At 42.7% G+C, this 72,089-nt stretch overlaps 1 protein-coding gene and 1 pseudogene across 2 annotated transcripts; one reads left to right on the forward strand and one right to left on the reverse strand.

Moving 5' to 3' along the window:
- Window positions 1–9,013: 9,013 nt before the first annotated feature.
- Window positions 9,014–10,094, forward strand: LOC308358427 (vomeronasal type-1 receptor 2-like; the record flags this gene model as incomplete). The annotated part of the gene is made up of 3 exons (XM_080828608.1): window positions 9,014–9,017; window positions 9,278–9,780; window positions 9,864–10,094. The coding sequence occupies 3 exons, from the start codon at window positions 9,014–9,016 to the stop codon at window positions 10,092–10,094; spliced, it is 738 nt and encodes a 245-aa protein (XP_080684734.1).
- A 1,122-nt stretch (window positions 10,095–11,216) lies between these two features.
- On the reverse strand, window positions 11,217–12,232 carry LOC308358322 (L-lactate dehydrogenase A chain-like; annotated as a pseudogene). The gene has a single exon. The product of its transcript is annotated as an L-lactate dehydrogenase A chain-like (transcript).
- Window positions 12,233–72,089: the final 59,857 nt, after the last annotated feature.

Here is a 72,089-nt window from a genome sequence, read left to right on the forward strand (position 1 = left end):
ACAACTGAGAGAATAGGGAATTCTGAGTGCTGGCCTAAGTCCACCTTCCCACCTCTAGGTAAGGGGGCATCTTTGAGGATTACCCCAAAGGATGTGGTGTGGGTTAATACCAGGTGTGGGGAGGGTGGGGACAGAGGAGAGGGTTATGTGTTTGGTGGACCGAGTCTTTTTAGGATTTCCACTGATAAAATAAAGGACTTTTTCAACTTTTAGTGCTTATGGGTCCTGCTCCTGGACTCCCAGGGAAGCTATACTTTAACATTTCAAGGTCAAAATGACTTGGCAAAACCTCAGAGTGCGGGCTTTATTTCTGCCTTGACTATACATTGTACATCTGCTTTGTTAAAAACAAAACTGGAGGGTATTATGTTAAGTAAAATAAGTCAATCAGAGAAAGACAATTATCATATAGTTTCACTCATATAGGGAATATAAGACATAGCCCAGAAACTATAGGGGAAGGGAGGGAAATTTGAATGGGAAGTCATCAGAGAGGGAGAAAAACCAGGAGAGACTCTTAATTATAAGAAACCAACTGAGGGTTGCTGGAGCGGGGTTGCTTAGGGGGATAAGGTAACTGGGTGGTGGACATTAAGGAGGGCATGTGATGTGATGAATGTTATACACAACTAATGAATCATTGAGCCGTACATCAAAAATTAATGATGTACTATATGTTGGCTAATTGAATTTAAATTTAAAAAAACCTGGAGCATCAAAAAGCAAAACAAAATGACAACAAAAACAAAAGAAAAAAACAAAAAGGAGCAAGCAAAAAGATAAAGGAAAAAAACCTCCCTGGTTCCTGAAAGATTAAAATCATGCAGCCTTGCAGATACTAAAAGAAGGTAAAGTCCTTAGCTTTCCAGAATGTCTTTTGTCATGATTATTTTTAACTCTTCACATACAAAAAAGCACTGTACTAAATGTTCCTTTCCTGGAGCGCATCTACTTTGTGAAGGTTGTGTGTCTGGGGCAACTGTCCTAACTTGAGCTCAAATAAACTCTTTTCCTTTTTTTTTTTTTTTAAGACTTTATTTATTTGACAGAGAAAGACACAGTGAGAGAGGTAGCAGAAGTAGGGGGATTGGGAGAGGGAGAAGCAGGCTTCCTGCTGAGCAGGGAGCTGGGATCCGGGATCATGACCTGAGCCAAAGGCAGAGGCTTAATGATTGAACCACCCAGGCGCCCTTCCCTTTCCTTAAAAAAAAAAAAAAAAAAAAAAAAAAAAAAAGTTTCTTCATTTTTGCTTCAACACCAGAAAAAAGGGAGGGAAACCAGAGTCTTTCCAAAACGTGTAGGCTTGGTGACTCAGTGGTTTTTCTTCTTTCCAAAATGCTATCTTTCAGAAAGCTTGATTCCCTTCCAGTTTTCCTGTCCTGCAGAAGTCCCATTTCAGGTCCAGCTTACTAATTTTTCTCATTTCCAGTAATTAGATGTAACATAGTTGTGTTTTAAACATCTCTGAGTATTCTCTCCTATGATACATGATTTATACAAAGTATGTATTTGGTCATTCAGGTAACCAAAATTTATTTCAGATATATTTGGTTTTCATCTGCAGTTCCTAAAGATGCTTTGGAGTCATAGAATTGAAATGAGAGGCTCATTATTATTTTTTTTAAGATTTTGTTTATTTGACAGAGAGAGACACAGTGAGAGAGGGAACACAAGCAGGGGGAGTGGGAGAAGGAGAAGCAGGCTTCCTGCCAAGCAGGGAGCCCAATGCAGGGCTCAATCCCAGGATCCTGGGATTGTGACCTGAACCAAAGGCAGTTGCTCAATGACGGAGACACCCAGACACCCCCCCCTCCCCCGCCGCCCGTAGGCTCATTATTGAGGAAGGTGACTTTTGGCCTTCACCAAAGGGCAGAGTTGTCAGGAGATTCAACCCTGTGATTAGAAGGTTGGGAATTTTAGTCCCACCCCTTGACTTCCGGGGAGGGGAGAGAGGCTGGAGTTGGAATCAGCCAGTGGCTAGTGTCTTTGTCAATCATGACTATGTAATGAAACCTCCAAAAAAACCTGGGAGCCCAGTTTCTGGAAAGGTTCCTGACCTGTAGAACTTCAACAGCTTCATGTGCCAAAGGATGTCATTGTTTCCTTCAGTTCTGTGAGTCACTCTAGCAAATTTTTTTTTTCAAGATTTTATTTATTTACTTGACAGACAGATCACAAGTAGGCAGAGAGGCAGGTAGAGAGAGAAGGGAGGAAGCAGGCTCCCTGCTGAGTAGAGAGCCCGATGCGGGACTCGATCCCAGGACCCTGAGATCAGGACCTGAGCCGAAGGCAGAGGCTTTAACCCACTGAGCCACCCAGGCCCCCTCACTCTAGCAAATTAATTGAACCTGAGGAGGAAGCTGTTGGCACCATCAAACTGTGGCAGGTCAGTGAGAAGCAGAGGTGGCAGCCTGGGGCTGGCAGCTGGCGTCTAAAGTGAGGCCATGGTGGGAGGAGAGGGGGGAAAATGGATATTGGGGTGGGACACAGGGTTCAGGAGGCCATCCTGTAGGACGAAACCCTTACCCTCTGCAATCCAGTGCTATCTCTGGGTGGATCATGTCTGAATTGCTTAGTGTCATGTGGGGGAACGCCCCACCCTGCCATGTTGGATCCACAGACCCTAACAGATACACCTAATGAGTACATTCTCAATGAGAAATAATCAAATAGTTTCACAATATTAAGTGTATGAAAGTATCAACATTTGTTTATTTATTATTTATTTAGGTTATTTATTTATTGAGTACGCCAGCAGGGGAGGGACATAAAGAGGGAGAGAATCTCAAGCAGACTCCTGCTGAGCACAGAATCTGACAGAGGCTGATGTGGGGCTCCATCCCATGACCATGAGATCATGACCTGCGCTGAAATCAAGAGTCTAATGCTTAATCAACTAAGCCGCCCAGGCACTCCTAAGATATAAGAATTAAAATAGAAAAATAAAAGTGCATGCTACATATTTTTTAAATATTTATTTGAGAGAGAGAGTGTGTGTGCTCAAGCGCGCATGCTGCGGGGGTGGGGTGGGGGGAGGGGCAGAAGGAGAGGGAGAGGGAGGCAGAGAAGAAGCAGACTCCTGGACCAGCAAGGAGCCTGCCTTGGGGTGTCATCCCAGGATCCCGGGACCACAACCTGAGCCAAAGACACACACCCAAATGATTGAGCCACCCAGGGACCCCACATTCTATGTATTTTTAACTGATTAAATAAGTGGAATGTGTGTGCGTTTGTGTGTACGCACATGTATATGTAATGGACCTTAAGATTAAAGCAGTTCATTATTGTAATTAGTATTTTATTTTTTAATTTTCTGGTGTACTGATTGATGGAATACATGAGCACAGGCATATATATTGCTTAGTAGTCTGATATGTGGTGAATATTTCTAAGTGTCTCACAAGAACTAAAAATAAGTTTCTCTGTTTTTCTTGTATAAGATTTAATATATAATAGGTCAAACTCATTCTTTTGTTTTTCCATTATGGAATATTACTAGTTTGTACCAGCTTTATAACATGAATACGGACAGAGCCATATTAATATGTCTCTGAGAATTGAGGACATACACATTTTACTCTTTTGCCAAAAGCTCCACGTGAACAAGATGACTTCGTGACTCAGCCCTGCAGAGGCTCTTCCTCCAGGGCTTCACGAGTCACGGAAGAGCCCACCACGATCACATTCCTCACCCCTGTTCCCTGCCGGCATGTCTAATGGGCATGTACACATGATAGGCAACATCTGCCTGGGTGTGTGGGTGACTCGGTTGGTTGGGCGGCTGACTGTTGGTTTCAGCTCAGGTCATCTTCTCCATATCCTGCGATCTAGCCCTGCCTGGGGCTCCCTGCTCAGCTCAGCATAGAGGATTCTCTCTGTCCCTCTGCCCCCTGCCCTCAAATAAATAAATCTTAAAAAATAATAATACTTATTTAAGGTCCTTGCATTTCTTCTCAGGGCTCCATAGCTCATTTCCATTCTCTTTGGGATGGACGAGAATCTGTGTGCATGGACCACAGTTAGTTACTCTTTCATCTCCTGAGGGACGTCTGGTTTCTTACAGGTTTTGGCAGCTATGAATGAATAAAGCTGCTGTAAACACTTGTGTGCAGAACTTTGTGGGGACATAAATGTCCAATTCATTTTTTTTTTTTTTTTTTTTAAGATTTTATTTATTTATTTGACAGACAGATCACAAGTAGGCAGAGAGGCAGGCAGAGAGAGAAGGGAGGAAGCAGACTCCCTGCTGAGCAGAGAGCCCGATGCGGGGCTCGATCCCAGGACGCCGGGATCATGACCTGAGCCGAAGGCAGCGGCTTTAACCCACTGAGCCACCCAGGCGCCCCAATAAATGTCCAATTCATTTGGGTAAAAACCTAGGAGTGTGATTTCTGGATCATGTGGAAGGTCATTTAATTTTGTGAGAAACCCTCATCTCTCGTCCAAAGTGGCTATCGCATTTTGCATTTCTCATCTACAGTGAATGCAAGTTCCTGCTGTCCCACCTAGTGTTCGGTGGTGTCAGTTTTGGAGTATACCTCTCAAATGTACCCTTAACATATCTCACTGTTTCAGTTTGCAATTTTCTAACAATGCATGGTGCCAAGTATCTGTTCATATACATTTTTGCTATGTGTGTGTCTTCTTGGTGAGGTGTCCATATAGATCTTTTGCCCATTTAAAAAATCAAGTTGTTCGTTTTCTTATTATTGAATTTTAATAGTTCTTTGTGTATTTTGGATCATGGTCCTTTGTCAGATATGTCTTTTGTTTTCTCCCAATACCTGGCTCATCTTCTCATTCCCTTGACAGTTTCTTTCCTAGTGTAGAAGTTTGTAATTTTAATGAAATCTGACTTAGCAATTATTTTTTCATGGATTATACCTTTGGTATTGCATTTAAACAGTTATAGAACCTAAGGTCATCTAGATTTTCTCCTGTTATCTTCTGCGGGGTTTATAATTTTGTGTTTTACATTGAAGTCTGTGATCTCTCTTTTTTTTTTAAGATTTTATTTATTTATTCATGAGAGACAGAGAGAGAGAGTGGCAGAGGGAGAAGCAGGATCTCTGCAGAGCAGGGAGCCCTATTCAGGATTCAATCCCAGGACTCGGCAATCATGACCCAAGCCAAAGGCAGACACTTAACTGACTGAGCCACCCAGGCACCCTGTGATCTATTTTGAGTTAATGTTTGTGAAGGATGTAAGGTCTGTATCTAGATTGCATATTTATTATTTATTTGTTTGTTTGTTTATTTTTTACTTGGATGTGGATGTCCACTTGTCCACTTGTTCCAGTGCCATTTGCTGAAAAGACTATCTTTTTTTTTTTTTAAAGATGTTATTTATTTAATTGTCAGAGATAGTGAGGGCTAGCAGTGCAAGCAGGGGGAGCAGTAGGCAGTGGGAGAAGCAGGCTCCCCTCTGAGCAGGGAGCTGGCTGTGGGACTTGATCCCAGGACTCTGGGATCATGACCTGGGCTGAAGGCAGATGCTTAACTGACTGAGCCACCCAGGCATCCCAAGACTATCCTTTTCCCATTGGATTGCCTCACCTCCTTTGTGAGACCAACAAATACAGTTGGCTGTATTTGAGTTAGTCTATTTCTAAGATCTCTGTTTTGTTCTATTTAGCTATTTGCCCATTATTTTACCAGAGATACACTGCCTTAATTAATGTAGCTTTATATTAAGTCTTGACATTGGGCTGTGTCAGTCCTCTGACTTTTTCTTCTGCTTTGACACTGGGCTGGCTTTCCTGGGTCTTATGCCTGTATCTATAGACTTTAGAATCAATTAGTTGATACCTACAAGTAATTTCCCAGAATTTTGGTTGAAATTTCATTGATTCTACAGATCAGTTTGGGAAGACCTGTCATTTTAACAATATTTAGTCTTTTTATCCATGAATATAGATATAAGCTGTGCTTGATCATGCCATAATATTTTATAGCAATATTTGCAAATAATATTTCATAATTTTGGATCCCTAGGCAGATAGGAGGGGTGTGAAATATTTGTGGTTATCTTTGTAAGATTTCTGGAAATTGTTAGGAAGTGTCATCCTTCAATATTTTTGGATCACCTACATAGCAATGGTACATCTAACATTTAAGAGTAGTAGGATGCTGTTGATAAAATCATATGACCTTGTACTGTGTTCGTGATTGACCTCTTCTGTAAATATTGCCACTTATTCTATAGACATTGCTCAGCTTAGAATTTGTATCTCTCTTTGGGTCAGTATTGATAAAATATATATTCCTAGAAATATCCCTATCAACTAGGCTTTTCAAACAATTGGACTGAGTCTGGAGAAGCATCTCTAGCCAATCCCATGCTCTTTGTATCGCTTTCCTTGAATTCTTGTCAGGCCCTCTATATCCTCCCATCTCCTTCCTTATTTTGCAGTTCTTAGGCTTGGCAGAAAGAGACAATTACTGGGGAAGGAGGCAGTGAAATTCTTAGGCAAGTGCAGAGTCCAGTGAAATATATTTGGATCACTTCCAGCCCCTCCTCTGTCAGATGCAAACATTTCCTGCTTCTGCCACCTGAGACCCTGTCCGCCTCCAGCTGTTGTGGAAAAAAGGAAGTTTCTCCCACACACAAAACTTGTTTCTTTGCAGAGCCTCACTAGGATCTTATAATTGTTTCTGGGAATTGGGATCTGGGAGAAAGTTTTAAAAATGTAGTCTTTAAAAACGTAGCCTCATGTGTCACTGAGAGGTGAAGTGATAATTGTAGTTCTGTGGGGATGTGAGGTCACAGAACCACAAACCCTTATCTTAACACTGGCTGCCTCCCTCCCACACACAAGCAGGGGCTGTCATGACTGGCCCAGTGAGCCCACATCCTGGCAGCAGGAAAGACTGGAATGTCAGTCCAAGTGACACAATGTGTAAAGGAAGGAGGTGTATCAGGGTCTGGATCCAGGTTGGATCTCGTGGCGGGAAAAAGGATTCTACTTGTGAAGAAAGTGGCTTGATGTCAGAGCTGTACAGATAGGAACAAAAATTCCTGAGGCACAGGCCGAGTTACAGAGAGACTGCAGGTCTGAGGTCCTCCATGGGACTAACTGCTCCAAACATAGTTTAATGCATATCCCTCCCTGATGGAGATCATTGGAGTTCATTGCAAGTGGTAACACAGTCTGATGTTTGCAGTCCTTAAAACTGCAATTCAGAAGGGGCACCTGGGTGGCTCCGTTGGTTAAGCCTCTGCTTTTGGCTCAGGTCATGATCCCAGGGTCCTGGGATCAAGCCCAACGTTGGGCTCTCCGCTCAGCGGGGAGCCTGTTTCCTCCCCTCTCTCTCTGCATGCTTGTGATCTCTCTCTCCCTCTCTGTCAAGCAAAATAAATAAAATATTTTTAAAAACCTGCAATTCAGAAATTAATATGCTATTCAGTCTGTGCTGTGAAACCACAGAGAAATTGACATGATTGGTATAGTTACCTCATTAAACTTCTGTGCATGTGATGATGAGTTTCATGGAGCTTAGCACATCCTATTTCAATGTGAACAATGGGACTGAGTGGCATTTGGAGAACCATAATTGTTTTTCTTGTATTTATGCTTGATGAATCTAGTGGAGATAGTAATTATGTCTCTCCTGAAAATGTTTGTAATCTTTTGATCAAGGAAGAACAATTTTCCTCTGTGAAGTTAGGACAGGAGACTTTCAGGAAAAGGTAACTTCAACATGTGAGGGATTTGGAGAGCAGAAAAATTAAGGACTTCAGCATGTTTTCAGCTTAAATGTATCTTTAAAAAAAAGATTTTATTTATTTATTTGACAGAGAGACACAGCAAGAGAGGGAACACAGGAGAGGGAATGGGAGAGGGGGTTCAGTCCAGGACCCTGGGATCATGACCTGGGCCAAAGGCAGACACCGAATGACTAAGCAACCCTGGCGCCCCTTAAATGTATCTTCTGATATTTTATATGGTTTTCAAAGTTCTCAAATAATTTTTAGGCTCACCCTTGCATTTCTCCTATTCAGTGCACAAGATTTCATGCCTTGAGATTCATTTTGCATGCTTGTTTTGTATTTTATTATCTTTTTCAAATTGATTAGTTTCAGTTGTTTTTTCTTTAAATCACAGCTAATTGTATGCTCTCTAATGAGGAATAATTTAGATCCTACTCTAAATGTTTTATCAATCTCTACATGTTTTATTTAAATTACAAATCCCATAGTTTAGGGTAAAAGTGAAATATTACACAATAATTTCGATGGTGGGTTCCATTGGCCAAAAAAATCACATGATTACTTCTGTTGCTGTATTAACACTGGTCCATGTTTGGTAAATCCATTTTATTCATGGACCATATTCAGGTTCTTACGAAGTTTTCATCTTCACTCACAAGTGATGATGGTTAATGGAACAATTAGTTTAACAAGAATGAGAAATTGGCACAACCAAACCTAAATTGAAATGAATTTCAAAGATGATAATGTATGCATGCATAAAAGTGGGTTATTTATGGATACAACCAGGTAGGGGCACCTGGCTGACTCCCTTGGTGGAGAGTGCAGCTCTTGATAATAAGAACTCAGCTGTGAGTGTGAGCCCCATGTTGGGTATAGAGATTAGTTACAAATAAAGTCTTTTTTAAAAAAAATATTTATTTATTTGACAGAGAGAGACACAGTGAGAGAGGGAATACAAGCAGGGGGAGTAGGAGTGGGAGAGGGAGAAGCAGGCTTCCCGCTGAGCTGGGAGTCCAGTGCAGGGCTCCATCCCAGGACCTTGGGATCATGACCTGAGGTGAAGGCAGACGCTTAGTGACTGAGCCACTCACGTGCCCCACAAATAAAGTCTTAAGAAAAAAAAAAAAAAAAAGATATGACCAGGTAGCTATGAGAGTATAGCATGCTGGTAAACACCCAACTTTGTTGCAACCTGGCCATTGCAATATTTAAATGAGTCATATAACCTCATTATAATTAAATTCTTGGCTGTAAAATGCACATACTTGTAAATACTAAGTAATTTACAATAGGTAAAGCATGAGTAAGAGTGAATCAATGAGCACTATAGAAAGAAATACATCAAACTTGAGAAATCATTAATTAACGAAGACACGTGTATTGGAAAGAAAGTCTCAGGGGAAAGTAGTAGCAAGGGGAGAATTTTGAATTTATTTTCCACAAACAGCCCACGGCTCATGTGTTCATGCAGCCTCCTCTCTCTGTGGATGCGAACACTGAGCCCCGGAGAGTGACAGAATGGCCTTAATGGATGTGAAATTTGCTGTAATCTTCCTATTGCAGATGGTCCTTGCAACCCTGGGAACTTCTTGCTCTTCTGTCATTGTTCGTCATCTCTTGGCTTAAGGGGATACAGGTCAAAGTCCACAGATTTGCTTCTTAGGCACTTGACTTTAACTAACTCCTTGGTCATTCTCTCCAGAGGAATCCCAGAGACCATGGAGGCTTTTGACTTGAGATATTTTCTCAGTGACTTTGGATGCAAAGTTGTTTTCTTCATCCACAGAGTGTCCAGGGGGTTGTCTGTGGGCACCATGTGCCTCCTGAGTGTCTTCCAGGACATCACCATGAGCCCCTGGAACTCCTGGTGGCCAGCGCTTAAAGGGAAAGCTCCCCAGTACATTGGCCCCTCAAATAGCCTTTGCTGGATCCTGAATATAAACCTAAATATTATGGTTCCTGTGTATGTGATTGAGAAATGGAACAACAAAAACACTTCAAAAAATATGGAGTTTGGATACTGTGCCTCTGCACTTCACGACAAAGACACACACTTACTATATATGGTATCGATATCCTCCCATGATGTTCTGTGCTTGGGACTCATAACTTGGGCCAGTGGGTTCATGGTTTCCACCCTGTATGGCAGAAGCAGCAGGTCCAACACATTTATAGGACCAAAGTGTCCCCCAGATCCTCCCCTGAGATTAAAGCCACCCAAAGCATCCTTCTGCTGGTGAGCTACTTTGTGTCTTTTTATACCCTCTCTTCCATCAATTACATGTATTTTTCTATTTTTCGCGAGACCAGTTGGTGGCTGATGAATACTTCTGCCCTAATCAATGCATGTTTTCCAACTGTCTGCCCCTTTGTTCCTTGAGTCACCACCACTGTGTATCCAGACTCTTTTCTGTGTGCCCGAGAAGAAATACACAATTCCCTCATCTCATCAGAAAAATATAAACTATCTGGTTTGCACTGTGTTCTGCTGCTTATACACTCATTCTTCAAGGAATCTTCAGCAAAATTATAGTTGGTCTCATTTTATATCAAGTTTTGAATAACACAGAAATTTCTGCTACAACAATAGTGACTAATGGCCACTTGTAAATGAAATTCTGTGTAATTATTATGGAAGTACTTATGTAATTGCATTTTATTAATGGCTGTAGTGGAGAAATTCAGAGTCCAATAAACAAAACATTCTTGAAATACTGTGGAGGTACTGGAAATGTCTTTGGATATGTAATTTTTTTTAAAAAAAAAGTCACTGTTCAAATTTTATTTGGTATTTTAGTTGGTATGACACTTAGTTGCATGGTCTTTTATATGGCAATGTACACTATATTTTTTTTTTAAAGATTTTATTTATTTATTTGACAGACAGAGATGACAAGTAGGCAGAGAGGCAGTCAGAGAGAGAGGGGAAAGCAGGCTCCCTGCCGAGCAAGGAGCCCGATGCGGGACTCGATCCCAGGACACCGGGATCATGACCTGAGCCGAAGGCAGCAGCTTAACAACTGAGCCACCCAGGTGTCCCAATGTACACTATATTCTGACGTACATGGTACACGAAGTAAGATCCTTTGGAACAGTTATGCACAGTACATGCAATAATGAATTTATACGTTGGAGCCCAGGATGTGACTGACTGGAAAAGATGGACTAGGCATGTTGGGTGTCGGGTGAAGGATCCAGAAGTTAGAGAACACACAGGAAATTCGCATCTGGTTTGAAGAGCACCTGTAGCATATGCAACATTGGCAGTGGTGCCTCTGAGATTAACCCATTTAGGACTACAAAGGCAGGTATCATCCAGCAGTAGGGTACAGCTGCAGGGCTTGGTGAGCCATTCCTATTTAGAACTTTAGGAAACTGATGTTTTTTCCTTAGGCCATTTTGATATTATTTAAGTAACAGATCAGATAATAAGGACAATGTACACAACCTCCAACTAGAACCCTGTCCTAGTCTAGACAGTGAAGTGGTACATTAGAAAACTTTAAAACTGCAGCTCCTTTTGGATCCCCCGGAGTGTATCTGCACGCTTCTTCAAACGGGCCTCTTCCTCAGGAGTTAGAGTCACCTTCACAACATCTGAAATTCCATTCTGTCCCAAGACGCAAGGAACACTAAGGAAGACATCATCTTTTATTCCATAGAGTCCCTTAGCCATGGTGGAAATTGGATGCACCTGCCTAAGATTCTTCATTATACTTTCTGCCAAATCTGCCACAGACAGTCCAGTGGCCCAGGAAGTGTAGCCTTTCAGTTTGATCACCTCATAGGCACTGTCAACCACCTGTTTGTGAACCTCTTTTCACTGTTCCTTATCTGCATCAGTGCCTAAGTCAGGGTGCAGATTCTTCAGAGACACACCAGCAATGTTGACTCCACTCCATACAGGCACACTGGAGTCTCCGTGCTCCCCGAGCATCCACCGTGACAGCTTAACGGGTGAACTCTCAGCCTTTCCCCCATTAGGTAACGGAACCGGGCTGAATCCAGATTGCAACCACTTCCAATAACACGGTTTTTGGGAAAGCCACTTATTTTCCAAGCCACATAGGTCAAGATATCCACTGGATTGGAAACAACAAGCAACTTGCCGTTTGGGCTGTGTTTGACGACATTAGGAATGATGAACTTAAAGATGTTCACATTACGCTGGACCGAATTAAGACGGCGTTCGCCCTCTTGCTGATGTGCCCCAGCTGTGACAATAACCAGCTTGGGGTTTGCAGTCACATTATAGTCTTTGCCAGAGACAATTTTTGGTGTTCTAAGGAAAAGGCGGCCATGCTGGAGATCCATCATCTCTCCCTTCAGTTTGTCTTCCATGACATCAACAAGAGCAAGTTCATCTGCCAAGTCCTTCATTAAGATACTGATGGCACAAGCCATGCCAACAGCACCAATCCCAACAACCGTAATCGTATTTTGGGGGACATGTTCTTCCTTAAGAAAATTCTGAATCCGCTGATCTTTGAGTGTTGCCATTTTGGACTTAGAACCAAAAGGAATCGGGAGTGCACGTCGGGAGGGTGGGCGTCCGCGGCGCGTGAGACTGGATCTGGACTTGGCGGCAGCCGCTCCGACACTCAGAGCTGAGCGCGGGAGGGGCCTTAAATGGAACCGCGAGGCTCAGATATGTAATTTTTAATGTGAGATACCAAATTTTCTCAAGATTTACTGGCCATGTGATAGTAAGGCCAGTGCCTTTTTTGGGGGGAGGTGGAGGTGTTCTCTACTTCTTCCTAGATAGGCCAGTGCCTTTCAAAGGAATAACATGTGGGATGACCATTCAGAGCATTCAGGGTAGAGGGTTCTAGGTTCTGTATTGGGATGCAAGTGGCCTGAGGTAAAGCTGGGGGAAAATTAGGTTTTAGTTTTGAAGGACAGTGACATCCAGGTTGTGCAAATTGTGTCTTACATCCTTAGAGAATGGTAGGTGTTTGAAATAAGAAAACATGTGTGTAGAGAAAGATGAACATATTAAAAATGTTTTCAGTTGAACATTGGAATTGTGAACTCCAGGGGATGAAGGAGAATCTTGCAGGACGATATGTTAGCTGAAGTTTTAAAAGCGTAGAGGTGGAAAGCAAATATTAAATAAATGTTTTATGTCTGTGATAAAAAATGAATCAATTTGTAGGGTCTGCAGAGGGTAGATTGTTCTGGGTTAGGTGTTGGGGCCAACTGGCTGGTTGCTAAGAAGCAGATTTTAGGGTGGGTGTCTGCATCCAATTTGAGGAGACAAGCTTATAAAGAAAGTCTTCATCAAGCTTGGATTAGTAAAGGAGTAGCAATTTGGAGACCAGAGACATGAATCTATTGAGTCTGTTTTGTTTAATGAATTTTCCTGCTTTTGAAATCACCCACCAGAGCAAATGGAGACATTTGAAAGAAACAGTAGATATCAACTCACACATAATTTAATGTAGATATCTGTGAATAAATTAAATTATAGGGGTTTCAACTTTATTATTATTATTATTATTACTTTTTTAAAAGATTTTATTTATTTATTTGACAGAGAGAGATCACAACTAAGCAGAGAGGCAGGCAGAGACAGAGAGAGGAGGAAGTAGGCTCCCCGCCGAGCAGAGAGCCCGATGTGGGGCTCAATCCCAGGATCCTGGGATCATGACCTGAGCCAAAGGCAGAGGCTTTAACTCACTGAGCCACCCAGGTGCCTCTACATTACCTCTTTTAAAGTGTATGTAATTATCTTGTCAATGTATCAATATGTGCATAAAATGTAAAAGCTGCTAGATGAGTTCTGTGATGTTACCTTCTTTACATTACTCCTCTCAGTTAGAAAACCTGTCAAGAATAGTCTTTTAGCACCTTTCTGTACATTGACCAATGTGGTCCTTTTGGATAAATTCTACATCTCACAAATGAGGTTAAAACCCAGGCCCTTCTGTTTACTGGATGTTTGACAGAATAGTCTCATAAAAGTTGACAAATAATATTCTCTTAGATTATTTTTGTGGTTTTATGTGTTAATTATGAAAGCTCTTTGAATAATACCTAGGGAAATATTCAAAAAAAGATTGTGGTCATATATTAGAATCTATAATTTCTCTGCTCAGCTGGGAACTTGCTTCCCCCTCTCTCTCTGCCTACTTGTAATCTGTTTCTCTTGTCAAATAAATAAAATATTTTTAAAAAAGGAACTATGGGGACGCCTGGGTGGCTCAGTTGGTTGAGCGGCTGCCTTCGGCTCAGGTCACGATCCCAGCGTCCTGGGATCGAGTCCTGCATTGGGCTCCTTGCTCAGCAGGGAGCCTGCTTCTCCCTCTGCTTCTGTCTGCCACTCTGTCTGCCTGTGTTCACTCTCTCTGACAAATAAATAAATAAAATCTTTAAAAAAAAAAGGAACTATAATTTCCATAAAACTGTTCTAAGTCACACATGATTATTTCCCTCAAGATTTTACTTCTTTGCTATTCGGAAGTGAAGCCCTTAGGGGCGCCTGGGTGGCTCAGTCAGGTAAGCATCTGCCTTTGGCTTAGGTCATGATCCTAGAGTCTCAGGATTGAGCCCCACGTAGGTCTCCCTGTGCAGCAGGGAGTCTGCTTCTCCTTCTGACCCTTTCCCCTCTTACACACTCACTCTAAAATAAATACATTTTCAAAAAAAAAAATCTTAAAAAAAAAAAAAGTGGGGTGCCTGGGTGGCTCAGTGGGTTAAAGCCTCTGCCTTCAGCTCAGGTCATGATCCCAGGGTCCTGGGATCGAGCCCCACGTCGAGCTCTCTGCTCAGCAGGGAGCCTGCTTCCTCCTCTCTCTCTGCCTGCCTCTCTGCCTACTTGTGATCTCTGTCTGTCAAATAAATAAAATGAAGTCTTTAAAAAAAAATGCAGAAACTCAGGTCCCACCCCAGAACGGAATCAGAGCCTGTATTTGAATAAGATCTCCAGCTTGTGGCTGTATACATTAAATTTTTGAGAAGTGCACTTCTGACTCACCATGACTCCCATTCAGAAAGATACACAACTTACAATATAAATAGAGAGACCAAACATAACCATGTATGCCTGTGTTGATGCCCTAATACATTTTACCATCCCTGGAAGTAGTATTCATCAGGGTTTTGTGAACCTTATGCTGTCCTCTTTCCTCTGAATTAGGGTAAACATCAGGGAGTGTTTTTGTGTCTAATCATCTTAGTGTGTAATTCATGCCACTCACCTAAGTCAGTTCTCTGAACTCTCTTAGGTAAAATGACAAACTCTGCACAATGGCCACATGATAAATACATTATTTATCTCAGAGATGGTTGACATTCAGGAATGTGGCTGAGGATTTCTCACAGGACCCATGCTAATGCCTGGACCCCGCTCAGTGGGATTTCAATCAGTACTTATTGTTAACAATTCTGGGGAAAAAATCAAGTGGTGAGAACTATGGTAATCCTTCACTACTCTAGATTTCGGTAAGTTCTGTTGGGTTAAGTGATCGATAAAAGTAGTGCAATCTGGGGCACCTGGGTGGCTCAGTGGGTTGGGCCTCTGCTTTTGGCTCGGGTCATGATATCAGGGTCCTGGGATTGAGCCCTGTATCTGGCTTTCTGCTCAGCAGGGAGGCTGCTGCCCCCTCTCTGCCTGCCTCTCTGCCTACTTGTGATCTCTCTGTCAAATAAATAAATAAAATCATAAAAAAAAATGTAGTACAATCTGCCTCTTAAAGTCTGACCCCAATGCTTTTATTTGTGACGGGCTCTTCTGAGACTTCCCTCTTTCTTCCATCTGTTGTTCCTGTCATGAGTGGGGTCAGTGTCGCTGTTCACCTTCCTGTAAGACATTCATATTAATGTGCATTGAATTATGCCAAGGACTCAACAAGGGGACGGAGTCATGCAGATTAAGTCCACTGATTTCTAACGCGAAATATCGGTGTTGTGGATAGCTTTCACTTGCATCTGTCCGGAAATCCTCAGGGGATGCCTGGCTCATTTTTGTCTCTGCTCATAACTGACGTGTTGGTGCACATGACAGTCCAAAGAGAAGGAAAGAACATGTTTTCCTGGCAGAATGACTTCTTACAGATGTTCTCTGTGAGTGCAAGGAGACCCATGTGCCTCCTCACCTGTCAGACCCCAGAGTTTCCTGCCCACTTCATTGCAGTGTTGCGATAATGGTCTTCAGATGTACCAGTGCTTGCCAGCATCTGCCTGTAGGGATCCTGGAGAAAGAGTCTTTCTCAAATGTTCCAAAGCTCCCTTGGGAGACAATGAAAGGAAACGTGTAATTGTTTTGTTTGGTTGATTTTTTTTTTTTTAATTAGCGACTGGAAAAAGGTTTTTGGAAACTTTCTCCCTCCCAGCCTGCACTCTGATTGCCGCTGTGGGAGAAATGATAAGTGCGGTCAGGAGGTTGGTGAGGTCACAGGTTCCTGAACTCATATCTCAGGGTCTGGCTGCCTCCTCTCCTCACCTGTCCTGGCTGGTAGGACCTTCACGTCTGCCCACCGTTCTCATAGTGGGAAGGGGGTGGTGGCTTCTGTTTCAACCAGAAGGGCAGAGTCTACCGTACCTCTGCATTTATTAAGATTTCTAGATCTTCATTCATTGTTGACATTGACTATGGGGTAAAACTGTACCTATAAATGGAAACTTTTTTTAACATCTCAATTTAATTTTATTTTTTCAATGTTTTAATTTTTTTTTAAGATTTTATTTATTTATTTGACAGACAGAGATCACAAGCACGCAGAGAGGCAGGCAGAGAGAGATGGAGAAGCAGCCTCCCCCCTGAGCAGAGAGCCCAATGCAGAACTCGTCTCAGGACCCTGGGATCATGACCTGAGTCGAAGGCAGAGGCCCCAACCCACTGAGCCACCCAGGCGCCCAGTATTTTAATGTCTTAAGGAATCTCTACACTGCTTCCCAAAGTGACTACGCCAGCTTGCATTCCCATCAACAGTGTAAGAGGGTTCCCCTTTCCCCACATCCTCTCCAACAGTTGTTGCTTCTTGTCTTATTAATTTTGGCCATTCTAACTGGTGTAAGGTGGTATCTCAATGTAGTTCTCATTTGAATTTCCCTGATGGCTAATGATGATGAACATTTTTTCACGTGTCTTTTAGCCATTTGTATGTCTTCTTTGGAGAAGTGTCTGTTCATGTCTTCTGCCCATTTTGTGATGTAAAATCCTAGAGGAGAATGCAGGCAGTAACCTCTTCGACATCGGCCACAGCAACTTCTTTCAAGACATGTCTCCAAAGGCAAAGGAAACAAAAGCGAAAATGAACTTTTGGGACTTCATCAAGATCAAAAGCTTCTGGAGGTGCCTGGGTGGCTCAGTGGGTTAAGCCTCTGCCTTTGGCTCAGGTCAAGATCTCAGGGTCCTGGGATGGAGCCCTGCCTCAGGCTCTCTGCTCAGCGGGGAGCCTGCTTCCCTCTCTCTCTGCCTGCTGCTCTGCCTACTTGTGATCTCTCTCTGTCAAATAAATAAATAAAAATCTTTTTAAAAAAGATAAAAAGCTTCTGCACAGCAAAGGAAACAGTCAACAAAACAAAGAGGCAACCTAGGGAATGGGAGAAGATATTCGCCAATGACACTATAGACAAAGGGCTGATATCCAAGATCTATAAAGAACTCCTCAGACTCAACATAAAAAAAAAAAAAAAAAAAAAAACCAAAGAAAAAAACAGATAATCATGGCAACCGGATGCTTTTAAGTGGTTTACTATTCAGTCACCAACACAACTATAGGAAGACTATTTTATTTTGTATAGTTGAAAAAGCACTCACTATTTTCTAGAATGGGTGCAATAAAGAAAAAGATAACACCAAATTTCAAGGAATGTTGAGGAATTAGAATTTTCATATATTACTTTTAGGAGAGTAAAAAGTACATTCACCTTGGAAAACTTTGTGGCAGGTATTTATGAAAATAAACATTTACGTACTGAAATGGGAGCATTTTGTCACCCTAAAATATGTCTCTTTGGCCCAAGGATGAATTGAGGCTGGTATTTTAAAGAAACACCAGATAAAGGAAAAGCTCTGAAACCCAGTATTTGTTTGCTTTTGAAAGAGGCATTTGGATTTATAAGGGGAAACTTCATCTGTAAGGTGTCTCCCTCTGTGTTCCCCAAAGAGGGAGAAGGTGTCAGTCTCCAGAAGCTGAGACCAGTGGAGAAGGTATGGATCTAAATGTGGTCACAACCACAGCCTTGGTTCTCATGCTTAGGCAAAGGTCACCTCCCAAATGCTTCCCAGTAGGATCACATGTGGGATTTCAAAATTATCATCACTGGTGGCCTCCCCCTCAGAGTCTGTCAGTTGGTTTGGGTGGAAACAACAGTGCTTTGTTAATTAAGGGCTCCAGGTGATTCACAGTGAGGCCAGGGGTAATCCTGAGGGCTTCAGGTGGTTTTTATGAGACCAGAGAGGCGGCTTTGGCTCACGGAGAGGTAACAGGGTCTCTGCTACATGAGTCTGGAGGGTCAGGTCCCTGCAGCACATGATTCCTATGCTGTAGTGAATTTGTGGGTTCTGTTGGAGCAGAGGACCCCTAGAAGCAGAGAAGGAAAAGTCAGGGATTGCGTGTAAAATAGGAAGTCACAGTTCCTGAATAGCTCCTGACACAAAGGACGGAGAAGTTGGGACTAGTCTGCATTTCTGGGTCCTGCCTTTGGGCAGATAGTTTACAGGTGAAGAGGTCCTACTGGTGGCTTTATGGGCATTTTCTCATGATGCAGCTGTGATTTCTCCACAAAAAGCTTGTGAGAAACAAATCTAGAGGACAAGGAGAAAGAATGGCCAGTTCTCAGGTAAGCTTGGTGTCCCAGGAGAGTCTGTATCATGCTTTTCTCCTGAAATTCCTTGCATTTAGAACCTGCAAATGTTTCCTCTAGTTCTGATGTTTCTCCCTCATATTTTCACCTATTTTTTAAAACCTTTTCAGAAATGAAACTGAATGCTAGGTCATCAGAACACTTCTCCCCTATATCCCAGAGACTTGTCTCCTGTGTCTCCAACCTGGGTTCCAACATGGTATCAAGAGCTGTCAATTTCAATGAAAACCTGCAACTGTTGAAAATATTCCGTTGGTGACAGATCTAGAGGGGAAGGTGTTGAATCCAAGATTCCTATTGCTGCTGAGGTTTGTCCTTGGGATCTCAGCGAAGGAAAACATTTCTCATTTAGGTCCCCTGTGGATGCTTTATCAGCTCTGCATAGCCCAGGAATAAGAAAATGCCCAAATCAACATAATAGATATGAAATCCAGAATATCTTGGAAAGTTCTTGGGGAAAAAGCAGGGAGTGAGTCTTGCTCTTTAGAATGTGAAAAGGATACTCTATTTAAAATATACTAGATGGGCGCCTGCATGGCTCAGTGGGTTAAGCGTCAGACTCTTGATTTCAGAACAGGTCCTGATCTCAGGGTCCTTGAGCGGAGCCCTATTTTGGCTCCACGCTCAGCAGGGAATCTGCTTGAGATTCTCTCTCTGCCTCTTCTTCAGCACTTCCCCTCTTCTCTCTAAAATATAAATAAATCTTTAAAGTAAAAAAAATAAAATAAAACATACTAGCTAATACAGGTCATGGAAACTGGTGTCTCAATGCCTCTGACAGTCAGATGGGGACCCCAAACATGGGTCAAAGATTGGGAGGAAGCCAGTCATGTGGGTATTGAGATGAATGCACCTGAGGGAGAACAGAGGAGACATAAATTGACTGAACACCCTGCCAGAGGCTGGCTGCCAGGATGCAGTGAGTGGGGCTGTGTTGAAAGGGGGAAGTGAGGAGTTGTGGGGACTTAAGGCCCTTTATTCATCACTGTACCTGGTTGTTAGGGCCTATGGCTACCTTGAGGTGGGCCCCCTGTTGGGGTTATCTGGACTCAGCGGGAGGGTCGCTATGGGCACTTTCTCCACTCCTTTACTCAAGCCTCTTTGCCTAAAAGCAGCCTCTACAGAATCTACATGTGATTGAAGTGTGTATAAATCCACTGCATTCTCATAATTAGATTTTATTCTGAATTCCTGTTTCCAGACTCTAAGGAAACACCCGCGATGGTGTGTCCTTGGGTGTGCCTTAGGCACTGATAGCAATTTGTTTCTATACACCTGATGTGAACTGCTTTTATTGGCTTAGTGCTGTCTGCCAGATTCATCCCTTATAATGTTTATATTTTCCCTCTTATTATTTGTAAGGAGCTTAGATGTTCTGAGCCACATGCAGCAACCATCGCCTTCCAGGTGGAAACTTCTTTGTTCTGAGTTTCTCTTGCTTTTAGTTTTTTTTTTTCTTAATTTAATTTATTTATTTGACAGAGACCACAAGTAGGCAGACAGGGAGACAGAGAGAGAGGAGGAAGCAGGCTCCCCACTGAGCAGAGAGCCTGATGCAGGACTCGATTCCAGGACCCTGGGACCATGACCTGAGCCAAAGGCAGAGGCTTTAAGCCACTGAGCCACCCAGGCACCCCGAGTTTCTTTTTTTAAAAAAATATTTTATTTACATTTTGAGAGAGAGCATGAGAATTAGGGGTGGGGGAGAGGTAGAAGCCGATTCCCTACTGAGCAGGAGCCCCAGGAAAATCTCCATCCCAGGATCCTGGGATCACTACCTGATCCAAAGGCAGACCCTTAATGAACTGAGCCACCTAGGTGCCCCTTGCTTATAGTTTCTGAGGAAGAGAACAAAGTCCTACGAAGTGTGGATATATTTCCTTCAACTTGCAGCCCATTGATAAATTCTTGAGACAAGCAGGGTATGGCATTCCTCAAGGGATTCATAACTGCCTCAATGTTAATGATTTGTTGGAAGTGAAAAGCAGCCTTAGCCTGATGGCAGCCAGACCTCCAGGATCCTCTAAGTCCTCTTTAACATATGAAAATCCTTTTGGAAACTTCCTTTATTTCTACTCCCCGAATACGTGTTGGCCATCATCTTCCAAGCATATGGCCCACTGATAGATATCTGATGGGTCTCCTGACAAGGTCCCAGGAGTCTAGACTCCAAATTCCTTAGACACTTCCACCATCCCTAACCCTCTCCCCATTTGAAAGTATGGAATCAGTCACTGCTTACAACCCCAGTGCAGCTCTTTCACCAAAAGGTCCTGACCCATGCTTTAATAAGACCACATTTTTTTGCACCAATGATATTTCAATAATTGTTTTTTTCATAATTCACTATCGAACCCCAATATTTCACATCAAAAACATCTCAAGAATTCTTTCTTGACAAATGGCTCATATCCCAAATCCATCAGTTTGCACTGGACAAGGAGGGCTCTCACTTCTGTGTAGTTGGTATATATGAGTTCTGGGTTGGAGATTCTCATTCAGTCAACCCGCCATCTCATAGTTTTTCTTCTACTGGACACTCCTATCACAGACTTACTCTTCTATTTACTTCTTTGTGTTTTCAGAAACAAACAAACCAAGAATCACATAATGAACATTTTTGAGTATCTTAAAATCCTGAGATCTAATACAACACAAATCATAATTTAATCAAATTTTTCAATGAACTACTATGGTACAGGATCATTGACTACAATGGCCAAGAAAGAGAGAATTCTTGAGAGGATATATGGTGCAAGTTAGTAAGTTTATTTTCTTTTCTTAAGATTTTATTTATTTATTTGACAGACAGAGATGACAAGTAGGCAGAGAGGCAGGCAGAGAGAGGAGGAAGGAGGCTCCCTGCTGAGCAGAGAGCCTGACGTGGGGCTCGATCCCAGGACTCTGGGATCATAACCGGAGCAGAAGGCAGAGGCTTTAACCCACTGAGCCACCCAGGTGCCCGAGTAAGTTTATTTTAACAGCACCGTATCAATGGGCAGGAAGAGCTGCACTTTGGCTGCATCAACCTGGTGGTTCTGTGCTTAATGTTCATTGGGGAGGGGCTGTGCAGGGAGTATAACATCATAAATGTTTCTTTGAATCTGTACTTGTAAAACTCCTTTTGCAAGATTCTTTAGGCACTTATTCCACTTGATATTAATATGGGGGAGATGTACAGGTAGTCCCAAGATCCACTGAGAATGTAGCAATTTGTACCCTCTATGCAAGCAGGGTGCCTGGGTGGCTCAGTCAGTTAAGGGTGTGCCTTTGGCTCAAGTCATGATCTCAGGGTCCTGGGATTGAGCCTACATCAGACTCCCTGGTCCGTGGGGTGTCTGCTTCTCCCTCTCCTTCTGCCCTGCTCATGCTCTCTCTCACGCAATAAAATCTTAAAACTACAACAACAGAAATACTATGCCAGCTGTAGGTCAGCCCTCTGGACTACAAGTGAACATTTTTTGCTTCTAGCCCTCATCATAGTAGTCTCAGAAATGAGTGTTGTTTTCTTTCTGTCATACAGTGTGTTTGTGTTGATAGTGTAATAAAAGACAAGCATCATCATCAGGGCACCTGGGTGGCTCAGTCATTTGGCCTTTGCCTTGGGCTCAGGTCATGATCCTGGGGTCCTGGAATGGAGCCCCAGATCCAGCTCCCTGCTCAATGGAAAGCCTGCTTCTTCCAATGCCCCTGCTTGTGTTCCCCCTCTCACTGACTCTCTCTTTGTCAAATAAATAAACAAAATCTTTTAAAAAAAGCATCATCATCAGCAAAAAGATTTATAAATGTCATGTCATTGAAACTGTTTCTTAAGTTAGGCAGCATGAAAATTTTCTATTCTATCACCTTTCCTGTGGGTATAAGTACTTTCTAAATATATGGATGTGTGCATGAATGTACAATGGTAGATCAACGTTGGGTGGATCCTTCTTGTTTTCATCATTCTTCTCAGGTTGGGCACCTTCTATGAACACTGCTTTAGGGTCTCTCTGTATATTGACCTGAGTGCCATTTTAGGTCAACTCCAGGTCAGATAACCTTGGTGAAAGCCTGATCCCTTCCATGTTACTGGATGTTTGACAAAATCCTCCCGTAAAATTAGAAGAATAATGTTTTCTTCTCTAAGATTATTATTCTTCATTTCACCTTAATTTATGAATAATTGTTAGATGCTCTCTAGAAACTAGGAAATGGTGAGAAAAGGATTGTTGTTGACTTTCTTGCTATTCCAGTAGAATCTGTCATTGGTATAAAACCTACTCAGAAACACTTGGGTGGCTCAGTCAGTGAACTGTTTGCCTTTGGCTTGGGTCATGGTGCCAGAGTCCTGAGATGGAGCCCTGTGCTGGGCTCCCTGCTCAGGGGGGAGTCTGCTTATCCCTCTCCCTCTGCAAACCTCCCCTTACTGCCCATACCCCGGCTCATGCTGTTTCTTGCTCTCTTTCTCCCTGTGTTTGAAATTAAATGAAAATCAGTAAAACAAAACAAAACAAAACAAAACAAAAAACCAACCATTTCAATTCCAAGTGCTCCAATAATTCATGCCTTGGAGTTCTAGCTCTCATTAAATAATAGATCTCTGCGTGCTGGGTTGGCTCAGTGGGTTAAGCCGCTGCCTTTGGCTCGGGTCGTGATCTCAGGGTCCTGAGATGGAGTCCCGCATCGGGCTCTCTGCTCGGCAGGGAGCCTGCTTCCTCCTCTCTCTCTGCCTGCCTCTCTGCCAACTTGTGGTCTCTCCCTGTCAAATAAATAAATGAAATCTTTAAAAAAAATAAATAATAAAAAAAATAATAATAAAAAATAGATCTCCTGGGTCAAGGGCTATTGCCTCCTTAGAAATGCAGACTCCCATCCCACCCCAGTATTTCTGAACAGAATCTACATTTTTACAAGATCTCCAATGCACTGATTTAAAATTCTAATTCACAATAGAATTTGATAAGTACATTTGTAACTCACTAAAACATCCCACCTAAGAAGTAGACACAACTTATACTGTATGATAGTAACACAGTACTCAAAACTGTGTATTCTTTTGTTGAGGACTTCATTTGACAAAGTATTTTGGATAAACACACGGTATTTATACTGGTTTTGTGGATCCTATGCCATCCTCTTACCTCAAAATCACAGAATACATTAGAGCATACTACTGGGTTAATAATGATCTTCCTGTACAAAGGAGGATGTTCTCTAAAGGCAGAACCAGTTGTCCTAATAAAACTGGACTGATATGAGTTCACTGCTTGGTGAGTTACAGATAGAAACTACAACAGATGGTGTTGTCACAGAATGCAAACTTGATTTGCCTCAAAAAAAAAAAAAAAAAAAGATCACAGGGAATAACTTGCAACATAGAGACTCCTAGAACAAGGGGGAAGGATTTTCTATTATTTGGGGTTAGGGTGAATATTCAGAAAGTGGAGCCTTATCTTGTGTAGAGCTGGGCATTAGGTGGCACAAGAGCCTCAAGAAAACCTTCTCTACATACTTTGTATTTATGTAAATGGGCTTTGTGCACCTTTGGTGGAGATTTTCATATTATCATGAGACAAAGGGAAGTGTAGATCACTCCAACGTTTACTGCTTGGTCCATCTGCTTAGGTGTCATGGGGGTGAAGTTCAAATTGGGCCAGCCCAAGCTCTTCCTCAGGGCAGTAAGTGCCCTTAGTTGGATAGTTTCTGTTTTCCCAGGAGCAGACCTTGCCCATGGGTGTTTTGAATAAAATGAAGATAAACTGGAAACAAGAGGGTAAGTAAAATATGGCACAAAGTTCAGAGGGTACAAGCAGGTAACCAAGAAAGGTTGGATCTTGGGTTTAGGGATGAACATTATCTCCCTCTCTCATCTTAGGGACCATCGTGAACTGTATCAATGGCCACTTGATGACTGTGGTATTTATTGCAGGGACAACTAACATTCATGGATGTGGTCATAGAATTCTCTGAGGAGGAGTGGGGATGCCTGACCCACACTCAGCGGGAACTCTACAGGGATGTGATGTTGGAGAACTACAGACACTTCTGCTTCCTGGGTGAGGAAGACTCCTTCCAGATTTCCCAAACCCCACTCTGCGTTTTGTTCCTTCCTGTGAAGACTGTTTGTTGGGAGATTCCTGTTTGAATGACTGCATTTCAGATCCAGGCAGAGAGGGGAATAAGTAGGGGTTTGTAGATGGAGAGAAACATCTTTATGATGTTTCCTTCTCAGCTTTAGCTTCCCCTTCCTCAAGGTAACAGCATCACTTCTGTAGATTCCTGGCAGTTCCAGACATTGTGGTACTGCCCACATCTTCTACACCAATTTTCACTCATTATTGTATCTACTACTTGGAAGTGGAGGTCAGGATGTGAACATTGGCAATCCCTCCTTCCTGTTGTAAAGGGGATTTTGAGCAATAGCATTTGGGAAACCATTTTCTAGATTCCACAATTTCTCTCTTCTCTACTGAGCACACCTGTGATTGGAAGCTAGAATCTCCAGCAGTACTTGTTTTCCTTTTTTCTAATGAACAGGTCTCATTGGGTCCAAGCCAGACTTGGTGTCCTTTTTGGAACAGAATAAGTTCTGGGATGGGACAAGAAAGGAGACAGTAGCCTTCCATCCAGGTAGGTGGGAACGAATGAAGCAGATGACAGAGGTGAGATCCAAATGTGAAGGAGGATGGTTGACCTTAAACTGTGTGGTTTCTGTGGATTTTCTTGAATGGAAATTATTTCAAGAAGCCCAGTGTTGTTGGTCTCCCTCTCACTGAGGGACATCTGCTATCCAAGATGATAAAACTCTTACATTCTTGAAGAATTCTCCTTCAGCTCCAGTGATGGTCCACCATATCCACAGGGAGGGCCTGGAGACTCTCCTGGGAGGGGGAGGGCCTCCCTAATCTGAGAGTTTCTCCATTGCTGGGAGGGCCCTGGGGAAATCACCCTACTTCTGAGGACTTTCATGTTAAGCCCTTCGTAAGTTCTGTTTTGCCTCCTGTGCAATGTGTGTCAGGGTAGTGCTGAGCATGTTGGAGTTTGTGTGGAAATTCCGGAAACACTGGAGACAGACATCTCATGTTTTCAGGTTTATGTTTTTCAGTGTTATGGAGGGTTTAATATGAAGTATACAAAACTGAGACTGTAACTTCATCAGATCACAAAGTACCTCCCTAAAATGAGAAAATTCACATCCTGTATTTCCCTTCAGAAGTTCACAGTCTGTGTGTTCCATTCCTAAATGGTGAAATAATATAATGTATCTATTTGTTTCCTAGAATTCCTACTGAAATAATGCCATAGGCGAGCTAGGACATTTAGATCTCAATTTATAGTCTCTAATGTAGACTCAGTTGTTACCTTATTTATTAATCATTGCATCATTTAATAATTTCATCTTATATGAAGTTCTTGTGTGTTTTTACATTCTAATTAGTTGTATATGAGATTCAGTTTTGATTTTTTAGATCCAAAGTTCTGATGGGACATGGACCTGTGCTTTATAAGAAGTGAGGGAGATAATTAGTACAATCCCCATATTTAAGAAAAACTTTTGCTTATAAATGTAATTTTACTTCAGGGAAAAATTAGTCATTAGATTTTTCTTCTGATTTCCTCAGAATATACCTAAATTCATCCAAATACTTTCTTAAAAATAAAGTCATTGTCAGTATATTTTCCAAAGTTGGTGTTTATTTAGAAATGAAAGGATTTTGGTTGCTTGGTTCTACAGAATGAATTATAGCTTTATATTCTACATAAAAGGAGGTGTATATTAACATGATACATTTTTCAGTCTTTTAAGTGCTTACTAGTAAAATCTTTCATTAGACTTTCTTATGGTTGATATTAATGAATATTCTTTACAATTTTACTATCAGTGAAGGCATGCCAACAATTCCAATGTTTGTTTTTCATGGGGTCACAGTCTGTGCTTGAAAATACAGTTACATAGTGATTTTCCTTTTAGATAATTCATCTATATTTTTATTGAGAACATTTTATCTTTAATTTGGTCTTATTCTGCTTTTGTAATTCCATAATAATGTACTTCCTTTTGTCTGGGACTTTCCACAACATGAAGTAGTTGTGCTTTCCTTTTTGCTTGTGTGTTTTATTCTAGGGGATGCAAGGGTGGCTTGGTCAATTAAGCATCTGCCTTTGGCTTAGGTCATGATCCTAGGGTTCTGGGATTCTAGATTCTGTAATGTTCTCTCTTTTCTACTGAGCACAACTGTGATTGGTAGCTAGAATCTTGGAAGTTAGAGTCCCAGGTTGGGCTCCTTGGTCAGCGGGGAGCCCCCTTCTCCCTCTGCCGGCTGCTTCCCCTCTTTGTACACACATGCTCTCTCTCACAAATAAAAAAATAAATCTTTAAAAAGAGACATTAAGGGTGTCTGGGTGGCTCAGTGGGTTAACCCTCTGCCTTCGGCTCAGGTCATGATCTCAGCGTCCTGGGGTCGAGTCCCGCATTGGGCTCTCTGCTTGGTGGGGAGCCTGCTTCTTCCTCTCTCTCTGCCTCCCTCTCTGCCTGCTTGTGATTTCTCTCTGTCAAACAAATAAATAAAATATTAAAAAAATAAAAATAAAAATAAAAAGAGACATTAAAAAAACATTTTAAACTGATATTCTCAATTGCATACAAAATTATTCAACTTATTTCCACCCCTGCACCCACTTTGTTATCAGTATCACAAATTCTATCTTTTATATTGTGTACTTTATTACCTGGGTTTATGATTCAAATGCTTTGATTTAAAAACATTTTTTAGGGGCGCCTGGGTGGCTCAGAGGGTTAAGCCTCTGCCTTCAGGTTAGGTCATCATCTCAGGGTCCTGGGATCGAGTTCCCCACTGGGCTCTCTGCTCAGCAGGGAGCCTGCTTCTCTCCACACACCCCCCCTTCCCTACTTGTGATCTCTCTCTGTGTGTCAAATAAATAAATAAAATCTATAAAGAAAACATTTTGTGGCACAAATAAAAACAACTTGTGCTACCTCATTACAACACTACAGGTTTCTATAATTGTGAAAATATTTATAATTAGCAGAGAGGTTTATATTGTCATGTGGTTTTAGTTACTGCTTAGAATCCTTTTACTTGATCTAGAAGGATTTCCTTTAACGTTTCTTGTAGAACAGGACTAGGGGTAAACTTACAGGGGTTTCTACGTGGGAAAGTGTTCATTTCTACCTTTATGGAAAACAGTTTTCCCAGATAGAGGATTCTTGGTGGATGTTTTGATCCTTCAGTGCTTGAATACACTGTCCCATGCAGTTCTTCCTACCAGGTCTGCTGTGAATCCCAGTCATAATCTTATGGAGATCTCTTAAATAAGATGAGTTGTTCTTACCACACTGTTTCAAAATTCTCTTTTTTATTTTTTATTTTTTTTTTTTTTCAAAATTCTCTTTTTTAATGGTGACTTTTCATAGGTTAATTGTAATGTGTCACTGTGTTCATGTCTTCGAATTTATCCTACTTTAATTTTCCTGAGCTTCTTGAATTTGTCTCTTCTTTCCACAAACATGGAAATCACAAGCCCTTAGATCTTCATATAAACCTTCTGCCCCTTTTACTCTCCCCTACCTTTGGGGTCCCCATAATGTGCCTTTGGGAGCACTTGTTGGTGTCCCATGAGTCCCTACTCTGCCCTTTTCCACATGTTTCTTTGTTCCTCTCAGCAGATAATTTAAAACCTGGGGTCTTTAGGTTGTCTGAATCTTTCTTCTGTTTGATCAAGTCTGTGACTGACCCCTTTTGTATTTTTAATTTCAGTGATTGTACTTTTCAGCTCCCAGCTTTGGTTGATTGTTGTATTTTCTGTGTCTTTGGGTTTACATTTCTGTCATGTGTAGTTTTCCTGATGGCATTTAGTTACCCACCTACTTTTCTTCGTCCTCCGCGATGATCTTTATGACAGTTATTCGAATTCTTCCTCAGACAGTAAGTACTTCTTTGTTAATTCAGGGCCAGTTTTAGAGATTTATTTCATTCCTCTGATTAGAACATGTTTCCTAATTCTTTGCCTCTGATTCTAATTCAGAATATGTATTTTTAGAGGAAAAACAACTAGATTAATTACATTTTAGCCATGGAAAATGTAGGCATGTGGGTTGCCAACCTCTCCACAATTGGACATCTCTGTGGATCTTTTGTGTCCCCCAAACTGAAAACAATACCTACTTTTGGATGGAAATAGCCTATTTTTGACCAGAACCCTTACCTAGAACATTAACAGTCCGTTATCTCATACTTTGCTGGGGTCAATGGTGCATATTGTATTTTTATAATGAGGGAAAATTGAGAAAATAAAACATTAAAACAGTCATAATGAAGGGAAAGTGCATTTACAGTAGTGCACGGTATTTGTCAAAAAAAAGAAAATTGAGGGGCAAGTGGGTGGCTCAGTCAGTTGGGTGTCTGCCTTTGGTTCAGGTCATGATCCTGGGGTCCTGAGGTTGAGCCATGTGTTGGGCTCCCTGCTCAGTGGGAAGCCCGCTTCTCCCCCTCCCTCTGTCTGCAGCTCCCCCTGGTTGTGTTCCCTGTTTCTCCCTCTTTGTCACCAGTAAATAGAGGTGACTATTTCTGCTTCAAACAGCCCACCAAGTTTTTAGGTTAGATGTCCCTATGTTGTTGTTTCACAGCCCATGCTCTCCTTATACTCCTGACCTGAGTTTTCAGTGAGTTTTTATCAGTTGTAGAAGCTGAATTAAGTTGGGTACCATGTTATGCTTACATTTAAAATTGGATCAATTGAAGGATAGGGATGCCTGGGTGACTTAGTTAAGCATCTGCCTTTGCTCAGAACATGATGGTCCTGGGAAGGAGCTCCATAACTGGCTCCCTGCTCAGCCAGATATGTCTCTCTCCCTCTGCCTGCTGTTCCCCATGATTATACACACACTCTCTACATCAGATAAGTGAATGAAATCTTAAAAAAAAAAAGAAGGATAATAATTCATTATTCAGTATGTGTCATCTTGTGGTCAGCTATACCATGAAAAGGCTGCTGCGTACGTGTAGGAAAGGAGACATATATTTTGTGTTATATACACAGTGAGTAGGTAGATGCTCAGGTCTTTAAAATAGCTCAGATACCCTGGATATACTCTGGTTTTTCCATTTCTTCTCTCTGGTGTTGTCTACCCCCAGGCATTGCACTTATTCTTGCCCTTTCTTTGGCCCAGGATACCTGCCTCACCACTAGACATCAATCCATGTTCCTTGCAGCAAAGGAGACTATCAATCTGATAGGACTTAGAGAATTTGATCTGAAGTCTTTCTGTTTTCCTTCAGGGAAAGCCATTTTCCCCAAGGTAGTACTCCCTCCATGCCATTGAACATTACTATTCTATGAGCCAGTGTAATATATAAATGTCACACACGTGGATGTAGATATTTGAGAACATCTCTTGAACTTCACCATAGCATCTGGTGCAAAGGCAATCACACTTTGTTCTGAAACTAGCTGTTTCTTTCTTTCCTTTTTTTTTTTTAGATTTTTTTAAAAAAATTATTTATTTATTTCACACAGAGAGAGAGATCACAAGTAGGCAGAGAAGCAGGCAGGAGCAGGCTCCCTGCTGATCAGAGAGCCCGACGTGGGGCTCGATCCCAGGACCCTGAGATCATGACCTGAGCTGAAGACAGAGGCTTAACCCACTGAGCCACCAGGCACCCAAAACTAGTTGTTTCAAAAAGGCCCTAGAGGGGCGCCTGGGTGGCTCAGTCGTTAAGCGTCTGCCTTCGGCTCGGGTCATGATCCCAGGATCCTGGGATCAAGCCCCGCATCGGGCTCTCCGCTCGGCGGGAAGCCTGCTTCTCCCTCTCCCACTCTCCCTGCTTGTGTTCCCTCTCTTGCTGTGTCTCTGTCAAATGAATAAATAAAATCTTAAAAAAAAAAAAAGGCCCTAGAATTAACAGTATCCTTAATCTTAATGCCCAGGGATTTTATGCTACATGTAAATGCATAGCTGACAAACAGCTACTTAGACCTGCAGTTATTTATGGTCTTATGAGAAAAATCATTAAATGCAGATTTAGAGTGAAAATGTTATATTCAATCCCTTTAAAATTTATAACCTATGTTAATGTCTTGTATACATTTCTTGACTTATTTGAAAAATATTTAAATAATTTCCAAAACATTTTTTTTAGGAGTTATTTATTTAATTTAGAGAAAGTACAAGGGAGTGTGGCAGGGTGGAGGAGACTGAGACTGAGAGAGAATCCCAAGCCAACTTCCTGCTGAGCTCAAAGTCTGACCCAGGGCTCCATAATATGATGTTGTGATCATGACCTGATCTGAAAGAAAGAGTTCATTCCTTAACTGATCAGCACCCAGGAGCTATACTTTGTTATTATTATTTTTTAATATTTAATATTTATTTTAGAGAGAGGGAGAGAGTTAGTAGGGTAAAGGGCAGAGAGAAAGGGATTTCTGAAGCTGACTCCCTGCTAAGCAGAGAGCCCAATGCAGGGCTCCACCCCAGGACCCTGAGATCATGACCTGAGCTGAAACCACTTAACCAACTAAGCCACCCAGGTACCCCTGTTCTAAATCACTTAAATTTGGATTGCTTTCATTCAAGAACATGAACTAAAGTGCATCTGGGTCATCTCAGGAAGCTCAAGGAAGTACATTTGGGGTGGGAGTTCAGTGAAGGTATAGAGGGAAGAGAGAGATGAAAGAAGTGAAGACTCGGTCAGAGTCAGATACATTAATGAATAAAGAAAATGTATGTTGTGTATTTTGTGTCTTTGTGTCCCAACACTAACATGACCACAGGCATAGAGGGTTTGTAAGAGTGACTTATCTGTAGATAACTTAGAGATGACCTGTGACTTAGTTCCTGTAGAGGCTGTCCATTTTAGCCTGTGTTAGAATCCACCGGAACACTTGGAAATCTTGGATTGTTGTGCCTTTCCCTATATTACCATATCAGTAGTTCTTAATTTTCTTGTCCTCTAATTTGTCATTTCAACTTTCATGGTTAGTGTTTTTTATTGTCCTTCGGAACTTTTTCTTACACCGAGAACACAGAGATAGAATCCTTTAAGTTTCTGTAAACACATCATTATCCTTAAAATTTCAATCAGAAATGTATTAAAAAATCAACGTATTGTGGGATTTCTGTAGTAACTGAAGTTTTCTATTCTTTTTTTATCCCCCCAACATAGCTAACAAGTTGAAATGTATTCTGAAAATGTTGTGCTTTCTTTTCATTTGCTAACAGAAGTCATTTCTTGATCTGGATTCACATTGCCACAGTCTTGGAGTCAACTTCTCTGTGATTTGTTTCCATCTTTTCCTGACTCTAGTCCTGCTTAGCAATCACACAAGACCAGACAACCCATGTCAGTTGGGATGTCATAAACCTTCCATGGGCCACTCGACTCAGATGAATGATCATTCCTCTTCCCACAGGAGAGTGGCCTCTGGGGCTTGGCAATAGCAACAGTCTTCATGTTACAGGCTGTAGCTGGAATCCGGGCAACCTGATGGGTGTTTTATCATTATGTCTTTTATCATTATGTCTTTATTTCACTGGATGTAGGTGAAGTTATACAGATTTATTGCCAAACACAGGAGTATAGTCGATAGGTTTGTCTGGGATAGAGCCAAGAGGGCACTCTGGTGCCCCTGGAGAGAAGGCGGGCAGACAACCTGGGGGCAGACAACATGGAAACAACCATCTGAAGGATGGCACAGAGTGGAAGATTATTCAGTGGTCTAGAAGCCCTATCCTGAGAGGAAACATTCAGTGAGATGTGTTTTCAAGAACACAGAAGTTGGATGGCACCATTTCCTTCTCTCGCCCTATAACATAAACCTAGAACCCCACTCAGCAGGGACACCGGCTGTCTGCTTTTCTTGCACCAAGCCTCACCTCCCTGTGTTCTGGTGGGACTGCCCTTCTCAGTGAGGCTTGCCTCAGGACCAGCAAGATGGGTCCCTGCCCACACCACATCTGCTGAGCAGAGAGTTCTGTAGGGCCTCAGCTCTGGTGGAGTTGAAGTCAGGTCTCCTATCACAAGTAGACCAGAGCTCACCTAGTCACACTGAGGCTAGGATCCAAATATTTCCCACAGCAAGGAAGGAGAGCCTCTGCAGAACACTGGCCTGAAGGATATAAGAGGACACATCAGTGGCTTTTCCAAATACAGGAGAAGGCAGAGACTTAGACAAAATACCAAGGTGAAAAAAATTTATCTTACATGAAATGAGATATGGCCATGGCTAGAGATCTAAGGGAAACAGAAATGAGTTTGATGGAGAATTTAAGGCAACAATCTTAGGGATATTCCCAGGGATGAGAAAAGAATAATGAGAACCTTAACATAGAGAGCAGAATTTAAAAAAAAAAAAAATGGGGGCATGTGGGTAGCTCACTCCATTAAATATCTGACTCTTGGTTTTGGTTCAGGTAGTGATCTCAGGATCCTAGGATCTAGCCCCAAGTTAAGCTCCTCATTCACTGTGTCTGTTTGGTATTCTCCCTTCCTCTCCCCTCTTGTAGCTCCTACTCATGCTCTCTCTTTCTCTTTCTCTGTGTCTCAAATAAATAAATCTTTAAAAAGAATCAAAGAGATTAACAATGCAATCAATCAGTTTGGAAACAGACTTGGTGCAATGAACAGGAGGCAGGAAGAAATAGAGGAATAACTTTCTGAACTAGAGGACAATGAATGAATGAATGAATGAGTGAATGAAAAATAATGAATCTGAATCAAAGAGAGACGTATCATCTCTCTCAAGATTTCATTTAGGGAACAGAGTGACTCCATCAAATATAGTATCATTCCTAGGTCTTGGGCTTTTCTGTGCTGGGACAGTTTTGTTTCCAAATTAAACTGTTATTCTGGTCTAAGAAGATTCCCAATTTCTTTGGTATAAGGTTGATAATTCAGTCTTAATAACTTGTGCATTTTAATGAATTATCTGGGTATTTTTTTTCTTTTTCTTTTTCTTTTTTTTTTTTTAAGATTTTATTTATTTACTTGACAGACAAAGATCGCAAGTAGGCAGAGAGAGAGGAGGAGGTAGGCTCCCTGCCGAGCAGAGAGCCCGATGTGGGGCTTGGTCCCAGGATACTGGGATCATGACCTGAGCCAAAGGCAGAGGCTTTAACCCACTGAGCCACCCACGCGCCCCTGGGTATTTTTTTTCTAAGTTAACTGATTAGTATGTAATTGTTGATCTAATTAAAGTATTGCCAGTTTTGTTTATTATTTTGGTTAAAAAGGGCATTACACCCCTGAAACAAAGAATACATTATATGTTAATAAAAAAGAAATAAATTTTTTAAAAAACCAACAAAAAGAAAAAACAATAAAAAAATAAAATGAGCATTACATTCAATGTATTGTTATTATTTATTCTGCTATATTATATTTATTTCACATTTTTGTTATTTTCTTTCTCTACTAAATTTCAGTAGTTTTTTTCTGAAAGGAAAACTAATTTTCAGTAGTTTTTCCCTTTTATTTTATTTTTTTAAAGACTTTATTTATTTGACAGAGATCCCAAGTAGACAGAGAGAGGTGGGCAGAGAGAGAGGGGGAAGCAGGCTCCCTGCTGAGCAGAGCCCCATGTGGGGCTCAATCCCAGGAGCCTGAGATCATAACCTGAGTCGAAAGCAGAGGCTAAACATATTGAGCCACGCAGGTGCCCCAGTTTTTCCCTTCTTTTAGTAGGAAAGTTGTTTATTCCAACTTTTTTTTTTTTTTTTTTTTTTTTTTTTAAAGATTGTATTTATTTAGGGGCACCTGGGTGGCTCAGTGGGTTAAAGCCTCTGCCTTCGGCTCAGGTCATGGTCCCAGGGTCCTGGGATCGAGCCCCGCATCAGCCTCTCTGCTCTGCAGGGAGCCTGCTTCCCTTCCTCTCTCTGCCTGCCTCTCTGCCTACTTGTGATCTCTGCCTGTCAAATAAATAAATAAAATCTTAAAAAAAAACAAAACTAAAGATTGTATTTATTTATATGACAGACAGAGATCACAAGTAGGCAGAGAGAGGCAGGCAGAGAGAAAGAGGGAAGCAGGCTCCCCACTGAGCAGAGAGCCTGATGTGGGGCTTGATCCCAGGACCCTGGGATCATGACCTAAGCCGAAGGCAGAGGCTTTAACCCACTGAGTCACCCAGGTGCCCCCCAACTTTTTTCTTAACTCAACCCTGTAGAGCATAAAAGATTTTGAAAATGGAAAGTCTTGTGGAAAAAAAGATTAGCAAAATAAACAATACAAACAATGACAAAACAGGAAAAATTGAAGTTAGAAATCTTGAGGGTTTTCTATAGATCACATCATCTGTGGACACAGATAATTTTACTTTTTCTTTTCTCAGTTTGGATTCTTTTTATGTATTTCTTTCTTCCTTATTTGTTCTGACAAGAATATGTGGTACTATGCTCAAAGGCAGTGTTGTAATCCCTTCATCACATTGTTTCTGATCTTAGAGGAGAAGCTTGCAGTCTTTTACTATTGAATCAGCTTTTCATACATATATGGCTTTTATTAGGTTGAGAGGGTTTCTTCTATCTCTACTTACTGAGTGTTTTTATTTTTTAAAATTTTTATTTATTTTTTTTTTAAAGATTTTATTTATTTATTTGACAGAGAGAAACACAGCCAGAGAGAGAACACAAGCAGGGGAGAGTGGGAGAGGGAGAAGCAGGCTTCCTGCTGAGCAGGGAGCCTGATGCTGGGCTCGATCCCAGGACCCTGGGATCATGACCTAAGCTGAAGGCAGCTGCTTAATGACTGAGCCACCCAGGCACTTTTATTGAGTATTTTTAATCATGATATGTCCAATATGCTCATACTTGTGTTCTGTCTCAATTAATATGATCATGTCTTTTTTGATCTTCATTCTGTTATTGTGGAGTCTTCAATTTATAGTTTTCCAAACTGGAACACCCTTAATTCCAGGAAGATTTTTCACTTGATTATGTTGCCAAATGGTAAAATCTGCTTTTGACTTAGTTTGTTCTATTTTATTGTGGACTTTGCATGAATATTCCTCACGGGCAGTAGTTTGTAGACTTCTTTAGCTATAGTGTCTTCTCCTGGTTCAGATGACCTGGTAACGCTGGTGCCCTAGAGAGCGTGTTCTGCTGATTTCTCTGATCTTCACTCCTTGGACATGTTTGAGGAGATTTGAAGTCCTTTGTCATTCAGTGCCTGTTTGAATTCTCCAGTGAATTCATCTGGCACAGGACTTTTCCTTGTTGGGAGTTTCTTCATTACTCTTTCAGTGTGCTTAGTAGTTGTTGATAAGTTGTAATTTTAAAATATTTCTTCATGATGGTTATACCTTTTGTGAAATTTATTGTTGTCTTTTGGTATCACTTTCTTGGCACATGATTATACATTGTCTCCTTTTATATTTTTATTTCTATGGTATTAGTTCTTTTATTTTTATGGTATTAGTTCTCCTGTGTCTGCTTTTACTTCTTCACTTCTTCTTTTAGGTGGTCTTTTTTCATTTATTTGCTCTTGATTTAGTTCATGAGCTGTCAATTTTGTTGATCTTTTCTGACAACCAACTCTTCCTATTGTGGATATGTTCCTATTTTTACTGTGTTCTATTGGGTTCATTTCAGTTTTATGTTTAAGAATCCATCCTTCCACAATTTTATTCTCATATGACACTTTTGCTGATTATTTGAGACATAGGAAAATGATGTGTGCTACAAGATGACAATACCACAGAATTATGTATTAGGATATGTGGTCTGTATGTTCTGTGCAAAGATCTGTATCCGTGGAGGAATGAAGTCCTCATGATTCCTTCTCGGCCATCGTCCTGACATTCTTTAATTGACTTGAAGCTTGTATATTACAAGACATTCGTATATTCATCTGAATGTGATAAGTAGAATGATTTTACTTTTCTCTTATTTGATATCTTTCAGAAAAGTTTTCAGTTAGCAATAATTGTGCCTTGGATAAACCTCATTGGCTATGGTACTGCCAGTGTGCAAAGCTTCTCTTATTTGATATCTTTCAGCTGTATCTTCACATGACACTCAAAGCTGCCTGCAGAAGCCAAGCATAGAAGCTTCTTTCCAAAAAGTGTCAAAGGGTAGATATAAAAATAGTGCTGTTGAAAATGTATACTTAATGACATACTGGGACAATGATGGGGAGAGTGAAGGGCATCAAAGATACCATGAAGGACATAGCCATTTGGAGACAACTGCGCTTGATAAGAATCAAAATGACCAGAATAGTGAAGGATATAAAACATCATGGAAAACCTTACTTTTTAAGTCAACTGTTTCTGCAAAGCCGTGTGTTTCTGTCAGCAAAAGCTCCAATCAAATATTCAAACATACATATGGAGAGAAACCTTTCCAATATGAAGAATGTAGCAAAAGCTTTAAATTCAGCTCAACCCTATTTCAGCATCACAGAAATCATACTGTAGAGAAACCATACAAATGTGAGGAATTTAGTAAGACCTTTAAGGACTGCTCATCACTAACTGGACACAGGCAAATCCATACTGGAGAGAAACTCTACAAATGTAAAGAATGTGGCAAAGATTTTAAATTTCACACAGCATTTACTCGACATCACAAAATTCATACTGGAGAGAAACTTTACAAGTGTGAAGAATGTGGCAAGGCCTTTAACAGGCACTCAAGCCTTACTCAACATCACAGAATTCATACTGAAGAGAAACCTTACCAATGCCCAGAATGTGACAAGGCCTTTAAACACCACTCACACCTAACTCAACATCACAGAATTCATACTGGAGAGAAACCTTACCAATGTCAAGAATGTGGCAAGGCCTTTAACCAGCACTCAGCCCTTACTCAACATCACAGAATTCATACTGGAGAGAAACCTTACCAATGTCCAGAATGTGGCAAGGCCTTTAACCATCACTCAGCCCTTACTCAACATCACAGAATTCATACTGGAGAGAAACCTTACCAATGTCCAGAATGTGGCAAGGCCTTTAACAGGCACTCAAACTTTATTCAACATCACAGAATTCATACTGGAGAGAAACCTTACCAATGTCAAGAATGTGGCAAGGCCTTTAACCATCACTCAGCCCTTACTCAACATCACAGAATTCATACTGGAGAGAAACCTTACCAATGTCCAGAATGTGGCAAGGCCTTTAACAGGAACTCAAACTTTATTCAACATCACAGAATTCATACTGGAGAGAAACCTTACCAATGTCAAGAATGTGGCAAGGCCTTTAACCATCACTCAGCCCTTACTCAACATCACAGAATTCATACTGGAGAGAAACCTTACCAATGTTCAGAATGTGGCAAGGCCTTTAACAGGCACTCAAACTTTATTCAACATCACAGAATTCATACTGGAGAGACACCTTACCAATGTCCAGAATGTGGCAAGGCTTTTAAGATGTACTCAAACTTTATCCAACATCACAGAATTCATACTGGAGAGAAACCTTACCAATGTTCAGAATGTGGCAAGGCCTTTAACCAGCACTCACACTTGACTCAACATCACAGAATTCACAGTGTGGAGAAACGTTACAAATGTCCAGAATGTGGCAAGGCCTTTAAGAGACAATCAATCCTTACTCAACATCACAGAATTCATACTGGAGAGAAACCTCAGAATTGTAAATAATGTGGCAAGGCCTTTAGATTGTTCTTAACACTTACTCATCACAGAGTTTATCACGGAATTGCATATAAATGTAAAGAAATTGGAAAGACTTTTCAACAGCACTCACACCTTAGTAACCATAATAGAATTCATACTGGATAGAAACCTTACAAAAGTAAAGAATGTGGAAAAAATGCTTAAGGACTGCTCTACCATACACCACATCAGAGATTTCATATTGGAGAGTAACTACGCAATTATAACTAATGTGTCTTACCTCTCTCTCCCTGGGGCACACAACTTAACGTCATTGTTATCATAGGAAGAAAACTAGAAAATGTGAAAAAAGTGGTCAAACCTTTAACTGGAATTCAGTCTGTACTCAGTGTCAAAAAATGCAAACCCTAGGGGTGCCTGGGTGGCTCAGTGGGATAAAGCCTCTGCCTTCCACTCAGGTCATGATCCCAGAGTCCTGGGATTGAGCCCCATATCAGGTTCTTTGCTCGACAGGGAGCCTGCTTTCCCCTCTCTCTCTGCCTGCCTCTCTGCCTACTTGTGATCTCTCTCTCCGTCAAATAAATAAAATCTTAAAAAAAAATGCAAACCCTAGAAACATAATGAATGAGGAAAGGCCTTCTTTTCAATATACACTTAAGCAAATACCAGAGAGGACATTAAAGTAAGTAGATTGAAAGATACCAGTGTTTAGAAAACTATTTAATTGATCATCAGATGTCAATAACATCTGACAGATAGCAAGTAGAAAGCCATACATCAGTCACTCTATTCGGACAGTACTCTGTATCAAAACAGTTATTCCAAGGAAAAAGACAAAGTTAAAGGAAATAGATATGTTGTTATATGCAAGAGATTTAATGGGTGGACTTTTACATAGATATAATTAATTTCAATGTGATTTTTTGTTACATTGATCCTATTTGAGATTTGTGACTAATAATAATGTACCTAATTCTCAAATCACTTCAGAAAATTTATTTATTCCTACTGTGTGTGTGTGAAACCATGTGGCTGGTTGTAGGTGTAGCAAAGATATTTGATGCCCTTCTGATTAGATGGGACTCATGCATCCCTAATTTTCCATGGAAGATGCAGGACAGGATAATATGCAACAAATGAAGAAAATCTGAATGGAGATGCTGTTTATGGTTATAATATTGATGTAAGTTACCATGAGATAGGTGTTCAGATCATGATTGTTAGCCGTTTATTAAAACTAAAGAACTTCCTCGAACTAGAAATACAAGGTTTTACTAATTGTTCTTTATGGAAAAAGAGGTGGCAGTCCAGTTCAGTACTAATGCATCTTCATAATAGTGATCTTTAGAGAGTAGGAGTTGATGTGGTTGAAATGCAGAAATCCTCACAGATAACAAAAAGAGCATAGTTCACTCTTCCCTACAATGCCATATCATTGGACACACACATCAGTTAATGATTCTCAGGCCTGAAATATATGGTAATCACTTCTCCCACATCATGATACCAGCATTTGAGTGCTTTTTAATGCTTGCATCTTGTATTTTGAACAGGGATAATAGAGTGGATTTGAAATGCATAACATAGTCTGTGTACTTAATATATTTTAACTAATAAAACATAATGGTTTTTAACATCTTAATATGGATGTGTAATGAATGATGTGTTATCCCACCACCAATGTGAAACTATCTCACTTTATTGAAGGTTGTAGAGAACTGATGGTATCTATCCCCTACTTGGTACTGGAGTGGAATAATATTCCTAGGAATCCATTCTCTCAGTTCCTTAAGTTAAAACCATGTGTGATTCCCACCTCCAGTTTATCTATTGTATCATTTTCTCCTCTTTATGAATACTGTGTTATTATTGTTGATATGTTACAGATTATATGGAGGTATGGTTGACCTTGTAGTTCACATACTCCATGATACTGCTATTTGGCATCTCCTGTGTGTAACCAGTGGTTTTCCAGGAACCTTGAACTGATACCTACCCTTCTCACTAGTGTGTTCCCTAGACAACACCCTGCAGAGTCACAAGGCAGTGTAACTTCTGATATGACAACAATCCACCCTTGTGAGCAGCCATCTCCTTTTTCCCAAGGCTTCCGCCTCCCATGTCCCTCAGAGAAGATTTCCCCAGAGCTTACCTAAATCTGTTTTAGTTTCATTGGCCTAGTCTGGACTTCCTGCTCAGACTCTAAAGCATTGAATCATGGCCCCTAGTAAAGGTATGTTACACTGCGCTGTTGTTTTGATGTGTCTATAAAGTACATATGCACATATGACCTTGATGTGTGTGTATTAGATATGCCAGAAGTAGAAGAGACCTATTCTAAATGGAGTGATATTGTAGCTCAGGTAAGAGATATAAAATATAACATGATGAATTAGCATGTGCAGAACAACGGTCTGGGGTGAACAACAGACTCAGCATTAGAAGAATAATTTCTCCTTGTTTTATTTCCTAGTTATTTCCAAATCTCCAGTTGTATTTTTCCTCATTTTTGTTTCCAGTTCCATAGGCATCACAACCATTCTTTTTTGCCTGAATTGTGGTAAGAGTGTTCTCACTAAACAATTGATATTAGAGAGATGGACAGGCAAAGGACATTTATTCACATATTTAGGCCTGGATGTGGGATGTGAATCTCAGTAAAATTCGATGAAGGCAACATCCTTAGAGAGAAAGGGAAGACCTATTACAAGAAAATGTGAAAAACTCTGTTGTGGGGAAGGAACTGGATATGGCTCGCTTTACTCATTCCAAAGCACAGGCTTGGTGGTGTCATCTGGTGAATACCTGTAATGGGGAACGTGAATTGGCAAATACGTTAGTTTTAATGATTTTATTTATTTATTTGACAGACAGAGATCACAAGTAGGCAGAGAGAGAGAGAGAGAGAGGAGGAAGCAGGCTTCCTGCTGAGTAGAGAGCCCGATGTGAGGCTCAATCCCAGGACCCCAGGATCATGACCTGAGCCGAAGGCAGAGGCTTTAACCCACTGAGCCAGCCAGGCATCCAAATATGTTAGTTTTAAAGGAGTAGGGAAGTCTTTATCTTCATGATTTAACTGAATTCCTGTCTGTAACTGAGGATCAGATGCTCTTGGGTGACAGTGATGACTGTGATGGCCCAGGTCTAGATCAGTGGCACTGGATGGGATGGGTTTTGGATGATGCAATCATTTATGCTGGGGTCCAGCCTTGGCAGGTCCAGGTGTCCCAATGGAGGGGCGGTGTTGGCAAAAGGAATGGGAGAGCCACACAGCGAGTTCTGGTCAGTAGTCAGGCATATCCATTTTATTTTATTTTAGAGCTTCTTATATAGGCAGTTTAATTGGGGTAGGGGGTTACATTTGTGTAAAGGATATCAAAGGGCTCAAGCACTCATCAGATAATTTCTCTTTGTTCAGCACAAGTTATTCTAGTGTAAGCTACAGTGGGTACAGACTGGCGGCAGGGATGGGGGACAGGGTCTTGCCTCTTGAGTAGTCATGTCCCTCAGAAAGCCATGGGAGGTAGCAGAAATATGTGCTTTTTGGTCTGGAGTCTGAAGGAAAACAGGATATAGGTTAAAGGAAAATGAGAAGCTTTAGAGATGAACTAGATAGTAAGGAACTGCAGAAACAAGACATGGGTAAATGGAAAATGGGAAGCTATCTGAAGAAACTAAGTATATAGGAGAGAAGTAGGAATGAGAAGGCATTACCTTTGCTGGAGGCAGGATGTATTCCAGTGGCTTGGCTTGTGAAAGCCTTAGACAAACATCAACCTAGGGAGGAAAATGTCTATTGTGGTACATATTTAAAGTTCTCCAGTGTCTTGGGTACAGAATAATTTACCTCCTTGAAGTTGCTCTCAGGCCCACAAGCCTGAGAGATGTTTGTGGCAGATTAGCAAGGGGCTCTTTGAGAGAGATATGGGGATCAGAGGAAAAGGCAAGAGACTATCAGACTATGCTTATATGTGGGGCTATCCGGCCCTCAGCAGAACTAGGCCTATATCAGTTCAAACCTTAACCTAGTGGAGAAATGCCCTCGACCAGGCCTCATGGCCCTCAAACATTTAGGTATAGCTTTAAAATGTCACAAACATGGGGAGCAAGAAGCCTCCTGGATAGTGGAATAGGCAGGATTAGCAAGGTGTGTGCTGTGGTTGCACCCAAACCCTCGTTTCCCATGTTTATTGATAAGGAAACCCTATGTTCTGAAGTGGCCATATGCTCTAATTTAGAAACCTGGAACTGCTTGTCTGTAAGCTCTTTAAGCTTCCATGTCCCCAAATGAGTGCCCTGATGTATTTGTGATGAAGTTCTAGAACATAGGTGAGGTTCGGTAGGGTTAGGTCTGGAGCCGATGACCAAGAAAGAATTCTTGAGACATCTTTGGTGCAAAATGGTGGTTTTTAGTTCTAGTTCCAGCAACCAGCGCTCTAGCATTTTATCCCATTTGATTAAAGTTTCAGGTTACCAAAGACTTAGAAAGCTACTTTAACAATTACCCATTAAAACTTTGAGACAGACAATTAAACATCAGTTTAGTCATCTCTTTGCTAATAGATTTAACACAGATTTTAACAAATAACATGAGCTTATTTGACCTGAAGTAAAAATTCTGAAGTTTCACATTTACTACTGTTAGCTCAAAAGACATGTTTATCCTAATTAGCCCAACAAACTTAACTTAGTTCAAATACTGATTTACGTTCCACCTGGGCCCACTCCGTTTTGAATGTTTACCTGAGACCCGGGTGGGAAGATCCAGAGTGGGGGGGTGTTAGGTCCAGGGGGTGCTCTCCTTGTTTCCTGACAGTGAAGAACAGAACAAAGTGACATCAGAAGGCAGAGAAAGGGTTCCCAGGTCCAGGGCTCATCAGCTCCAAGAGAGGAGCAGACACCATGCTTTCCCACCAGCAAGGGGGAGGGGGCTAGGCAGTCCCCGTCGGGCCAGAGAGGGCAAGGAATGGCCCCGAAACAAAGTTTGTTCTGGCAGCTGCTTGGGAATATTCCTTAAAGTCTCTGCCTTGAGTTAGACTGCCCCGAGTTGGCTCCAGTTATAGCCACTAAAAGTCAGAGTTCCCTTATTCTCTGCTTGCCCCATTCCTTCAAACACAACAAACAGCACAGCAGACAACAAAAAGACAAGACAATGACAACTGCAGGCCCAGCAGTTCTTACCCAGAACCTGCCACGGAGGGGGGGGGGCTTTTTGATCTTCTGTCCGTCCAGGGGGACTCGAACCCCCTGGCTGCCTAGGGGGACTCGAACCCCCAGTGACCTCCTGGGGGGACTCGAACTCCCTGGCTGCCTAGGGGGACTTGAACCCCCTGACTGTCTAGGGGACTCGAACCCCCTGGCAAGCTACCAGTGGAGGAAAGGGGCATCCCCGCATCCTCTCCAGCCCTGGGGAGCATGGCCGCATCCAGCTTCTCCCCGGTGGGCTATACCTGGAGCTCCACACAGACAGACTGGTCTCATAGAGAGTACCTGGAGATCAGAGGATCTCACAGAGATCCTACCTCCGGGAGGCTTTTCCCAAAAATTCTGATGCTGGCTCTGTTCTTGTTTAATCCCAGCAGAGCCCCCATATGTTATGCCCACCAAAAATGCGTCCGTGATTAAAGGAGTGAGACTGATATAAAGCGAAGGTCAAGCAAAGCTTTATTTCACGCCAAGCATTGAGAATCTAACCGAATATTTGGGGATGCACCTCTTACAAAAGAGGGTGACCCTTCTCTGTTTCACAGACTAGCTTTTAAGGGCAAAGGCCATGTGGTCGGGCCTGGTCACACACAGGTGGCCAATGAGATTGTAACACACAGAGAAAGCTGCTCAGTGATGCTAGGTGACCAACTGAATTACAATTTACCCTATAGTAGACATTTGAACCAGCCTATCACCTTGGTTAGAATTGGCACCCAAAAGACTCCCAAAGGGCGGGGCCCATACTCCTTGGTAGCTAGGGAGACAGTATGCATCCCCCCACTGATGGATGTCTCCACCTGGCCTGACCCACCCCCTTGTATCTGGGCTTTGTTACCTGGGGCTGGTTTCCAGGACTTGTTTTTAAGTAGATCCCCTGGGGGAAGGGGAGCAGGGACAGTTTAAGTGTTAAATAACAAGGTTATTGTTTAACGTCAGTGGAAGCCTCTGGCTAAAATATAAATATATAAAATAGGTCCTTACAATTCTGAGATTTTAACAAACTTCCCCAAGACATAAATCATAAACAAAGTCTTGCTGACTAACTAGGCTTGTTTGCTAGGTATATTAAATCTGGTATAAGGTCACCATCACTTGATACTCTGATTATTGATACTCTGATACAGAAATAACAAAATTTCCTTGTGATTTGCATCATAATGAACTCTCTTATCAGATCATTAACAGTGTCCATTTCTGAGTTTTCCTCATTTTTAATTGCTGTTATTCTCTTGCAAAATAAGTTTCATCTGCAAAGAGGTTCATATAAAGGACTTTTAGGAAAAATGCAGGTATTCACTATCTATAAGGTTAAAACTGAAGTGGGTAAGAATTTCCAGAACTAACTAAAAAACTGCATTCAAATTAAACAAGAATTAGTAACATGGGACTACATGAACTAAAAAGGTGATTATAGTTTTGTGCCTCTTGACACCTGGCTGGTTCTCTAATGTTTGCTCTTCCAGATTAAGAAAACTTTCTCTTAAGATATCTGTGACTTAAAAGAATGGAATGTGATAAAGGGTTGATCTGTGAACAAACTGAAGCATTTAACTTGTCTTTCCACCAGAACCCTCTGAAATTCAAAAGGTCTCAGTAAGTATTCTTTCTTCCATGGCAATCACAGTCATTTACATAAGTTCCATAGAATCTGTTCTCCTAAGGGGACACCATTGGAAACACTAGTTATTTTACCAAGGCTTTGACTGGAGTGTCCTATTTGAGAGAGCCACATAGACTCAGGACTATAAATGGTTTTACAGAACTAAGGTTGACTTTATGAAACCTGGAGCCCTAAAGCCCCTTGCTTTCAGATTTCCCAGCAGCCTCAGCGGGTGAGGAAAGATTGTCACTTCCTGGCAGGTGCAGGAACCTTAGGATATATTGGGGACCTTGTGAAGAGGGACCTGCCCACATCTACAGGGCCTGCAGGCACGTCTGATGGCAAGTACTTGACTTGGCTTCTGGTCTGGAGAGGCTACTAAGAGTTCACCCTAGAGATTCCTTCTAAGAAGTTCCAGCAAAGCAGATTCTAAAAGATCTGTATGATCAGTCATTATTCTTGCTGAGCTTATGTAGGCCAAGTTTGTGAAAATTGGACCGGTTCTGAAAACGAATTCATCTTGATTTGCCTATCTCTGGGAATAAGGGTGATGTTCAAGAGAAATTATGTTTCAGTAACACATCTTTGAGATGTTAAATCCTAGTTCTGATTATCTTTGAATGTTGTTTGCCTAAGCTAAACAACCTGAGGTAAACGTCAGAGAGATTGCCACACTAGTTTGTGTATAGAGAGCCTCCTTGCTTGTTGTTCTGTGGGAATAATAACCCCATGAGCGTATGATGATTTGAACAGCTGAAAAATGGGATAGATTCCCCCAGAATTGCATACCTGAGCTAGGACTTGGACCAACACTGTGAGGCTCAGAAGGACAAAATCGCTCCTTAAAAACTGGAGTATACCCTACTCCATGGGATTAACTAGGACTTGTGGAGATAATGGATAACCCACTTTCTCTATGATTCAATTAGATGATGCACTTTGGAATACCCTTACCTCTTGAGACAAGTTGTCTCCCACTTGTTAATGTATTCTGTGTAATTAGGATATATTTTTTAAAGATTTTATTTATTTATTTGAGACAGAGAGAATATTTATTTGAGAGGAGAGAGGTCAGTGGGAGAAGCAGATTCCCTCCTAAGCAGGCAGCAGGTCATGATCCTGGGATCCATGGATCCATGGTCCCAGGATCATGACCTGAGCCCAAGGCAGTTGCTCAACCAACCGAGCCACCAGGCGCCCTAATTAGGATATTCTTAAGACTAGACCTCAAAGAGGGTTTTTGATGCTTTCTTTGTTCCTTAGTAATATTTGTCGTAGGAGCTGTTTCTATTTGATGAAGTCTTAGAATATAGATAAGGTTCAATGATGTAGAGTTCGGAGCTGATGGACAAGAAAGAATTCTTGAGACATCTTTGGTGCAAAATGGTGGTTTATTAAAGCACAGGGGCAGGACCCATGGGCAGAAAGAGCTGCTGCCCTGGGGTTGTGAGGAGTGGTCCATTATATGCTTGCAAGTTGAGGGGGGTGGTTAGGGATGACATAAGTCTCTAAGAAATTTTGGAAGCAAGGTTTTCAGGACCTTGAGGGGCTAGCAATTGTTGGGAAAAAGGTTATTTATTACCAGTAATAAAAGCTTTTTGTGAGAGGCGCCTGGGTGTCTCAGTGGGTTGGGCCTCTGCCTTTGGCTCGGGTCATGATCTCGGAGTCCGGAGATCGAGCCCCGCATTGGGCTCTCTGCTCAGTGGGGAGCCTGCTTCCTCCTCTGTCTCTGCCTCTCTGCCTACTTGTGATGTCTCTCTCTGTGTCAAATAAATAAATTAAAAAAAAAAAAAAAGCTTTTCGTGAGACCCTTTAGATATATATCTGTGGTTCATATGCTTGGGAATGACCGTCAACACTATCTTGGAAGGTTTAGAGATAGTTTCCAAAGGAATTGTTAAAGTAGACTTCCAGGATCCTGGTTGGGGGAAAGCGTCATTCAGGCTAGGATTGTTAGCAAAGCCTTAAGGTGGGGGTAGTTGAGTCCCTAGAGGAATGTCACTCTGCCTGTTTTAAGGGTTTGTCAGTAGATAAGGAAATTTAATAATTTTTCTTCTGCCTCTGTTTCCCACATCATATTGATGTAACACTACAAGTAGAGGCTTTAGTCAACCATAAACATCCCTCCTGGTAAAAGGAGCCTCAAAACTCCCAGTGGGACAGTGCCTGACTGGAATGACTTCACATCAGGTTCAGAGTGTCTTAGAGACCAAAAGCCACCCATAGGTGCTGGGAGGCCAACTTATTAAATACTGGGCTGTGCTTATAGATATGCCTGACATATATTTAAAACCTATCAAGCTTTAAACTTAGCTACTCTAATGCCTGACCCTGACCATCATAATTCTACAGAGCATAACTGTCTAGAGATTACTGATCTTGTTATTCTAGTCAATGAGATTTAGAAAATTCCCCTCTCAAAATTTGAGACAGCAGTTAGTTTACTGGTGGCAACAGTTTCATGGAAAAGGGAGCAAGAAAACTGGGTGTGCTCTAGTACTCACTTGTGCTTTGCAATTGGCCAAGCCTTAAAAATTAATATTTATACTGACTCCAAATATGCTTTCCTAGTCCTGCATGCTCTTGGAGCAATTTGGAAGAAGAAGGGATTATGATCAAGCCATAAATCCCCAATCAAATATGGGCTGAAATTGCTACTCTTCTTAAGGCTATACACATACCCAGGGAGGTAGCTGTAATTCACTCCAAAGGACATCCAAAGGACATTACCTTAGAATCTAAAGGAAACAGTTTGGTAGACCATGCAGACAAGCAGGCAGCACAGAATAAACAAATACGAAGTCTTGTACCAGTCTGAACTCCAATAAAGTCCATAAGACCAGTCTATTCAGACCGAGAAATTCACATAGCCCAGGAACAAGGATATTCAAAAATGCACAGGACTGTCTTGCTGACAATGAAGGAAAAGATCTTTATACACAAAAATAAGCAGTGGAAGGTAATACTGGGTTTACACCAGGCTGCTGATTTGTGTAGAAAGCCCACGGAGGTAAGGAAAACAAACAAACAAACAAACAAAACAAAAAACCAACTTTGCTACGAAAATTTGTCCCTAGATTTGGACTCTCCTGGTACCTACAAAGTGACAGACTGTCTTTTATGAAACAAATTCAAAAGATGACCCCCCAAAACTGAAGAGCCCTTGATACCTTGACTGCAGTTAAAGTGATGAAGTTTTAGAACATAGGTGAGGTTCAGTGGGGTGAGGTCCAGAGCTGATGACCAAGAAAGAATTCTTGAGACATATTTGGTACAAAATCGTGGTTTATTAAAGCATGGGGGCAGGACCCTTGGGCAGGAAGAGCTGCTGCCCTGATATCCTGAGGAGTGGCTGATTAAGTTGGGTAGGTGAGGACAAAGGGGGTGTTCAGAAGGGCTGTCAAGGTAAAGAAGACTGTCAGGATACTGAAGTCCCGGTTATTGTCAAGCCACGGCTGTTTTTCCCTCTAATGAGGCACTAACGTGAAGACAGTTGGGAGTTTCCTGGTGGAATGTCACATTCCTCCTATCACACATCCTTGTCAATGAGCTTTAGCTTTAGAAGAAATTCAACTTTATTTACATTTCCTTCCACCTCAGCCTCCTTCAGTTTTATGGAGGGGAGGGCGAAGTTAGGGCTTTAGGAGCTGAGTTACTGGGCTCTGGAAGTTAGGCTGTTGATAAGATAGCTTCTTTGTTGTAAATCACTAGGACATTTGTAGACCGAGGGAGACTCCTGTCTTGCAGGATTGTGATCTCTGCAAGTTAACTACTTGTTTTTCTTTTAGGGCAGCCAGGAGTGCCTGAGGGATGTCACAGGTGTCACCAAGGGGGCGTGGTGTAAGGTGCCAGCTTTTGCTTTGTCCTCAGCCAGCCTTCTGCTCCCTCATCAAAAGGAGGCCCCAAATTAGATGGCTGTCTGCTAGGGGGACCCAGTGGCTATGTGGCTCTAATTTGTGTCCATGGCTTCCCTCAGGCTGGAGGGGCCACTGTGCTCTGGGTTTTGCCTGGATACACAGATGCATGATTAACACCATGACCTACCAGCCCACCTTCTAAGTGTATTTTTATTCTTGTTTCCTTAATTAATTTATTTATTTGACAGAGAGCGCACAAGCAGGGGGAGTGGGAGAGGGGCCTCTCTCTGACGTGGGGCTCCATCTCAGGACCCTGAGATCATGACTCAAGCTGAAGGCAGATGCTTAACAACAGAGCCACCCAGGTGTCCCTAACCTTACAAAGTTAAAACTGGTGGACGCATTCTGTGTCTCATTGGTAGGACCACTTAATTTTTTTTTTTCCTCTTTGGGACTGGAGGTGGTTGTTTGACACAGGAAAGCTCTTAAGTACATGATCAAAGCCAGAATGACTCTCAGAATAGCATTTCTCTACTAAATACTTAAGTAACACGAATGCATGAAGCAGTTTTACTGACTAGAAAGGCATTAGATGTTGTAACAGCTGCACGAGGCAGAACATGTGCTATCCTGAAAACAAAATGCTGTGCACACCCTCTAGATGACCACGAAAGTATTTCTGGGTTTCTAACAGACATGGACACTCAGCTTGGCATGTAACAATCGCTCTCCTTCCTTCAATGCTTAGTGAAACTCCTAGAGTCCAGGAGATTTGGTCAACTATCAGAGGACTCTTATTTAGGGTTCTTTTTGTGTTGTCATTTTGTCCCAAGTCTCCCCACTTGGTGCTGAGATGCCTTACCTGCCATGACTTCAAGCCCACAGATGATCCTTTCCACCCAGGATGTCCACACACACAGTCTCCCTTGGATTCAGCTGCTTCTGCTTCATAAGTCATGTCTGCATAAGCCCCAAATGACCAATGTTGACCCAGAGGTAGGGACATCACTATGTATCTATTCAGCAGGTAGAAGTTACAAAAGATGAGAACTTACACTCTGAGCAACCTTCAAGATTTAAGGGTAGAAACTGTTCAGTGGGGGGGATGGTATGAGAAATAAAGGTGAAGAAAGATTATTATATTTCCTCACAATTACAACCCACTGACAAGTCCTTGATACAGGCAGAGTCGCCCTCCCTCCAGGGATCCAACTTCCTCCCAGCTTAACATGTTGCCAAGGGCAATAGGCAATCTTAGCCCAACCCCCAGGATCCTATAAATCTCCTTCAACATATAAAAACTGCTTTGGAATCGTCCTTTTTCTCTACCCCACAAAATACATGTGGCAATCATCCTCCAAACTTATGACCCACCCGTATACATCTGAAGGGTCTCATGCCTGAGATTTTACTAAGCAGTAATAAATGACCTTTCCTAACAACATCTAGCTCCCTCAAGGTTTTGGAAACCTTGTTTCCAAAATATCTGGGAGGCTTAAGCTATCCCTACCCTCCTCAGAACATGAAAGTGTATAATAGGTCACTTCTCATGATCCCAGGGCAACTCTTTCTGCCCACAGGTCCTGTCCTCCAGCTTTAATAAAACCACATGTTCACACCAAAGGCCTCTCAAGAATTCTTTATTGGCCATCAGTATTGGAACCCTAGTGCCTTTTCTGCCTCATCTATTGGGAAGAGAGATGAAGCCAGACATTAACTTTTTAGATCATGAAAAGTTGCCCCAAAGGATTGGCCAACCATTGTTGGACATGCATTTCCTATTTCCTGCAAATATATGTCCCCTGTTTGAAATTCTAGATCCCTCCCTCCTCCTCCTGTCACAGTGGCACAGAAGTTCCAGTCACCTGTCTTTGAGCCTCATGTCCTTCAGTTTCCCATAATCAAGATTGATTTTTTTTTTTAGTCTCCTTAAACTGTCTTACATCATTTTAATTATTAACAGGCCAAAGAACTCAGAATGGAGCAAGAAAACCAAGTTTTCCTCTCCTAAATTCACTTCTGCTGTATGGCCCGACCTCCACGCTTCAGCCCCCAAATCCAATGTGAACCCGGAGCTGGGGATCAAGAGGAACAGCAGCCCCATCGCTTTGCCGGCAAAGGAGGCCTCAGCAGGTCGGGCCGGCAAACCTGCAGCGCCCCCGGAGGAAGGGGCTGGGGTTTGTGGGGAAATAGAGAGTCTCACCAGTTTCCGCCGCAATTGTGTCTGTGCTGCCCGCCCTGTTCACTGTGTTGTCAGCGTGGAACCGGGTTCCTGAAACAAAGAAGGGCTGAGAAGGGGAGAGGGGAGGTGTTTGCAGAGGGGAGGTTTGGAGGGGAGAGGCAGAGTGTCATTTAGTTTGAAATGGAGTCTCCCTGAGGCATTAATGCAGCCATTTTCATTTCTGTTCAGCTTGATGCTCTGAAGTGGTTTCCATTTCAGTCACCAGGACAGCTGTGGGAAGACCACTTCATACGTTCCAGTGAGAAACTATTCGGTATTTTCTAGAATGGGTAAAATAACAAAAAAGGCTAAAAGATCAGATTTCATGGAGAATGTTGAGGAATCTGACTTCTCCTATATTGCTGATGGTATGGTAAAAGTACATTCAGTTTGGAATACTATTTTGGAGTTACATATGAAAATAAACATTTACCTAATGAAGGGGAGCATTTTGTGTCCCTAAAATACATCTCTGGCCTACAGACTATATTAGGCTGGTATTTTAAAGAAAGGGTAAAAGAAAAGCTCTGAAACCCAGGTTTCCCTTTGTGAGAGACTTTGCATTGATAAGGGAAAACTTCATTTTAAGGGTGTCTCCCCCCACGTAGCGGAAAGAGGGAGAAAGTGTCAGTCTCCAGAAACTCTGATCAGTGGAGAAGACGTGGATCTAAATGTGGTCACAACCACAGCCTTGGTTTCCCTTCTTTTCGGGCTCTCCTCCCCAGATGCTTCCCAATAGCATCACCTGTGCAGGTTCAAGAAGGTTCTTATCTGCTGCTCCTCCCCCTCAGATTCTACCCATCCATTTGGTGGAAACAACACTGTTGTGTTACTAAGCGTGGCAGGAGATCCTCAGTGGGCCAGAGGTAAGCACGAGGGCTTCTGGTGGTTTTATGGGAGTGGAGAGCAGAGTTTGGCTCACGGAGAGGTAAGGTGGTCTCTGCTGCGTGAGTGTGGGAGGGTCAGGTCCATGCAGCGCACGGTCCCTATGCTGAAGCTCAATTTGTGGGCATTCTGTGGGAGGGGAGCCCCCTGAAAGCTGAGAAGGAAAATTCAAAGATTAGTCTGGCAGTAGGAGCTTATTTGAATAGCTCCTGACACAATGGAGTAGGAATTTGGGCCTGTGCTGTGCTTCAGTGTCCTGCGTCCAGGGAAGCAGTTTTGGTAAGAGAAATCTGTGTTCTCGGGAGGCTGACCCGTCCAGCAGGGAATCCCTGTCTCGGCCCCAGGCCCATTCCGGATTTTCCCCCCTTTCCCGCCGTCCAAGGCCACAAGAGTGGCACAGATGCGGAAGTAAAAGTGTATAAACTCCCCCCTTTGTTTGTGCCCAGGGCTCAGACCCTGGGAGAACGGTCACCCTCCTTGGAGTCCGCTGGTGTTAAATAAACTCTGATCCCCACGGTCTCCCAGGGCCGCTCGGTTCTTCTGCAGGATCTAGCCAGGTCCCAGAACAGTTTCCAGGTGCACAGGCTCTGTTGGTGGCCTGAAGGGCGTTTTCTCCTGATGCTGCTGTGATTTCTCCGCAGATATCTTGTGAGAAAGAAATCTAGAGGATGAGATGAAAGAAAAAATGACCAGTTCCCAGGTAAGCCTGGTGTCCCAGGAGAGGCCATGTCATATTTTCCTCCTGAAATTCCTCACTTTTAGAAATTGCAAATGTTGGTTCCTGTAGTTCTGATGTTTCTCCCTTCTGTTTTCACCTATTTTGAAGATCTTTCCAGAAATGATACTCAAGGCCAGGTCTTCAGAACCCTTCTCCTTTGTATACCAGATCCTTCTCTCCCATGTCTCCAACCTGCCTTACAATAGGACAGCAGAAGCTGTCACTGGGAGTTAAAGTCCTGCAAGCATTGAAAATAGTTTCTGAGTGACAGACGCACAGGGGGAAGCCTTGAGTCTTTGATTCTGCTGCTGCTGAGGTCTGGTCCAGGGCTGTTAGTGAGGGAAAAACCTTTCTCCTTTAGGTCCCACGTGCTTGCTCAGCGCTGTGTAGCCCAGGGCTCAGAAAATTGAGAAACAAACTCGATTGATTTGGGTCCAGAATAACTCCAGATGTTCTCTGAGAGAAAATGTGGGAAAGGGGGTTCTTGAGACTTGCTCTTTAGAACGTGAAGTAGGTGATAGGTCCCCCAATGATAGGTCCGTGATCAAAGGAGTGAGACTGATACAAAGCAAAGGTCAAGCAAAGCTTTATTTTGTGCCAAGCATCGAGAATCAAACCGACCGGTCAGGGCTGCCTCTTACAGAGAGAGCGACCCTGCCCAGCCTCACAGACTAACTTTTATAGAGCAAAAGCCATGTGGTTGAACCTGGCCACACACAGGTGGCCAGTGAGATTGTAACACACAGAGAAAGTTGCATAGTCATGCTAGGTCACACACGGGTGGCCAATGGAATTTCAATTTACCCTATCATAGACATTTGAACTAGCCTATCACCTTGGTCAGAATTGGTGCCCAAAAAGGTGTCCAAAAGGCAAGGCCCACACTCCTTGGTAGCTAGGGAGACAGTATGTACCCCCACTGATTGGATGTCTCCACCTGGCCAGACTCATCCTGGAATTCGGGCTCTGTTATCTCCACCTGACCTGACCCGCCCTTGTATTTGGGCTCTGTTACCAGGGACTGGTCGACCATATTTTACTGGTTTCCTGAACTTGCTTTTAAGTAAGCTCCCCTGAGGAGGGGGGGCAGGGTCAGTTTAAGTTTTACTGCATAAACAACAAAATCACTGTTTAACTGAGATGGAAGTGCTCTGGCTAAATAGACCCTTACAGTAGGTATTTTATGTAAAACACACTAGTTAAAATACACTAGAGGGGAACCTGGGGGCTCAGTCAGTTAAGCCTCAAGACTGTCGATTTCCCCTTGGGCCCTGATCTCAGGGTCCCAGGACGAGCTCTTCCTTTGGCTGCAGGCTCAGCTGGAAACCGGCTTGAGATTCTGTCCCTCTCCCTGGCCCTTGCACTAAAGTGTAAATGAATCTGTAATTAAGATTCTACTGCCTCGTAGGGGACCTGGAGACTCTGTTGTCTAAATGTGGTGTCTCTGCCGGTCAGGTGGGGGCCCCGAACGCGGGTCCATGATTGGGTGGAGGAAGTCACGTGGGACGGAAGAGTTCACCTGAGGCAGAACCACAGTCTTTGCAGTTCACGGAATATATTGCGGGAGGCAGGAGGCAGGCGGCAGAGGAGAGAGAGACTGTGTGCAAGGAGCAGTGGGTGCGGTGGGGGCTCTTTTTAGTACGGGAAGGTGAGGAGTTAGGGGGCTCAGGGAAGTTTCCCTCTTCTGGGCACTGTCCCTGGTTGTCAGTAGTTCATTGGTTAGTTCGGACCTGTGGCTCCTTTGAGGTGAGGCCCCTGATGGGCCTGTCTCAGTTCAGCAAGGGGGTCACTGAGGCCTGTTCTCCATGCCTTTGCTCAAGCCCGCTTGCCTCAAAGCAGCCCCTACAGAGACTGTAGGTGACTGAACTGTATATATATCCTCTGTTTTCATGAGATTCATATTCTGAATTCCTGTTTTCAGACCACAAAAAAAATACCAGTGATAGTGTGTCCTTGGGTGTGCCTTGGCACCGAGATCACTTTTCTTTATCTCTTCTCCCCAAATGCATGTTGGCCATCATCCTCCATGCATGTCCCCCACTCATACAGATCTGCAGGGTCTTCGGTTCCAGGTTTCACTCAACAGTAGTAAGTGATCTCATCATCACACCAGCCGGGCCCTCAGGGTCCTCGGAACCTTGCTTTCAGCTCCCTCAGTGATGACTGCGCTCCTGAGCCACTCACCATTTTAGTGCAGACTGACTTCCTGCTCACACCCCAGTGCAGCGCCTCTGACCCGTGGGGCCTGTGCATCATCAGGAAGACCACAGCTTTTGCACCGAAGACATCTCCGTAATTGTTTCTTCATCACCTACTCCCATGCCCCAAGATTTCACATCAGAAACATGTCAAGAATTCTTTCTTGACCATTGGCTCCTCTCCTGCATGCCAACAGTTTGCAGTGGACAAAGAGGGCCGTGACTTCTGTGTAGTTGATAGAGTTGACTTCTGGGAATGAAAGGAGTGAAAATTCTCAACTAGCAGCCCTCTGCCTGGTAGGCTTTTCTTTTACTCCACATGTCAGGGAGAAGGAAAGGTAAGGTCTGGTTCTACGTGGTGACACTAACTTCCTCTTCCATCTTAGGGACCATCGTGAACTCTGTCAATGGCCACTTGATGACTGTGGTATTTATTTCAGGAACTGCTGACATTCAGGGAATTCTCTCAGGAGGAGTGGGGACACCTGACCCACACTCAGCGGAAACTGTACAGGGATGTGATGTTGGAGAACTACGGACACCTCCTCTTCTTGGGTGAGGAAGTCTCCTTCCAGATTTCCCAAACCCGACTGAGGGTTTTGTTCCTTTCTGTGAAGAATGCCTCTTGGGAGATTTCTCTCTGAATGACTGGAATTCAGATCCAAACAGAAAGGGAAATAAGTAGGGATTTGTAGATGGAGAGAAAAATCTTCATGATGTTTCTTTTCAGCCTTGGCTTCTCCTTCCTCAAGGTAACATCATCCCTGTTGTAGATTAGTGGCAGTTCTCAACACCTAGTGACACAGAATGGTGCTGCTCACATCTTAAACTGAAATTTCCCCTGCTTATTACCATGTCTACTACTTGGAAGTGGAGGTCAGGATGTGAACACTAGAAATGCCTCTTGTGTGTTCTAAAGGGACTGCTGGGCAACAGCTTTTGGGAAACCATTTCCTAGAATTCTACAGTGTCCCTTCTTCTCTGCTGAACACAAGCCTGATGGGAAGTTAGAATCTGCAGCAATAGACACTTTTCCTTTTTCCTCATAAATGGGTCTCACTGTGTCAAAGCCAGACCAGATTATGTTTTTGGAGCAAGAGAATCAGCTCTGGGATGTGAAGAGAAATGAAACCAAAGGCTTCCATCCTGGTAGGTGGGAATGAATGAGGCAGATGACAGAGGGGAGTTCCAAGTCTGATCGAGGAAGGTAGATCTTAAGCTGTGGTTTGAATCTCTCTCCTTGAATGAAGATTAGTTGGAGACATGCCCAGTTTCTTTTTTCTCTCTCTCCTAGAGGGACATCTGCTCTCCAACATTATCAAGCTCTTAGATTTCTCTAGGATTCTCCTAGAGACATCATCTCCAATGATGGTCTGTCATGTCCACCAGGAGGGTCAGGAGACTCTGCTTGGAGGGAGAGAGCCCCCTAAACTGAGAGCTTCTCCAGATGGGTCAGATGGTTGGACATTTGCCTTCAGCTTTGGTCATGATCCAGAGTCCTGGGATCGGGCCCCTCATCGGGTCCCTGCTGGGCAGGATCCTGATTCTCCCTCTCCCACTCCCCCTGCTTGTGTTCCCTCTCTCACTGTGTCTCTCTCTGTCATATTAATAAATTAACAAAAAAAACTGAGACTCAGGAACTTCATCAGATAACAAAGCACCTTCCAAAAATGGACAGTGTGTAGTTTTATTTCCCTTCAAAAGTTCTTTTTTTACAATATTAACTAATACAGGGGTGCCTGGGTGGTTCAGCGGGTTAAGCCACTGCCTTTGGCTCAGGTCATGATCCCAGGGTCCTGCGATCGAGTCCCGCATCAGGCTCCTCGCTCAGCGGGGAGCCTGTTTCTCTGTCTGCCTCTCCCTGCCACTCTGCCTGCTTGTGCATTCTCTCTTTCTGACAAATAAATAAATAAATGAAATCTTTAAATAAAATAAAATATTAACTAATACAGAAACTTCCACTCTCTGTGTTCTATTCCTCAGTGGTGGTACAATGTAATGCCTCTTTTGTTTCCTAGCCTTCCCACATAAATAGTGCTATTGGGGAACTAGAGTATTTAGAACTCAAATCTTGAAGCCTTTAATAAAGCCCCAGTCATTACCTAACTCAAAAAATGAGTGAGCTTTATGCTTTTTGTCAATAAAGTTATGTGTATATTTTTATGTATTTGGATATCATACATACATACTCTGTGATTCCTACTGTTTAATTTCTCTCTTTGGTGAGTGGTCAGTGAATGTTGCACTATGTCTAGATGAGTTGTCATCAACACAGAATTAATTTCATCAGGTATTTGTGGGCGAATTTTGATTCTCTCTCCATGAGAGAAAAGGCTTTCTGGAATTGAAAGTAATTTTGAAACATTTTATAGCTCTGTACCGTGTTTTGTTATTAAATAAGAAAGATATATTTTATCTTTAATTGTAGTATTATACCATGATATGCCTTGGTACCTTCCTCATTAACTTTTGTGTCTTCTGTGAGTATTTTCATTGTGGTTACCTTACAGATTGCTTAAAACAACTTAGAGGTAAAACAGGGATTTTAAATCTCATACTGTCGATTGCACACAAAACTCTTCATCCCTTCTCCACCCCTGCACCCACTTTGTTACCGATATCACAGATTCAGTCTTTAGGTCGCATGCCTTATTACCCACATCAAAGATTTTTATACTTTTTTACAAACAAAATTCTGTAGCAGAAATAAACGTCAGGGATACCTAATTACAGCACTTACAACACTACAGGTTTGTGTAATTATCTAAATATTTATGTTTAGAAGACAACTTTGTGTCCTCGTGTGGTTGCAGTTTGCAGTTTCTGTGTAGAATCCTTTTCATTTCATCGAGAGCATGCTCCTTTTATGTGTCTCAGAGGACAGGTCTACTGGTAAACAGAGCGTTTTTACTTGGGAATGTCTTCATTTCTACATCTGTGGAAAAGAGTTTTGCCTGATAAAGTACGCCGAGTGGCCATTTTTTATCTTGCAGTACCCGAGTACTCGATGCCAGATTCCTGTCAGACCCGCTGAGAATCATAGAGGAGAAGCTTGCAGACTTTCCCTATTGAATAGGTTAGATTTCAGCTTTTCACACATCTATGGCATTCATTAGGTTGAGGGGTTTCCTTCTCTCTCTCCGTTGAGTGTTTTTAATGTGACATGTTGTCTGCTGTGCCCATATTTATATTCTGTCTCCCTTAATATGATCATGTCATTTTTGATCTTCATTCTGTTAATGTGGAGTCTTCAAGTTATGGTTTTCTGTATGTTGGAGCGCCCTTAATTCCTGGACCGTTTCCTACTTGATGATCTTGCAAAAAGGGAAAGTGTGCTGTTGATTCAGATGGCTATTTATTGTGGGCTTTGAGTGATTATTCATCACAGGCAGTAGTTTGTAAACTTCATCATGTCTAGTGTCTTCATCTGCCTTGCATGAGCTGGTAATGCTGGTGCCACAGACAGAGTGTTCTGCTAGTTTCCCTGATCATCACTCCTTGGAAATGTTTGAGGAGATTTGCAGTCCTTTCTCCTTCAGTGTCTGTCTGTATATAAACCGAATTCATCTGGCACACAATTTTTGTTTATTGGGAGTTTTTTCTTTTATTCATCCTTCATTCTGCTTTGTGCTTATAGATCAGTTATTTATTTATTTTTTTGAATGATGGAGTCTAAATTGGTTGTATAACCAATTTGAATTTCTTTTGAAATTCATACTCATCTTTTCATATGAATTCGTGGGCACTGATTACCCATTGTTGCCTTTATAAGTACTTTTATTCCTACGGTCATTTATACTGTATCTACTTTTATGTCTTCACCTCTCATTTTAGTCGGTCTTATCTCTATTATTCTTAATTTAGTTCATGGGTTGTCAATGATGTTGATCTTTTCTGACAAACAGCTCTTCCTATGGTTGATATATTCCCATTTTTTTGGTACTCTGTTTGGCTCATTTCAGTTTTCTGTTTCAGTTTCCATCATTCTGCTAATTTTGCACTCATGTAACCCCTTTCCTGATGGTTAGAGATAAAGGAAATTGATTTTTGAGACAGCAAATATGTGTGACCATACCGCAGAATTATGTATTAGGATATATGGTCAGTATGTTGTTTGCCATGTTACGTTTCCACGGAGAAATGAAGTCCTGATGAGTCCTTCTCAGCCATCTTTCTGACATTGTCTGATTGACTTGATGCTTCTAGATTAGCATTCAAGGGTATATTCTTCTGAATGTAGTAAGTACAATGATTTTATTTGAAATCTTTCAGCTATATCTTCATCTGACATGCAGCGTTTCCCCCTAAAGTGCAGCATAGAAAGGTCTTTCCAGAATGGACCAATGCACAGATACAAACATAATGCTGTTGAGATTTTACACTTATGCACAGACTGGGGCAATGATGGGGAGAGTGAAGGGCATCAGAGAAATCCTGGACGATACACCCAAACCAAGGCAATTGCCCTTAATGAGAATCTAACTGCCCCAAATGGTGAACGATATAAACTGCTGTGGAAAACCTCGCTTTTTAAGTCAACTGTTTCTGCAGAGCCATGTGTTTCTGGTTTCTGTGAGCACAAGCTCCAATCAGATATTCAAACATAGCTATTTGTGGACAGACCATTTGGCACATGTGGAAAGTAACCTAGTCCATGCTGAGAATAATGATTTGAGCCATTTGGAAGATAGGATTGGCCTGACCTTTCAGACAGATGTTTCTGATCATCAGAGATTGAGAAATGAAGAACAAAGTACTCAGTGGGATCCATTCGAGAGGGGCTTCACTGAGGAGTCAACCATCCAGAATGACCAGAGGCTTCTCACTGGAGACAGACTTGCTCAGTGCACTGAATCTGAGAAAACATTGAACCAGAGCTCCAGTGTTCACAGATGTGTCAGGGCTAGGTTTGCAGAGAACCATTATGAATGTGATAAATGTGGGGAAGTCTTTCATCCAAACTCTAACCTCAGTATACATAATGGTCACCGTTTGGGAGACAGTCCTCATAAATATAATGAATGTGGGAAAGCTTGTAACCAGTCCTCCAGTGTTGGTGATCATCAGAGAATTCACGAGGGAAAAAAAACCATTCAGATGTAATAAACCAGGGACCATGATCAGTCAGTCATCAAGCCTAAATATCAATAAGATAATCCCTAGAGGAAATGACACTTACATTTTTTTCTTTTTTTCTTTTTTTTTTTAAGATTTCATTTATTTATTTACAGACAGAGATCACAAATAGGCAGAGAGAGAGGAGGAAGCAGGTTCTCCACGGAGCAGAGAGCCCGATGTGGGGCTCGATCCCAGGGCCCTGGGATCATGACCTGAGCCGAAGGCAGAGGCTTTAACCCACTGAGCCACCCAGGTGCCCCCATAGGAAAGTGTACACAGAGAGAGCATGTGTCTGACCTCTCAAAGGAACTCCCAACTTACTTAACATCCTAGTTACCACATAGGAGCAAAACTGTAAAACGTAAAGAAAATGGACAACCCTTTTTTGGAATTCAATCCTTACTCAGTCCCAGAAAACGCATATGAGCTTCAAACCCGTGTAACGTAATGTGGGTAGACGTTCATTTTAATATACACTGGATATTATGCACGAGAGAGTGCATTCAGGAAAGTAACTTGAATGGCATAAATATTTAGAAGACTAATTGGACATTAAATTCCAATAAATGTTACATAAATCAAGTAAAAGGAATACTCTATTGTTGCAGCCAGCGCGGCAATGGTGTCAGGGCCGAGGGGCAAGGGAATGCTAAAGAAGACGAGAGGGACACCAGGATGATTATCCACAGAGTGCCACATAGCATTTATTAGTTCATCTTTTTGTAAGCTTACTTAATCACAGCAGTGTGACTTGACCTTGACTACCATTTCTGGGCTGCTGAGCTTGTGTTAATAAAAGCCAGAGCGTCCTAGTTCAAGGTTGCATAGGATAAACACGGCTGTGTTACTGTAAGATAAACACAGTCATGTTGCTGGCAATGCCAAACCGCAGACCTTGTTCCTCTGCCAATGGGGAAAAGATGCAGGCAGCCGTTTATAGACTGTACACCTGATGCGGTGTCCTGGCTGAAGGGGCTCTGAGAGCCTTTGCTCAATCAGGTTGGTGACCTGAGAGCCTTTTGCTCAATCAGATTAACCCCTTTCAGGCACAGGGCTCACCACACTTTATTCACTCTATTCTGTATGAAAATAGTGATTATAAGGAAAATTCAAACATTTAGAACGTGTATATGGTATTCTGCTTCAACAGATTTAGTGAATGGGCTTTTACATATGTGTAAGGGATTTCAATATTTTTATGTTTTACATTGACCCTATGTGACTTTTGTGACTAACAATATTCATGTATTTTACTCTGAAATCTCTCCTGAGAATCCCTTTACTCCTACTGAATATGGAAGAGCATGTGGCTGGTTGTTGCTCCATCAAAGATACCAGATGCCCTGCTACATTAAGTGGATGCACGCGTGCTTAATTTTCTATGGAAGATGTAGGACCGTATAATATACAACATATGAGGAAAATCTCTGTGTAGATGCTTATGGTTAAAACATTGATATAAGTTACCATGAAGTAGGTGTTCAGAACACATACTACTCCATGTTTTAAACTAAAGAACTTCCTCAATATTAGAAATAGAAGGTTTTACTAATTGTTCGTTAAGAAAAAGGAGGTGGCAGGCAGTACACTACCGAGGCGTCTTTGTAAGCACCATCGATTTGTAGTATGACTTGATGTGGTTAAATGAGGAAATCCTGACAGATGAGAAGCAGGGTAGCTAACCCTTCCCTACAAATACATACAATTGAACACACACATTTCTTAGGAATGTACATCATTCCTGAAATTTTTGGAAATAGGGACATCCTTCCGACAACACGTGAATGCTTCTGCACATGTGTATTCTGTATTTCGAATGGTGATGATAGACTGGATTTGAAATGCATAACTTAGTGTATGTGTGAACTTAATATATTTTCATTAATAAAACCTAGTGTGTTTTAACATATGGATATGGGTGTGTCATGAATGATGTGTTATCCTACCTCCAGTATTAATCTCTCTCATTGAAGGTTGCAGGTTAATGATGGAATCAATCACCTGTTTGGTACTGGAGTAAAACAATATACCTAGTAATCCATTTTCCCAGTGGTCTGAAGGTTTCAGAGATATGTAACTGTTTTACCCCTAGTCTATGCTATGATTTTCTCCTCTTTGTGAATACGATGATATTACTGTGGGTGTATTACCGAGGTATGTAACATAGAGATATTGTTGGTGTTTTAGCTCACTTACTCCATGATGCTGCTACTTGGCATCGATTTTGTGTAGCTAGTAGTTTTGTCGGGGACTTACACTGACAGGAGCCCTTCTCAGTAGTGCATTCACGCTGCAGGTTCACAAGTTATTGGAAGATCTGATAGGACATTTGTACTCTGTCCTTATGACCCACCATCTCTCCTTTCTTATAATGCTTTCCCTCCCATGTCCCTCAGAGAACCCTCCCCCTCCCGTAGGTCTTCCCTAAATCTGTTTTAGTCAGAATGGCATATTCTGCACTTAGACTTGGGACTCTATAGCACTGCACCATGGCCCCAAATGAAATCATGTGCCCCATGTTCTACACTGAGTGTTCTTTTGATGTGTCTATGAAGTACACATGTGCCTATGACCATGCTATGTGTGTCATAGATACCCCTTAAGAAAGAGAAATCTATCCTGATAGAAGTGATGTTGTGGGGCGCCTGGGTGGCTCAGTGGATTAAAGCCTCTGCCTTCGGCTCAGGTCATGATCCCAGGGTCCTGGGATCGAGCCCCGCATCGGGCTCTCTGCTCCGTGGGGAGCCTGCTTCCTCCTCTCTCTCTCTGCCTGCCTCTCTGCCTACTTGTGATCTCTCTCTGTCAAATAAATAAATAAAATCTTTAAAAAAACAAAAAAGGAAGTGATGTTGTAGCCCAGGGAAGAGACAGAAAGCACTTAAGATGAAGAATTAGCATGTAAAGAAGGAGAAGTGCCCAATTTGCCCAAGTGACTCCTTAGATGTAGAAAAATAATTTCTACTTGTTTTAGGTCCTACTTATCCCTAGATCTCTGGTTGTATTCCCCCTCATTTTTCTTTCCATCTACATAGGCACCATAGCCATTCTTTTTTGCCTGTGCTACAGAGACAGTGTCCTCAGATAATGCTTCATTGAGATTACATAGATGGAAACCAATGGGTATTCAGACATTTAGAACAATGATGTGGGATGTGAATCTCAGTAAAATTTGAGGAAGGCACCACCCTTATAAAGAATGACAAGACCTATTAATAGGAAATGTGAGGAACTCTCTACAGTGTGGGGAGGGAATAGGAGGAGGCTCCCTTTAGTCACTGTAAAGGCACAGGCAGCTCTTGCTGGTGTCATCTGATGAATACATGTAATGGGGAAACAAAAGCCATTTTTGCCAAATGTGGGTTTCTCTGGCTAGGGAAGTCCTGTTTTATCGTGATGATTTGATCGACCTCCTGTGTCTTCCCGAGGACTAATGCTGTTGGATGTCAGTGATGACTGTACTTCCCCTGGCTAGATCTGTGACAAGGGATGGAGGAGGTATTGGATGATGCAATCATGTGGGCAGCTTTAAGATGTCATGTGGTTGAATAGATGCTTGAGATGAAGAAGCCTTCTGGGCAGTGGAATAGGCCAGATCAGCAAGGCATGTGCTATGGTTGCTCCCAAGGCCTGTTTCCCAGGTACATAACCCCAGTCAAGGTAATAAGATCCACTGTGGTTGGGTGATCCTTCAGGGAAGCTCCTTCCTACTGTGCGGGACCTTCCTGCCTTTCCTCAGTACCATAATTGGTGTCGTTCTAGGGGTACCTGTGTGGCTCAGTTATTAAGTGTCTGCCTTAGGCTCAGGTCATGAGCCCTTCATTGGGCTTCATGTTCAGAGGGAAGCCTGCTTCTCCCTGTCCTACTGCCGCTGCTTGTGTTCCCTCTCTCACTGTGCCTGTCTCTGTCAAATAAATAAAATCTTAAAGGAATAATATTTTTATTGGGGGGTAGGAAAAGAATAAATGAAACAAGATGGGATCGGGAGGGAGACAAACCATAAGAGACTCTTAATCTCACAAAACAAACTGAGGGTAGCCAGGGGAATGCCAGGAGAGTGGGGTGGGGTTCTGGACATTGGGGAAGGTATGTGCTATGAAGTGTGTAAACCTGGTGATTCACAGACCTGTATCACTGGGGCTAATAATACATTATCTGTTAATTTAAAAATTTAAAAATTAGAAAAGGGAGAAAAAAATAATATTTTTAAAAATAAAAAGAAACTGGTGGAATCATTTATAATCTCCTTCTGTCTGCAAGAGCCCACCCCCTTAAGCACTAAGCATGCAACCACCTCCTTCAGACATTAAAAGTATAGCTCTTAGGGGCTCTGGGGGTGAGTCAGTTAAGGGTCTCACTTTGGCTCAGGTCATGATGTGAGGTTCCCAGCACATAGCCCTGCAGTGGGCTCCCTGGCCAGTGGTAAGTTGGTTTGTCTCTCTTCCTCTGCCCATCACCACCCACCACCAGGAGGGTGTCTCTCTCAAAGAAAAAAAAAAAAAAGTGTAGCTCTTTCTGAGCACAAGTCCCACCCACATGTTACTTCAATAAACTTATTAAGTTGCACCATAAAGCGTCACAGAAGTTCTTCCTGACCACTGTGCTGAAGGATCCAACAATTTTGTTATCCAGAAACCCAAGCTGGCTGCCATTCCATTGAAAAGCCAATGCATAGGGTATGAGTTTTGATTGGAATGGAATATCAGCATTATTCAGGAGGCGAGCCACTTGGAAAGAAGAAAGACTTATGATCAAAAATCAACTTCAAGGAATTTACCAGGCCTTCAGACTTTTGAAGGAGCTTGAGGACAGTGAATCAGGAGGAGGGAACAGGACAGTTTCACACAGTTCTTGATGGCCTGAGTGCTCACTGTGCCTCCTATGGACATTACAGAGGTGCTTGCAGGATGTGTATGTGTCCCCAGGTGTGGTTGTGCCAGGGGGTGGGATTACCAGTCCTTCTTGGAGACAATTTGTGATATATAGATGTAGAGAGAAGGGTTTACTCCATCATTCATGGAAAGGTGCACGCAGAAATTTAAAGGCTATTAAGTTGTCCCAAGAGGCCAAGGGAGGGTTTCAATTTAAGTTAGAAACCTGTCTTGGGGTGCCTGGGTGGCTCAGTGGGTTAAAGCCACTGCCTTTGTCTCAGGTCATGATCCCAGGGTCCTAGGATCAAGCCCCACATCAGGCTCTCTGCTCAGTGGGGAGCCTGCTTCCCTCTCTCTCTCTGCCTACCTCTCTGTGCCTACTTGTGATCTCTGCCCATCATATAAAGAAATAAAATCTTTAAAAAAAAGTTAGAAACCTGTCTTCAAGGTTTGTGCTATGATACAAATGAAATTATTGCCTTCTGCTATGATGCTGAGATATATATATATATATGTATATATATATATATTCAAGAATCAATTAGATGGAGGACCTTTATTAGGAAGAGAGCTGATCATGATGTGGGAAACAAAGGCAGAAGAAAACATACTAATATCTTTATACCTACAGGTCATTGACATATCCTTGAAACAGGTAGAGTGACATTCCTCCAAGGACTCAACTGCCATGATGTTAATAGGTTGCTAATGGGAAAAGACAATCCTGATCTGAACTCCCCAAGCCCCACCAGGATCCTGTAAGTCTACTTTAACATAAAACGTTTCCTTTGGAAACTTCCCTTTTCTCTCAAATCCCCTAGCTACCTATTGGTAAACATCCTCCAAGCAGGGGCACCTGGGTGGCTCAGTGGGTTAAGCCGCTGCCTTCGGCTCAGGTCATGATCTCAGGGTCCTGGGATCGAGTCCCGCATCGGACTCTCTGCTCAGCAGAGAGCCTGCTCCCCTCTCCCTCTCTCTGCCTGCCTCTCTGCCTACTTGTGATCTCTCTCTGTCAAATAAATAAATAAAATCTTTAAAAAAAAAAAAAACAAAAAAAAACCAAAAAAAACATCCTCCAAGCAGATGGCCCACGGATAAACATCAGAAGGGTCCCATGACTGAGGATTTTTGGTTGGCAATAAATGACCTTTTCCCAAGAACTGATAGCCCCCTCAAGGTCCTGGATACCTTGCTTCCAAAATGCCTTAGATACTTGTGCTTTCCCAAACCCCCTCCAGCTTGAAAGCATATAATGGGCCACGCCTCATGACAGAGTGTGGTCTTTCTGCCCCTGGGTCCTATTCCCATGCTTTCATAAAATCACCTTTTGTACCATAGACATCTCAAGAATTCTTTCCTTGCCATGGGTATCAAACCCTAACGTTCTTTCCTACATGGATATGAGAGATTAACAGTTTATATCACAAACAGTTGCCTACCTATAACAAACACATGAAAAAATGTTCAATATCATTAGCCATCAGGGAGATTCCAATCAAAACCACATTGAGATACCACCTTACACCAGTTAGAATGGCCAAAATTTATAAGACAGGAAAGAAGTGTTGGAGAGGATGTGGAGAAAGGGGGACCCTCTTACACTGTTGGTGGGAGCAGCCACATTGGAAAACAGTGTGGAGATTCCTTGAGAAATTAAAAGTAGAGCTACCCTATGACCCTGCAATTGCATTCCTGGGTATTTACCCCAATGATACAGATGTAGTGAAAAGAAGGGTCATCGGTACCCCAATGTTCATGGCAGTGATGGCCACAGTCACCAAAGTGTGCAAAGAGCCAAGATGACCTTCAACAGATGAATGGATAAAGAAGATATGGTCCATATATACAATGGAATATTATGCCTCCATCAGAAAGGATGTATACCCAACTTTTGTATCAACATGGATGGGACTGGAGGTGATTATGCTGAATGAAATAAGTGAAGCAGAGACAGTCAATTATCATATGGTTTCACTTACTTGTGGAGCATAAGGAATAACACAGAGGATATTAGGAGGAGAGGACAAGTGAGTTGGGGGAAATCAGAGGGGGAGATGAAGCATGAGAGACTGTTGACTTTGAGAAAGAAACTGAGAATTATGGAGGGGATGGAGTGGGGGGTTGGGTGAGCTTGGTGGTGGGTATTAAGGAGGGCACGTATTGCCTGGAGCACTGGGTGTGGTGCATAAACAATGTTTGAACACTGGGAAAAAATAAAATTGCAAAAGACGAAGATGAAGACGAAGACGAAGAAGAAGAAGAAGAAGACGAAGAAGAAGAAGAAGAAGACGAAGAAGAAGACGAAGAAGACGAAGAAGACGAAGAAGAAGAAGAAGAAGAAGAAGAAGAAGAAAGAAGAAGAAGAAGAAGAAGAAGAAGAAGAAGAAGAAGAAGAAGAAGAAGGGGAGTTGCCTACCTGGAGGACAAACCATTGTTTGATAAATATTTCATCTTTCCTTTCTCCTCTGAATATAATCCCCTCTTTGGAAATTCGAAATCCTACCTCCTCCTTCTTAAGTCACCATGACACAGAAGTTTCAATCACCTGTCTTTGAGCCTCATGTCTTTCTTGTTCCCATTATTAAGAACTTCATTTTTTCTCTACTGAAAATGTCTTACATCATTTTATGTCTTAGACCAGCCGAAGAATTGAGAACAGCACAGGAAAAACAAATTTTCCTCTCCTCACATTCATTCTGTTGTGTGAACTGACCTCCATGCTTCAGCCCCAGAACAGCATGGGCAGACAGAGCTGGGAATCAAGGGCAGCCGGAGCTTCATTGCTTTGCCAGCCAAGGAGGCCTCAGCAGGTCAGGGCGTGAAACCTGCAGGAAGGAAGGGAATGGGAAGGGGAATGGGGGTTTGTCGGGAGATGCTGGATAATGGCTGATTTCCAGAGAAATTGTGTCTGTGCTGCCAGCCCTGTTCATCATGCTGTCAGGGGTGGAACCAGGTTCCCGAAACAAAGGGCTGAGAAGTGAGGAGAAGAGGTCTGTGGAGAAGAGAAAGGTTACTTACTTGGAAATGGAGTCTCACGGAAGCACTACTTTTTCCTTTGTTCAATCTGATACTTTTCAAGTGGTTTTCATTTCAGTCACCAAGACAGCTGTTGTAAGAACACTGCATACCTGGGGTGCCTGGGTGGTTCAGTGGGTTAAAGCCTCTGCCTTCGGCTCAGGTCATGATCCCAGGGTCCTGGGATTGGGCCCCACATCGGGCTCTCTGCTCAGCAGGGAGCCTGCTTCCTCCTCTCTCTCTCTCTGCCTGCCTCTCTGCCTACTTGTGATCTCTGTCTGTCAAATAAGTAAGTAAAATCTTTAAAAAAAAAAAAAAGAACACTGCATACCTTACAGTGAGAAACCACTCAGTATTTTCTGGAATGGCTAAAATAAAGAAAAAGGACAACACCCAATTTTCCTGAGAATGCTGAGATTAGAATTCTCGTACATCGCTGATGGGAAGGTAAAAAGAACATGCAGTGTGGACAACTGTGTGGCAGGTCCTTATGAACAGAAACACCTACTGAAGGGGAATATTTTGTCACCAAAATATGTCTGTTTGGCCTGAGCATTATTTTTGGCCAGTATTTTGAATCAAAGGCAGATAAAGGAAGAGCTCTGAAATCCTGTGTTTACCTTGAAAGAGACATCTGCATTTATTTGGGAAAGTTCGGTCTGTCAGATGTCTCCCTCTGTGTAGCAGAGAGAGAAAGAACCAGTCTCCAGAAAGTCTGATGGTGGAGAAGGCAGGGCTCGAACTCTGCTCCCAGCCCCAGCCTTGGTTCCCCTGCTCGGCCTGGTCACCTCCCCAGTTACTTCCCAGCAGGGTCACCTGTGCAGTTTCAGGAAGGATCTCCTCTGCGGGCCTCCCCCTCAGATTCTGTCAGTTGGTTTGGGCGAAAACAACACTGTTGTGTTAATTAAGGGCTCAGGTGATTCTCAAGGAGGCCGGGGGGAGCCCGAGGGCTTTTGGTGGTTTTCTGAGAGTGGGTTTGCGGCTTTGGTCCTGGAGAGGTGACAGGGTCTCTGCTCCGTGAGTCTGGGAGGGTCGGGTCCCTGCAGCCCGCGGTTCCGATGCCGACGCTGACGTTGTGAGTGGCGGTGGCAGGGGAGCCCTCCCTCCCCACAAAGCAGGTGAGGAAAATGCAGGGATGGGTGTCCTCACGGGAGCTTTCTGAGCTGCTCCGGACGCAAAGGACTGGGAAGTTGGGCCGTTTCTGCATCTCCGGGTCCTGCCCGCGGGCGAGCGGTGTGAGGACAAGGAGCTCCGTTGCTGGATTTCAGGGCATTTTCTCCTGATGCAGCTGTGATTTCCCCCCAGATCCCTCGTGAGGACGAAATCTAGAGGTGGAGGCGAAGGCAGAAATGGCCGGTTCTCAGGTGAGCCTGGTGTCCCCGCGGAGCCGTGTCCCCTGTTTCTCCGCAGACCCTCGCGTTTAGAAGCGGCAGATGCGGATGCCTCGAGTGCGGGTGCTTCTCGCTTCTGCGTTCACCTGTTTTTAAGATCTGGTCGGAAGTGATACTCACGGTTAGGTCTGTAGAATGCTTATCTGTGTCCCAGAGCCTTCTGTCCTGTCCCCAGCCTGGCTTCGATAGGGCATCAGTCGTTGTCACTTTGAATTAAAGTTCCGCTAGGAGTGACAATATTCCATTGGTGGCAGATCCAGAGGGGAAGGTGTCAAGTCCGATATTCCTGTGGCTGATGAGGTCTGGTCCTGGGATATCAGGGAGGGAAATCATTTCTCATTCGTGCTTGTCTGGATTCTCGATCAGCTGTGTGCAGCCAGGGAGGAACGAAATGCAGATATAAGCTCGGTGGGTCTGAGTCTAGAAAAACTTGGAAACTTCTCATTCTAAGAAAGGGGATGTTTGTGTCTCCATCTTTACCACGTGAAAGAAATATTCTGCTTAAAATCCACTAGAGGAGGGTGCCTGCGGGTCTTCATTGACTAAGCTTGGAATGTTGGTTATAGCTCAGGTCAGGATCTCAGGGTCCTGGACTGGTATCCCCTCTTCTGGCTCTGTGGCCAGAGGGGAGTTCCCTTGACATTCTTTTTCCTTCTCTCTTGCCCTTCCCCATCTCCTCTAAAATACAAATCAATCTTGGGGACTGAGGGTGGTTCCGTTGGTTAAGAGTCTGCTTTCTGCCTCCAGCTCAGGTCGTGATCCTGGGGACCTGAGATCCAGCCCCACTTCGGGCTCCCAGGTGGGCAGGGATCCTGCTTCTCCCTCTTCCTCTCCTGTTCTGCCTGCTTGTGCTCTCTCACTTGCTCTCTTTGAAATAAATAAAATATTTGTAAAAAAAAAAAATATTTATTTGTAAGAAAAAGAGTGAGAGAACAAGTATGCTGTGCTATGGGCAGAGGCAGAAGGCTCCCCGCTGAGCAAGGACACCCCCCAACCCCCTGCAATGTAGGAGGCATTCCCAGGACCTTGTCTCTTGGCCTGAGCAGAAGGCTGATGCCCACTGAGCCACGCAGGTGCCCCTATAAATAGAATCTTTAAAGAAGATGAAAATAAAAATAAATCTTAAAAATTAAAAGAAAAGAAAGGAGTAAACTAGGTATTACTAGCACAGGGACACTGTGCTGTCTCAGTGTAGTGTCTCTGTCAGTTGCTCGGGGCCCCAGACGTGGGTCCATGATTGGCTGGAAGCCCGTCTGGCAGCACTGCCAGAATTTCCCTGAGGCAGCACAAAGGTGGTGGAAGTTTCCTGAAGACCTAAGAGAGGAGCAGGCAGGAGGGCACAGGAGAGCTTGTCTGCAAGTGGCAGTGTGTGGGGGTTGCTTTTCAGGAGAAGGAAGGTGAGGAGTTATGGGGAACCTGGGACTTGCTCCTTTCTGCTCACTGTACCTGGTTGTCAGAAGCCCATTGGTTCCTTAGGGTCTTGGTAGTTTTGAGGTGGGTCCCCTGCTGGGCCTGTCTGGACTCAGCCAAGGGGACACTGGTGCCCTTCCTCCACTCCTTTGCTCAAGCCTCTTTGCCTAAAAGCAGCTTCTGAAGATCGTATAGTGATTCAATTGTTTAGGTATATCTACTGTATTTCCAAAATTAGATTTATATTCTGAAATCCTGTTTTCAGTCCAGTGGAAACACCAGTGATGATGTGTCCTTTGATTTACATTAGGCAGTGATGACATTTGTTTCTATTCAGCTGATGTGAACCTCTTTTATTGGCTTGGTGTGTAAGGGCCTATTTAGTCAGAGTGGCCCCACCTTGGTTGAACAGCCATTTTATTGTTTATGCAGTAAAACTTAAATTGACCCTTGCCCTCCCAGGGGAACTTACTTAAAAGCAAGTCCGGGATACCAGTCCCAGGTAACAAAGCCCAAATGCAAGTCTGAGAGTCCAATCAGGTGGAGATAACAGCCCAAATGCAGGGTTGAGTTGGTCCGGTCAGGTGGAGACATCCAATCAGTGGGGCACAAATACTGTGTCCCTAGCTACCAAGGAGTGTGGGCCTCATCTTTGGGCGCCAGTTCGCACCAAGGTGATAGGCTAGTTCAAATGTCTACTATGGGGTGAATTGTAGTTCAATTGGCCACCCGTGTGTGACCTAGCATGACTGTGTACCTTTCTCTGTGTATTGAAATCTCATTGACCACCTGTGTGTGGCCATGTTCAACCACATGGCCTTTGCTCTATAAAAGTTAGTCTGTGAGGCAGGGAGGGGTCGCCCTGTTTGTAAGAGGTGTGGCCCCGAACGTTAGGTTTGATTCTTGATGCTTATTGTGAAATAAAGCTTTGCTTGACCTTTGCTTTTTATCAGTCTCGCTCCTTTAATCATGGACCAATTATTGGGGGGACCTAACAGGTGCTGTATGCCAGATCCTCCCCTGTCATGTTCCTATTTTCCCTCCTGTCATTTGTAAGGAACATAGGATACTGAGGAATATGCAGGAACTATCGCATTTCAGGTGTAAACTTCTTTCTTCTGCGTTTCTCTTGCTTGTAGGTTCATTCTTTCTCTTTTTCTTTCTTTCTTTCCTTCCTTCCTTCATTCCTCCTTTTAAACGTTTTCTCAGCTGAGAGAGAGAGCACATGAGTGATGAAAAGGAAAAAGGGAGAAGCATCTTCCCCACTGAGAGGGGAGCTCAACTCAGGGCTCCACCCCAGGAGTCTGGGATCAGGACCTGAGCTGAAGGCAGACCCTTAACCAACTGAACTATCTGGGTCCCCCTTGCTTGTAGTTTCTGAGGAGAACAAAGTCAAAAGAGGTATGGATAAAATTAAATTTCCTTCAGCTTCCAGTCTGTTGATAAATACCTGAGAAAGGCAGAGTAGGACATTCCTCAGGGAATTCA

Source organism: Martes martes, assembly GCF_963455335.1.
Source record: "Martes martes genome assembly, chromosome: 17".
NCBI lineage: Eukaryota > Metazoa > Chordata > Mammalia > Carnivora > Mustelidae > Martes > Martes martes.